The following is a 60,948-nucleotide window of genomic DNA, read 5'->3' on the forward strand; positions in this document are numbered from 1 at the left end:
GTGTTCAGAAGCAGACAACCCTGGGTGCTGGCCTTGAGGCACGAGTCCTGCGGGGGGGTGGGGGGGAGCTTTTAAATTAGCAGGAGGACAGTGCACAAAGAATCTTTTGGGGCAGAGACCTTTGGTATGACTATTGTCGGGGTGGTCTAACTATATGTCCTGTTTTCATCTCTGAGGGCAGGAGAAGCACCAGAAAGATGAAGACTCAAAGACACCGACCAACATGATTCAATAAAACAATTCGAGGAAGTCGGATTCTCGACTCGTTCCACCCCCCCCTGCCCCCCTATGAAACCCACAGCCAGCATCGCTTCTGCCAGAGTTTCTAGACTCCCGGCAGATGGATCTGTCTGTCTTGCTTTGCCAGTTTGGCTTCAGATTGCCAGGAGCGGCAGATGCTTCTTGCGACGGCATCACCCTCTTTCCTGGCAGGGCCTCTTCATTTCCCTGCTTCCAAAGCAGCATGGAATCCCTGTGCCCAGATAGGCCCAAAGCAGTTTCACCCCCTCACCCCACCCACAAGCTTCAGTTCACACTCCCCGCCTGACTACCTCAATCATAGGATCCCAGCAGGGCAACCAGCTGCTGTAGCCAAGAGCGCCACGTTAATTGCGACCGGCAAGATCAGCTTTGCAAGATAGGAGTTGCTCTCCCAAGATCAGCTTTGCAAGATAGGAGTTGCTCTCCCATTTGCTGAGGAGGCTTCCATCTTTTCATCCTCAGAAAGAGAATCCATAGCAGGACCCGTAGTGCTAGATCAAAACCCATGAGTGCTGTAAAGAACACAGCACACCTGCAAGTTAAGATAAGCTTTGAAAGAGCCAAATGCCTCTATGGGCTTTTCTTTTAAAGGTAAGCATTGCAAGAGATAGTTGCTACAGGAAAGCAGGATGCATTGAGAAATTTGCAGGTCAACCAAGGTGTAAGCAAGACAGGAGCCTTGTAGGATCTGAGTTGTCAGATCATGATCTTTCTTGCCACTGCACATGAAGATAAGCTGTGCATGAGCTCAGCTGCTAAATCACAACAGGACTTCTTGAAAAGAGATAGGGATAAGCAAGAGATGAAACCCTGAATTCCAGATGTAACTCGAATGCCTCTGCCTCTTGACTTATTTTGCTCGTTCCTTTATTTCAGGGCTGCTCAACTTAGGCTCTCCTGCAGATGTTGGCCTACAACTCCCATAATCCATGGCTGTTGGCCACTGTGGCTGGGGATTATGGGGGTTGTAGTCCAAAAACAGCTTGGGGGGGGACAGAGTTGAGCAGGCCCACTTTATTTTATTATGTAGCCCGTCTCATCCCAAATATCCCCCTAGACATATTTCTAGATAACCAGAATAAGCTATGCTTGAGTTCAGCTGCCAGTAGAAACCAGAGGCCCTCATACTGGCAGCTGCAATAGCACAGAAAGGAAACCTCAAACATCCCAGGATTAACATCCCATCTCCGTCGCTTTCAAGAGAAGCAAGACCATTTCCAGCCGCCTCTTCAAGCCCTGGCTTGCCGCCTTTGCAAGAGATCAGCTGCCAGGCGATTCAGGTTCTGCCTTCCCATGGGAGCAGGAGAGCCAGGGACAGGTCAGGAGTGACCTCTTGGCCACCCCATGACGCCTCTGTCGCCTCGTCATCCTTTATTTTTGCTTTCGACCTATGCGCTCTGGAACTCATGTGGAGATCCAAACACCGCCCTGACCTAGTTTGTTTGCTCTGGAGCAGGGCCCGGGGGCGGCGAGGAGTGACATGGGCGGGGACTCCAAAGCGCTTCAAACCTCCGCGGTTGGCCTTGGCTTTGGAGCAGGGGAGGGTGGATATGAGACAGAGAGAGGCAGAAACATGCACACACACACACTCATTCACACCCTCCAGCCTCTCCGTGGAACTACCAGGAAGAAGATTCCCGGATCCCAGATGAGCACCAAGTGAATAAGCCCATCGGATGGCCTTGAGTCAGAAGTGCTGGTGGGTGCCACTCCACCCCCCCGCCACAGGTGGGGCCTGGCAGTGATGCTCTGTGACTGTCACACAGAACACCGCAGCAGACTCACGCCGCTGGCATGCCCAAGTCAGGGCCTGTCTCTCCAGTGCCCCAGTTGGATGGCGACCAAGAATGCAAAGTTGCCCGTGTCTGCCCAGCCCTGAGGAGGTGGGAAATCACACTCCCGCACAAAGGCGTGCCTGGAGCATGGGTTTTTCTCAGCCCCCCCCCCCCCCCGCCGCGCCACCTTCCTAATGCTGATCATCCTGTTTAGCATTAGGAAGGGAGGAGGAAGAAGAAGAAGAAGAAGAAGAAGAAGAAGAAGAAGAAGAAGAAGAAGAAGAAGAAGAAGAAGAAGAAGAAGAAGAAGAAGAAGTGTGGGGGGGGAAAGCTCACTGAAGCCTCTTTCCTGCCAGGCCGGAGTCAAGGGGCTGCTCTTGATTAGGGCTGACGACTGAAGGGATTCCTGGAGCTCTCCCCTACCCCACAAGTTTTTCCTCCCCATTCCCCCCGCCCCAACCAGATCAAGCCACTCAAATCTTCAGGCTTGCTTTCAAGGGACACTTGGAGGTGGGTGCCGGTTCAGACTCCAGGCCGATCCTGGAAGGGCTGGTGACCCAGGCGTTGACCTTTAAAGCCCCCCACAATTGGGGCCAGCCAGGGTACCCGAAGAAGGACCCCTCCTCCCATACGGCCCAGGGGGAAACAGTGCCGTTTCCTGCACAGAGATGAGGGTTTTCCACAAAGGGAATTTCATGGGAATGCCAGTCCGCTCCAAGCTGAGACCGAAAAGGAAAGGGTTGCTGGTGGGGCCAGGGGAACTGGGACTAAACCGAGGAATTGGGGGGGGGGGTGAGAAAGGATAGATTTAAAAAGGGCCAGTTTGCACACTGGCAGTCAGCAGCTAGCATCCCGTGGGACAAACTGGCCACCTTCCGCCCACCCGTTTCCTGTGCTGCTCTCCCACCACAACTTCCATTTTTGGCTTTGGGCCAGAGCCGCAAATTCAGGGAAGGGGGCTGGAGGGTCCCCCCCCCCGCTGCCAAATCCTGTGGAGTGCAGGCACCTCCCCTGAAGCACCGGCATCCTCCAGGAGGCTGGAAACATACAGCCATCACCTTCTCATTATCTCCATTTCGTGGGATTAAAAATAAATAAATACCCACAGCCCTGGAGGAAGGAAGCGATTCCTCAAAGCACCCGTCAGCAGCGCTGGGGCCAGGAAGAGAACTGGGCGCTCAGGATTCCTTTAACCGCTAGGCGACATTGCTGGAGTGCCCAGTGACCCGGGAGGGGGGGCGGGGCAGGTGTTGTTGAGTCTGATTGTACAAACAGGGGGGTGGGGGAAGTGACTCAGGCGGGATCTCTTTTAATTCCCAAAGTGGGAGAGGACAGGACAGTAAACAACACGTGCTCCTATCATTGTGTCTCGTATGGGGGTGGGGGTGGTCAATTAGCATGAATTAGCATGTTAGGGGGACCTACAGTGTCTAAGGTCGGAGGGCTACAGGCCACCTCCAGCCTCCCAGGCAGGATGCCTCTGAGTCCCAGTTGCAGGGGAGTAATACAAGGAGGGAGGGCCTGCCCCTTTCAACTCCTGCCTGTGGCTTCCAGCGGCATCTGGTGGGCCACTGTGCGAAACAGGATGCTGGACTAGATGGGCCTCCTCGGGCCTGAACCAGCAGGGCTGTTCTGATGTTCTGAACCATGGTTGGGACTCCCTGCCTGAAACAAAAATGTAATTCAAAGGGATGCACCACTCAACAGCGCCAATGTGGGGGCCAAGACCCATCCAGGGAGGATTCTTCTCCCTCCCCCATAACACTAGAACCAGGAGTCATCCCCTGAAATTGATTGCCAGGAAATTTAGGACCAACAAACGGAAGTACTTTTTCACACAACACATCATCAACTTGTGGAACTCTCTGCCGCAGGATGTGGTGACAGCCAACAACCTGGATGGCTTGAAGAGGGGTTTGGATATAACTTCATGGAGGAGAGGTACATCAATGGCTCCTAGTCTGAGGTCTATAAGCCACCTCCAGCCTCAAAGACAGGATGCCTCTGAGTATCAGTTGCAGGGGAGTCACAGCAGGAGGGACGGCATGCCCTTAACTCCTGCCTGTGGCTTCCAGCGGCATCTGGTGGGCCACTGTGCGAAACAAGAAGCTGGACTAGATGGGCCTCCTTGGGCTTGATCCAGCAGAGTTGCTCTGATGTTCTTCAGGTCAGTGGAGGAATATGGAAAGGCACCCGCAGAATGAAACCCCCTCAGACTGTGTTCTTCACTGTTCAGGCCCAGGAGCCATCGGCTGCTCAGCGGGCAGTGTGAAACCGTGGGGCTAGTGTGTGTTTGCTGAGAGGATGCCTATTTGCGGTGGTGGTGGTGGGGGCCCCAATAACCTCGCTGCATCTCTGCCCCCAACCGCCTGGAGTGTGACTTCCAGACTCACTGTTTATTGGGCTTGTGCCAACCTGCTGGGGCCAAAGCCGAATATTCTGCACAGCCCCCCTGGCACCCAGCAGTGCTGAGCTTGGCCCAGTGCCGGCCGGGGCGGGGTGTGCGTGCGCTCCCTTAAAGGAAACAGAGCCCTCTCGCGGGGAAGCGTCGCCCTTCTTCCCAGCACTTCAGGGGCCCTCCCAGCCCAGAGAAAAGCACAGGACTCTGCCGAGGTCAGCACGGGGTGGGGGTGTGTGGGGAATAGCTCTTGCGTCTTTTTGTTTTTTTGCTAAAGTAGCCCCCTGCTTGGAAAATAGTGAGGATCTCAGCCCTAAGATGGGATGTGGGATACTGCAGGCGGAGAAGGAGGGAGGTGCAGAGCCAGAGGTATAGAAGGGGGCAGCTGTCCCCATGGGGGAAAGACACCCAGGTGGGATCAGCCAGGTGAGCAGCTCCTCACCTCCAGGAGGGCCCAGCGAAAAGGTTCTTGGCGGCCGGGCGGGGTGGGGGGGTTGCCACAAGACAATTCAGGGGCCAGGCGGGCGATCCATTTGCATATTCCATTTGCTTCTCATCCCCTCCTTGTATGGCTCAGGACTTTGGCTCCTGACATCTGACTCACCCAGGGCAGCTGTGGCGATGCTGGCAGGGTGCCACATATCCGCTGCCGGTGCGGAAGGCTCACTGGTTTCCACAACCGGCGGCAAACACCCCTTCCTCTTTCTTTCCAGGCAGAAACGAGACCTGCCAAGCCCTTTTGCAGAAGTGGGCTGGCCAGCCTGTCCATTCGTTCACCATGGAGAACTATAGAATGTTAGAACTGGGCCGGCGGGGGGCAGGGGGCTGAGGGGTCTTCTAGACCAGCCCCGCCTCGCTCAGTGCCGCCTCCTTGACAGAGGTCCATCCAGCCACTGCTGAGAAACCTCCAGCAAAGGAGAGCCCAGCACTGCATGAGGCAGACAGTTCCACAGTCCAACAGCTCTTGCTCCTAACAGCTCCTAACCATCCAACAATGCTTGCTCCTTTCTGAATCCACTCCCTCGTCATTTCAACCCATCATTTCTAGTCCTCAGGAGCAACAGAGAATAAGTCAGCTCCCTCTTCTATGGGGCAGTCCTTCAGGATGGCTATCATACCTTCCCTTTATCTCCTCTTCTCCAGGGAAGTCTGACGGAAGATCGAGCATGAGCTGGGGGGCGGGCAGGTTTCCCAAGTATCAAAGACGTAAGTTTTTGGTGGTATAGAGATATTTTAAATAAAATAATTAATAAATAAATATGAAGGACCTGGCAAAGCTGCCCCCTTTGCACCGACTTCCTTGAACTCTTTGCAAAACCGCAGCTGTTTTTAAATACAATTGGCTTTGCAAAACATGAGCTGCATCTGGGGCGGCCTTTTCATGAGGCGAGGCGAGGCGAGGCGGTCACCTCAAGCGGCAAACGGCTGAGGCAACGACAGGGCGGCAAGATGTCCAACCCAAAAAGGGGTGCATAGGGGGAGGCAGAGTTTGATGCCTGCCTCAGCCGCTTGGAGGTCTTGGGCCACTCTGCAGAGGGGGCTGTGCTCTGTGGGCTGACAGTGAGAGAGGCTTGGTTGCCATGCAGGCGGGGCCTTCTGGGTCATTGCCCCCAGGCTTTGGAATGCTCTCAGCTGGCATCCACTCCTCAGTTTCTATCACAGTCAGGGACAGAGGGAGGCCAGTGGCAGCCTGGGTTCTGCTGCTGTGGCAACCCCCTAGGCCCGCCCCCTGCATCTGATGTCAGATGCAGGGTGCATTTAGCCCCGCCCCCACACCTGATGTCAGGTGCATGGGTGTAGTTTCTCCCCCCCCCTCCCGTTTGGGAGTTAAACTGGCCAGCTCTGCATTTGCATTTGTGCATGCTGCGTTTGCGAAGGCAACACTGGCCAATTTAGCTCAAAAATGGCCACATGGCCCCGTTTGGGAGCTAAATCATGCCCCCCCCCCGTCTGACACCAGACCTGGGGTGTGTGTCTGGGGCACCAGGCGTGGTCCCTGAGGGGCCTTCTTTGAACCCATCCGCTCATTGGTGGCCCCACCCGTGATCACAGTCTTTAGGAAACCAGCACAAACGTGGTTCTCCACTCAGGCTTTTATATGAGAACTGTTTTTGTCGCTGTTGCTGTGTTTTACTGGTTTTATTTCCTATAGGACGTTAAACTTTTAAATAGAGATGTAGTAATTTTAAATATAAATGTAATGTCTGCACAAGTGTCCCTTGTCATCCGCGGGGGTTCCGTTCTGGCCGACACCTGCGGATAACGAAACCCAAAGTCAATGGGAACTGGGAGGTTAGGTTCCAGGGCCCAGGAAAGTGCTTGGGAAATCACCAGGGAGACAGGGTTAAAGCAGGAATAAGGATGGGGCAGAGCTCTCTACCGCGGCCACTTCCGCTCTCCAGCAAATCCAGGAACGCGTAATCTTTCCTCGGGCCACTGTGGAAACCCAGCACACAGCAGCAGCAGCAGCAGCAGCAGCACAAGCCCCTCGGCCTGATGGGTTGGCAGGTTGGCCAAAGAGGCAGCACAAAATCCAGTCCAAGTAAAGACACTCAGAGGAGCGGGTGAGAATCAAGGCGTGAGAGGAGAATCCATTTCCAGTGGATAATTAAAATCAATTTTTAATTTTTAATTCAAACGGAATTCTTAATTGCCACTGACATTCAATGATACATCACCGTCATTCTCAAAATTAAAATTATTTTTAATTTGACATTTTAATGAGAAAAAAAACAAAATTCCATCGAAATTAAAATGAAATTGGCATCTGACGAAGGCAGCCCAATGCTCTAAGAGGCACCACAGACGTGGCTGAAAAAAGGCTCCAAGAGCTCCTGAAGGATGCCAAAGGCTTCCCAAAGTGGCTTTTAGAAGCGCACAACACGCTCAACATGCAGGCCCAAGCACTGCCCTGACCTCCTCCAAACTCCTCTCGCGAGCCAGGAGCACATCGTGTGGCAGGAGCGGAGGGAGGCCAGCCGTGGCCCGGGTTCTGCTGCTGCCGTGGCCCCCCTAGCCCCACCCCCTGCGCCTGACATCAGATGCAGGGAGCCTTTAGCCACGCCCCCCACGCCTGACATCAGACGCAGGGGTGTGGTTAAGCTCCCCAATGCGGCCATGCGCCCCGTTTGGGAGTTAGATTGGCCAGCGAGGCGTCCGCAGCGCGGCCAGGAGAGGCTCTCCCTGCCTTTCGAAGCAAATGCAGCGCTGGCCAGTTTCGCTCAAAACTGGGGCTGCGCGGCCCCGTTTGGGAGCTAAATCATGCCCGCGTCAAACCCGCGTTTGACGTTGACGCGGGGAGCATGTCTAGGGCGCGAGGCGTGGCGGCCTGGGTTCTTTGGACCCGTCTGCTCAGTGGTGGCTTGCAGCAGGAGTGCGGTCATGGAAAGGCAGAGCTGTGCTCTGACAACGGCGGATATGTGAAGCCGTGGAGAATGAAACCGCGCATGCCCAAACCGCGGAGAAGCCCTTAACGGTTTAGGCCCGGAGTACCTGAGGGACCGCCTGCTCCCAAGGGTTTCTGCCTGCTTGACAAGGTCATCTGAGGGAGCTCTGCTCTGGGTGCCGACAATGAGGAAGGCTCGGCTGTCGTGCACTCGGGACAGGGCCTTCTCTGTGGCTGCCCCCAGGCTCTGGAATGCTCTCCCGGTGGCCATTCGCTCCTCGGACTCCCATCACAGTTTTTAGAAAGCTTCTTAAATCTTGGCTTTTTACCCAGGCTTTTACATGACTGTTTTTATGCGTGTATTTTATAGTTTTAAAATTAGAGTGGTTTTATATTTTTAACTTAATGTTTTTAAACTTTTGTAAACCGCCTTGGGGTTGTTTTTAATGAAAGGCGGTATATAAATTCAACAATAAAACAAACAAACAAACAACCAGGGCCACACCTACATATACACAGAGGGGCTTAGCTAGGGGCGAGGGGGCGAGCCCTCTCTCTGGCGGCCCCTTGGAGTGAGGGGAGATCAGGAAGAAGAAGAAGGCCGGGAGGGGTGGAGCTGGGCCCCACCAGCCCCACCCGCCCGCTCAATGATAGCACCACCCTGCCTTGCATAGCGAGATGGACAGGCAGATACCGTAGAGCGCCTTGGGATGATTTCCATGAAAGGCGGTGCAGGCAGGGAGTGAGAGGCCAGCCACCCAGAAGGCGAGGCGGCGCCTGGGAAGAGGCGCTGAGAGGACCAGCAGCCCTTGGCCAGGGAGCGGAGCGGAGACGCGCTTCTTCGGGGCCAGCTCGCCTCGGCAGCTTCGGGGCTGCGCCCGCGGCTGGTGGCCACTGGAGCAGGGGATGCATCCGGAAGCGGCCTGCGCTGTTCTGGCCGGAGCAGGGGCGTAACAAGGCTGGAGTGGGCCCAGAGACAGAATTTGAAAACGGGCCCCTCGCGGATACACACACACTTCACAATATATAGTCATGGGACTGGCCTCTGGGGGGCCCCTTGAGGCGTGGGGGCCCCCAGGCAGCTGCCTCCCTTGCCTAATAGTAGTTACGCCTCTGGGCCGGACACGTAGCAAAGCCGGTCTCACGTGTGTGCTGGAGAGGAGGAGGAGGAGGAGGAGGAGGAGGTGAGTCAGGGCGGCAGCAGCAGCAGGCGGCGGCGGTGGTGGCACAGCTGCAGGGGGAAACAAAGCGACGGGTAGGGAGGAGAGGAGGGGGCAGAGGGGAGGAACACACCAGCACCACCACGGGAGCCATGAGCCTGTGGAACGCCTGCCCTCAGGGCCTAGGAGGGAGGCAATGGCTGGCTCTTGGGATGCCGTCTGGCCACTAGCCGGCCTGGCACTCAGGCCCGATGCCAGGTGAGGGGCAGGAAGTTGCGTCAGCCCCGGTCAAGGGGAAAGAAGAAGAAGAAGAAGAAGAAGAAGAAGAAGAAGAAGAAGAAGAAGAAGAAGAAAGGACTGGGCGATGGATAGCCTGCGCTTTGGAGAGGGCTGGATTGCCGCTCCAGGGCAAGGCTTAGGCAGAGCCATCACAAGAAAGGTCTCTCTGAACATGGGCAGAGTGCTTCTGCTTGGCCCGAGGAAGTCGCCTCTGTCACTTGAAGGCATTGCCAACACTGGTTGCTCCTGATAAGCCTTTGACTATGCCAACCCTGTGATTTTTAATTTTTTAAAAAATAACAAACTGGTCTCGTAGAAGAAGAAAAATAAAGTCTATCTGGTCCAGCATCCTGCTTCCCCTAGTGGCCAATCAACAGCTTCAGAGAAGCTCACATGGAGGGCAATTGCACCCTGCCCTCTTTTGCTTGGTCCCAAGCAGTAGTCAGCAATCAAAGGTAGCCTGCTCCTGTACAGGGAGGTTCCATTTAGTGATCCTGAGCGCAAGCTGTTGGTAGTCGGCCTATCCTCCATACGGACGCACAGGAATACCAGGGTCCTGCCCCAGACCAACATTCTGCTCCCCACAACCGGGCAAGGAGGAAACAGCCCTTCCCTCTTGCTCATGATTAGTGGCTGGCAGTTGCTCAAGGCAGGAACCAAAACAAATGCATATTTTTCCTTCCCCTGCTTCAGTTTCCTTCCTCTTCCTCTGCTTGGGTCTGCTTTCTAGATTGCAAGCCCAAAAATGGGCAGACACTGCTCCTCTCCTACAGAAATGTGCACACATTCCCCCCCCCTTCTTCTTCCTGCCCGCTCCCCTTTATGTCTGTCTCCAGGCTGTAAGTCCCTCGGGGCAGGGGCCTGTCCAGCTGCACTGAAACAAGTTCACGTACTTTGCCTGTTAACCCCTGCTTTCCTCGGCTGTTGTCGTCCTTGTGCTGATTTCTAGATTGTAAGCCCCTTGGGGCAGCAGCCTGAAACAAACACATACTCTGCTGCTGTTTATCTTGCCTGCCTCTCCCCCTTCCCCCTCCTCTGTTAGGCTTGTTCACACAGTCGTTTGAATCGAGGTTACTGACCCTGAAGTGATTGTGTGAACCCACCACGGCAAGGTGGTTTATGGCCCGAGATTCCTACCTTGGCTTGAGCTCACACATGCTAATGCTGGTAACCCACATTAAACCTTGATTCAGACGGCCATGTGAACTGCCCTACTGTCTCCCTTGGGTTGGTCTAAATTGTGGGCTTCTTGGGGCAGGGACCTATCCTCCTTAGGACGTAGGACAATCTCCCCCTCAGAGCAGGGAACCTATCCTAACTGATGGGCAGAAATAATCATCAGCCATAGTCACCACCACTCTAAATTAATAAATAATAATAATAATTATTATTAATAATAATTCAATTTCTATACCGCCCTTCCAAAAATGGTTCAGGGCAGTTTACACAGAGAAATAACAAACAAATGCTACCCCTGCTAACTTGGCAAAGAGGCACCTTTTAATGAGGTGATTCTCTTTATTTAGCAGGAGGAGAGTAACTGGCCCTCTCCACCCCCAGCACAGCATCTCTCCAGTGGCTGTTGCTTATGTTTCTTTTTAGATTGTGAGCCCTTTGGGGACAGGGATCCATCGTATTTGTTTGTTATTTCTCTGTGTAAACCACCCTGAGCCATTTTTGGAAGGGCGGTATAGAAATCAAATTAATGATAATAATTAATAAAATAAGATGGAACCCTGTCCCCAAAGGGCTCACAATCTAAAAAGAAACCTAAGACAGACACCAGCAACAGTCCCTGGAGGTCCTGTGCTGGGGGTGGAGAGGGCCAGCTACTCTCCCCCTGATAAATAACGAGAATCACCACGTGAAAAGGTGCCTCTTTGCCCAGTTAGCAGAGGGGGGTTACGGTGGACTGTGATCAGGCCTTAGAGACATGATTTGCACAGGACAGAAGCCTTGACTTCCAGAGGGGCTTGAGAGTGCTGGGACCAGCCAGCCAGGGAGCACGGCTTAGATTTCAGGAGGCCACGTTTGGCAGCCCCACCAGGTTATGAAGAACTTTGGGATCATCCTTCCCCATTCCACACACACAGACACACACACTCTCTTAATGATTAACTTCCCTCCTGCCTGAGCTTGGAATTTTCTGCCCACACACTGTGCCAACAGACAGCCACTTGCTCAGAAGGATGAGATGCATTCAGGGTGGAGGAAGTCCATCCGCGGCTCTTAGCCCTGGGAACTAAATGGAGCCCACATGTACAGGAGGAGTCTACCTTGGTGGGCCAGCCAGGGAACAAAACACAAAGGTGATCATTAGAGAGCCAAACCATTAACCATTTGTGTTCTGTTCCGGTTGTGCTTCACCCAGCATCTTTGCCCCCTCTGGTTAAGACACCGGACAACTTAAGTCATAATTATCTAGACCCATTTCAGACTGGCTTCCGGACTGGCTATGGGGTGGAGACTGCCTTGGTCGGCCTGATGGATGATGTCCAATTGGGAATGGACAGAGGAAGTGTGACTCCGTTGGTCCTTTTGGACTTTTTGGCGGCTTTCGATACTATCAGCCATAGGGGGTTGGGAGTGAGAGGCACTGCTCTGCAGTGGTTCCGCTCCTACCTCTCGGGTAGGTTCCAGATGGTGTCCCTTGGAGACTGAAATCTCAGCTTTTATATGGTGTCCCTGAGGGCCCCCTATTGTCTCTGATGTTGTTTAACATCTACATGAAACCGCTGGGAGAGATCATCAGGGGATTTGGTGCAGGGTGCTATCAGTATGCTGATGACATCCACATCTATTTCTCCATGTCAGCATCATCGGGAGAGGGCATAACCTCCCTAAATGCCTGTCTGGAGGCGGTAATGGGCTGCATGAGGGATAACAAATTGAGACTGAATCCAGATAAGACGGAGGTGCTCATTGTGTGGGGTCGGAACTCGAGAGGTGATCTTGAACTGCCTGTTCTGGATGGGGTCACACTTCCCCAGAAAGAACAGGTATGCAGTCTAGGGGTGCTTCTGGATCCAAGTCTCTCCCTGGTGTCCCAGGTTGAGGCAGCCGGAGGTGCCTTCTATCAGCTTCGGCTGATATGCCAGCTGCGTCCGTTTCTTGAGATAGACAACCTCAAAACAGTGGTACATCTGCTGGTAACCTCCAGACTGGATTACTGTAATGCGCTCTATGTGGGGCTGCCCTTGTACGTAGTCCGGAAACTACAGTTGGTACAGAATGCGGCAGCCAGGTTGGTCTCCGGGTCATCTAGGATAGACCATATTACTCCTGTATTGAAGGAGCTACACTGGCTGCCGATAAGTTTCCGGGGAAAATACAAGGTGCTGGTCATAACCTATAAAGCCCTAAACAGCTTGGGCCCTGGGTATTTAAGAGAACATCTTCTTCGTCATGAACCCCACTGCCCATTGAGATCATCAGGAGAGGTCCGTCTGCATTTACCAGCAGCTTGTCTGGTGGCTACTCAGGGACGGGCCTTCTCAGTTGCTGCCCCGAGGCTTTGGAACGCGCTCCCTAGTGAAATAAGAGCCTCTCAATCTCTGATAACTTTTTAAAAGGCGATCAAGACACATCTGTTCACCCAGGCTTTTAACTGATATTGTTTTAATGTTGTTTTTAGAATATCGTTTTTAAATTATTTTTAAAATTGCAGTGTTTTAAATTTCTTGTTTTTGTTTTTAACTAACGTTCTACCTTTGTTTTTATTTGATTGTAAACCGCCCAGAGACGTAAGTTTGGGCAGTATAAAAATATGGTAAATATAAATAAATAAATAAATAAAAGACACCAGGCAACTTAGCAATAAGTTAGTCATGACTTAATCAATGGGATTTCAGTTAGTCGTGACCAACTTGCTTTACAGATTTCAAGGTGCTTAGTCACTCAATCAAGATCTGATTAGTCCACTGACCACATACAGTGGTGCTTAGTCATAACAGTAGTCTGAATGTTGCCCACTATTTTTTAAAGAAAAGTTTCCTAATAGATTCAGACCAGCTTTGAACCAGTTTAGATCCAGAAAGGCTACCAAACATGCTTATTCTGGTAAACATGCTTATTCTGGTTTATGAAACACATAAGAACATAAGAACAGACCTGCTGGATCAGGCCCAAGGAGGCCCATCTAATCCAGCATCCTGTTTCGCACAGTGGCCCACCAGATGCCGTTGGAAGCCACAGGCAGGAGTTGAGGGCATGCCCACCCTCCCGCTGTTACTCCCCTTCAACTGGTACTCAGAGGCATCCTGCCTGTGAGGCTGGAGGTGGCCTATAGCACTGATAAACAATTTTGTGACAAAATATTTATTATTTTTTAAAACGTTTGCATTGCTCCCCTGCAAACCAAACACACCTAACTAGGAAACAACCAGCCCCCCCCCACCCCCAGAAAACAAAAGAACAACAACAACATTATCTTTAATGTTTCCTTCGTTATCCTAGACCTTTGGAAAGGGCCCGATAATTAAAGGACCAAATCCAGTCAATGGTAGACTGTGTGTAAATAGCATAACAATACGATTGCAAACCGAAGGCCTGCTTATTGATGCTCTTCTTTCGAGGTTGCTACTCATGTTTAGGGGATCACTTTTGGTTCAAGTGGCAGTTCAAGCCAATTTGAGGTTTGGTTTCAGTTTTGGGCTGCCGAGAAAATCTTTCTCAACTGTGCTCCGAGTTCAAGTTCAGGTTTGGTCCGACTCCTTGCCTGAGCTGGAAAGACAGCTCCGGTGTACTTGAAAGGGGGTTTCCGCAACGGACGAGAGCTGCTTGCTTGCGGAAGTGGGTGCCCAGCATCTGTGTCACGCTGGAGGTATCCGAGGTATTCCTTGTCCTTGCGGCCACTTCTCGGTCTTGGCGGGATCGGTTACCGCTGTCCCAGGGGCACCAGAGAGTTGGGTTTCACCCGGGTCGTGGCCATTGCCTCGCTGAATAATTCAGCCGGCGAGAGGTCCGATGTAGGGCTGCTGGCCATATTGCTCTCCAGCCGAAGCCCTTGATTGGGGGCTCACTGGAGTGATCAACCATGGAGTAGGATCTACCCCATGGTCCTAGTCCCTATTAGGGACATAGGAGGCTGCCATATACTGAGTCAGACCCTTGGTCCATCTCGCTCAGTATTGTCTACCCAGACTGGCAGTGGCTTCTCCCAGGTTGCAGGCAGGAGTCTCTCTCCCAGCCCGATCTTGGAGATGCTGCCAGGAAGGGAACTTGGAAACTTCTTCTGCTCTAACCAGAGTGGTGGCTCCATCCCCTGAGGGGAAGATCTGACAGTGCCCACACTTCTAGTCTCCCATTCATATGCAACCAGGGCGGACCCTGCTTAGCTAAGGGGACAAGCCATGCTGGCTACCACAAGACCAGCTCTCTTCCCACCTATTGCTCCTGCCTTCCAAAACACACATTTTCTGTAAAGCTGATGGCACAGACTCCTAGTCCCTTTGCTCGTAACTCAGAGGTAACTAAAGGTAGATGAAATAACTGCATATTCTTCCCTAGTTCACTGCTGCCTCTGTTTCCCTTCTTGCATTTGGAGCCGTATGAATAATAGTGGCATTGCTGTTCGATGGGGATGATGGAACCGCAGCTCAGTGGCAGAACATCAGCTTGGCATGCAGAAGGCCCCAGGTTCAATCCCAGCTGGCAGCATCTCCAGGTAGGGCTGAGAAAGGCATAGACGATACTGAGCTAGATGGACCAAGGGTCTGACTCGGTATAAAGCAGCTTCATGTGTTACTAGTTTGTCAGTTACCAAATGTCCATTTCTTGTTATGAAAGGGCTTTTATTTGCACATGTTGATAAACTGAACTTGCTGTTGTGTAACGAATGGGAATGTTTTCTCAGTGCTCTGTGCTAATTTGATACCTATTCTTTGAGAAAAGCAGCATTTGTGTCATTCTTTTTTTTAGGTTGTTGACATTTGGTAGTGGTCTTCCTATTTCTTAGATGCCCTAAGCAGCCTCGAGCATTCGGTTTAGAGTGGAAAGGCAGAGTGGTGTGTTTTAAGAGTTAAATCTCAAGCAAGGGTCGATGCCTCTCATGCACAGGAGGAGAAGTGGGTGCACATGAAGCCAAAGCCTGCTCATGCGCCACCTGATATTTCCCATGCCCAGCATGCCCACATGCACTCAGGCAGAAGGCGGCTTCATATATTTAGAGGAGAATCCCTAAGTGGCAGGAGGTCCCAGGTTCAATCCCTGGCAGCATCTCCAGTTAGGGCTGGGAAAGACCCCACCTGAAACCTTGAGGAGCTGCTGCCAGTCAGTGTAGACAATGCTGAGCTACCCGGACCAAGGATCTGACTCTGCAGACAGCAGCTCTGTTTGCCAACCGGGAGCATCCATAGCTCAGGGCAGAGTACCTGCTTTTGCATGCTGAAGAACCCGGACTCAATCCGGGGTCCCTGGCAGCTTCTGCAAATAGCACTGGGAAAGAGTCCTGTCTGAGGCCTCAGAGAGCTGCTGCCAGTCAGTGCAGACAATACTGAACTAGATGGATGAAGGGTCAGACTCAGCAAAAGGCAGCCGTAGCTCATTGGAGGTGATGGCTGCTGCCCAGTGGTGAGAGCCTGTGTTGCTGTCGTCTGAGTCTGTGTGGGATCGGGACCAGGGGAGGTGAGTCAGTAGTTCCTGAGGCCCAACTGCCCAGACTAGCCATCCTTCTGGGCATATAAAATGGCTGCTTCCCAGGGGTGGCAGGCCCGCCCCTGAAGGGGTGACACCGAAGGGGGCCACCCCTCTGGGGAGCCACTTCAGGGGACCACGAGGGCGAGGGGGCAATATTTGCTGGCTTCTGTTGTGTTTAGGTCCTGGGTGTTCCAGGTGTGCCTTGGTTTGTCTCGGGATGGGGAGACAGAGGGCATGTCCACTGACTATGGGGTGGCTATTCCGGCATTGGTGGGGAATAGAAGAAGTCAAGTTGCCAGGTCAGCGCGTCGTTACAGGGGAAGGGAAGTCAGAAATCTATCAGCTGTTCCCCTTCCGGCTGGCCTGCCGGCTCTTTGACCTTGGGGAGCAGAGCCAACCTCCCACAGAGCCTCACCTTGCTCCTCTGTAATGCCAGGTCTGTCCAGAATAAGTCGGAAACCATCCATGATTTGATTCTGGATGCAGGGGCCGACCTGGTAGGTATCACAGAGACTTGGTTGGGGGAGGCTGGTGGCCCAGTCTGGTCCCAGCTTCTCCCTCCAGGGTACTCTGTGGAGGAGCAGGGGAGGGGACGTGGGCGGCGGGGTGGAGCAGCTGTGGTCTAGAAGAACGACACCTCCCTTGCCAGGATCCCTGTCGAAGTGTCTGACCATATCGAATGTGTGTACCTAAGTCTGGGGGCCAGGGATAGACTGGGACTTCTGCTGGTGTACCGATCGCCCCGCTGCCCAACGGAGTCCCTAACTGAGCTGATGACTTGGTCTTGGGCTTGGCGTTGGAGTCCCCCAGGCTTGTGGTGCTGGAGGACTTCAATGTTCACTTTGGGACCAATTTGTCCGGGGCAGCTCAGGAGTTCATAGCGGCCATGACGACTATGGGCCTATCCCAAGTGATCTCGGGACTGACACCCATTGCAGGTCACACGCTTGATTTGGTCTTTCACTCTGATCAGGCTGGTGTTCTGTGGGTGGGGACTCCTGTGATTTCCCCATTGTCACGGACAGACCACTATCAGGTTCAGGTTGGACTCACAGTCACACCCCACTTTCACAGGGGCAAGGGACCCATTAGAATGGTCCGTCTGAGAAGGTTATCGGATCCCATAGGGTTCCAAGAAGCCTTGGAGGGGGTTAGTGTTGGCTCTGCAGGTGATCCTGTTGATGTCCAGGTGGAGAACTGGAACAGCAAACTCACCAGGGCAGTAGACAGGATTGCTCCTAAGCGTCCTCTCTGACCCGCTTAAAAATTGGCCCACTATGGGGGATGCAGTGGCGAGGTAGAAAACTGGAGCGCAAGTGGAGGAAGACTCAACTGGACTCAAATCCAACAGATGACAACAAAGAGCACATTTGAAGATCTATGCTCTGCGATTCTTTTCAGCCCATATTGCATCCACAAGTCCACATCCAGTGGAGTTGTTCAGGGGTGTGAAGTAAGTGCCCCTCCTCCCTTGAATCAGAATTTGGAACCATCTGTTACCTGCTGGGGTGTGTTTAATGAGTTTTTTGTGGATACAATATCTCGTATTTGGGCCGACTTGGATTTAGACCCCACAATTACTGTAGTGTCTGAATCGGAGCTGTCCAGCGACTCCTCTTGTGTGGTTAGGTTGGATCAGTTCCAGTTTGTGACTCCTGAGGATGTGGACAAGCTGATCTGAAGGGTGCGGCCCACCACCTGTCCTCTTGACCCTTGCCCGACATGGCTTATACTATCTGGCAGGGGGCTTGTTGTAGGTCTAGCAGAGATCATAAATGCTTCTCTGGGGGAGGGCAGGATGCAGTTAGACCGCTTTTGAAGACGCCTGTGTTGGATTCCTCAGAGTTAAGCCACTATAGGCCTGTCTCCAACCTTCCATGGTTGGGCAAGGTAATTGAGAAGGTGGTGGCCTTCCAACTCCAGGCAGTCTTGGATGAAACTGATTATCTAGACCCATTTCAAACTGGCTTTCAGGTGGGCTATGGGGTGGAACTGCCTTGGTCAGCCTGATGGATGATTTCCCGTTGGGAATTGACAGCAGCTTCTCCGAGGTTGCAGGCAGGAATCTCTCTCAGTGCTATCTTGGAGTTGCTGTCAGGGAGGGACTGAGATGCTCTTGGGACTGAGATGCTCTTCCCAGAGTGGCGGCTCCATTCCCTGAGGGGAACATCTCCCGGTGCTCACACTTCTAGTCTCCCATTCAAATGCAACCAGGGCGGACCCAGCTTAGCTAAGGGGACGAGTCATGCTTGCGACCACCAGGCCAGCTCTCCTCTCTGTCGGGAACTGGAGTCACCCTCAGCAGACAGGGGCCGTGATCTTAAGCCTACCCCTAGGGAGGAAGGTTCCAGATATTGGCAGGCCTGCATCCAGGCGGACTCTTTTTTGTGTGCCCAGTTGCACCTGTGCGGAATGCACCCTGGGGTTTCCACCGGCCTCTCCGGCACCCTGCCCTGGGCCTGCATGCTCAACCTGCACGGCCTCCTCGGCTTCTCCCAAGGGGGGCTACTAGTTCTAGCAAGTTGCTCCATTGTTGGGCGAGGAGGAGATCCACCCACCCTAGCTCAGCTCTGGGGCGAGGCTGCTTGTAGTGGGGGTAGAGGGGTAGGAGGAGGGACGCTGCTGCGCTGAGCTCCTCCGGGCACCCCCCCCCCGCTCACCCACGAGTTGCCTCTTCCCCTCCCCTCCCCTCCCTCCCCCCTAGTCCGCCCTGCCTCTCGCTTTCCACCATCTCTGTCATTGATTCACATTCCTAAGTGTGGTCAGAGGGGAACGCCCCGGTGGTTGCCCTAGAAACACAGCTCTGCTGCTGGGCTTATCCCCCTGAGCCTAACCCAGTGGCCTCCCGGCTGAAGGACGTTCAAGGGCGGCCGCGGCGGCAGGGGGGCTTTGGAATCTTTCAGGCCTCTGGAGCAGATTCCTGCCCTGAGCAGGGGGGTGAATGGGTGGGTGGCCTAGAAGATCTCCACGGTCCCTCCCGAGTCAAACCTCTGGTGTTCTTGGGATGTCAGTCAGCAAAAAGGCACTTTTGAAAGTGGGGGTTCTCTTCTATTCAGCAGGGGGAGAGCAACCGGCCCTCTCCATCCCCAGCACAGCATCCCTCCAGTGGCTGTTGCTGCGGGTGTCTAGCTTCTGTTTCTTTGCCTTTCTCCCTTGGGGACAAGGAGCCATCTTATTTTGCCATGGGCTTGTTCTCTGTGCAGGCCGCTTTGAGAACTATTGTTCAAAAGCGGTAGATACAGATTTGTCGCGCTGCCTCCCGCAGCGAGGCGGCAGGTGTGGGGCTGGCCGGCCTTCAGGGCTCCTTCCACCTCCGTGAGTCCATGGTTCCATGACCCATTCCAGGGAGACGGACAGAGCTGGATGCCCTGCTAGGCCTTTGCCCGTGTGGTGCAGGGGCAGAGAGTTGGGCTAGGACCGGACAGACCCAAGTTCGAATCCCCATTCAGCCATGGTGACTCTGGGCCAGTCACCTATCTCTCAGCCTCACCTACCTCACAGGGTTGTTGTGAGGAGAAACGTAACCATGCATACCGCTCTGGTCTCCTTGGAGGAAGAGCAGGATATAAATGTAAAAATAAATAAAATCTAAGTAAGTGCATTCGGCTGTCCAGGATCCAAGACCCTCTGCATGCAAAGCAGGTGTGAGGAGCGAGGGCATCGCCAGGTCATGCTGTCCCTTGGAATCCATCCGCAACGCCACGGCAGCCCGGATGCCAGGCGGGCCACTTTCCCTCTCCTGCCGGATTCTCACTCCCAGGCGTTTAACCACAGCAGCCACAAAAGAAGCTGCCGTCCTCTGCACACCGAAACTCTTGCCAGATGTGTGGGCGAAGCGCCTGGCCTCTGGCCTCAGTTTTCCCTCTCTGCAGAATGGATCCGGCTCCCTGAGTCACTGTTTTGCATTGGGCCGAGCCGCAGCCAGCCTATTGTATCCGCCGCCGCCGCTTGTCCCAGACACAATTTCGTACCCTCCAAAACGGGCCGTGGACAAAAACGTTGGGGCTGCGAGGGCCTCGTCAACCTTCGCCCGAGTCAGACCCTTGGTCCCCGGGGCATAGCTAGGGGTGGGGAGAGGGGGCCTGTGTTCACCCCTCTCTCCGGCAGCCCTTTGGGGTGAGGGAGATCATGAAGAAGATAGGGAGAGGTGGAGCCGGGGGTGGGAGGCTGGGTGCTTTGAACCCATCAGCTCAATTATAGCGACACCCCTGCTTAGTCCATCTAGCTCAGTCTCATCTTCACAGACCGGCAGCGTCTTCTCCGAGGTTGCAGGCTGGAGTTTCTCTCTCAGCCCTACCTGGAGATGCTGCCAGGGAGGGAAACTGAGGCCTTCTGCATGCAAGCAGGCAAATGCTCTTCCCAGAGAGGCCCCATTATCCCCCAAGGGGAATCCCTTAGCAGTGCTTATACATAGCGAGGCTAGCGGTGGGAGCCCACCCTGGCGGCAAGCCCGCTAAGTTGCTCCCCCTCTAAACAAGGTTACTGGAGTGTGCACGCGTGCACTCCGCTAACCCCGTTTGTTTGATCGCGTGTCCCTGTGGCCTGGCTCCATGCCACAGCGACTCACAAGCAGCCCCCCTACCAGGAGGTTACAACAAACCTGGCATCAGGGGGGGGCTCCCCACAATGCCCCACAAACTCATGTGGGGCATGCTGGGGCTTCCAGGGGCCAGGAGGCTCCCGATCCCCACCACCCCAACTGGCTTCGTGACAGAGCCAGTAATCGTGTGGGCGGCAGATCCGGCCGTCGAGCCCGCTCTCTCTGCAGCAGCGCCCTCGGAGGCTCCCCACACTTGCCTTCTAGTCTCCCCTTCAAATACAAACCAGGGTGACCCCTGCTTAGCAAAGGGGACCAGCCCTGCTTGCTGCCACCAGCCCGGCAATCCTCCTATAGACCTCCTCGCGCCACCCTGCGCGGTTGGGGAAGGAGGAGGAGGCGGCGGGGTAGCCGCCTGCTGCCAGGGGGCCAGGTGGGAGGACCCCCCCCTGCCCACTGCTCTGGAAACCTAAGCTCTCCCCTTGCTGCTCTCCTGGCTGCAGGGCCTTGACCCCACGGCGGCCCGGAGGCCTGGCCAGCGCTTGGCCCTGTTTCGGCTCTGCCCACGGGTCCAGCCCCCACACCCCATCTGCTGCTGGCAGATGCTGGTCTGAGGGGACGGACTCCATGGAGGGGGCCGGAGGCACAGGATGAGCCCGAGAAGGCCTTGTCACCTGAAGCAGACTGCAGGCAAGGAAAGCCGCTAGAAGGGGCTTCTCTGGAGCCATTCTGTCCGGGGAGGGGGGCTTCTTATGTTGTTCTCACTGACCGGAGTGATGCGAGGCAGGTCATGCACTCCCACGGCTCCCACTGCTAGGACAGCAGCCCCTATTATGGTTTTAAAAAAAATAAAAAAAAAGTAAAAAAGCGTTTGGGGATGGGGCCATAGCTCTGTGATTGAGCCCCTGCTTTGCCTGCAGCAGGTGCTAGGCTCAACCCCTGGTGGCCGCTCCAGGCAGAGCTGAGAAAGACTCCTGCATGAGACCCTGGAGAGCTGCTGCCAGTCAGAGCAGATGAAAAACGAGCCAGACGGAGCAAAGGTCTGACTCAGCAGAAAGCAGCTTCCTAGGAAACTAGTTTGTCAGTTTCTACATGTCCGTCTCCTGCTGCCGAAATGACTTTTCCTGGAACACTGGCGAACTGGAGTTCTTCTGTAATCAACAGGAACCTTTTCTCCACGTGACGCTGTCAACGGGATATTCTTTGAAAAAGCAGCCCACAGGTCAACTCAACTGTGTGCATGCCTGTGGGGGCTGCGACGTTGTGGAGGCTTGCTTAGTGGCAGCTTTTTTACTGTTTCTTCCCTGCTCTGCGTTGCCTGGAGCATTTGGCCGCCGCTCGGGGGCAAAGCCTCTGCTTGGCATGCCGGAGGTCCCAGGCTCAACCCCCACGAGCAGCATCCTCAGGTAGGGCTGGGGGAGACCCCGTCTGAAACGCTGGAAAGCTGCTACCAATTTGAGTAGATAAGACTGAGCGAGACGGCCCGGCTTCAACCAGCATCCCTCTATGGAGTTGCCAGCTCTGACTGGCAGCATCTCTAGGTTGGCTTGGGAAAGGCCGTGCTGGAGAGCTGCAGCCAGCCAGAGTAGGCAACACTGGGTTAGAAGTTCACAGATAGACTCTGTAGCAGGCAGGCTTGATGCATCCTTTGGACACACACCTGAAGCCCAGCACTTTTGGGGGGGGGGAAGAAGGGGTGAATCTCACAGGGCGGACCCATACCGTGGCTCTCCGAAACCTCCAAGTGCTGCCCACCCAGGCCTTTGGAAACAGCGCCAGCTTTCCTGTGCACCCACGCAAGAGTGAGCCAGAAGGAGGCCCTCTCATCTGCCAGCCACATGCGGGGGGGGGGGAGAATCATCGTTCAGGCCGGCAGGCCGTTATTAAGTGGGGCAGGAGGCAAGGGCTGGGTTTCCAAGATGATGGGTCTTCTCCCAGCGTCAGCCCGGCTGTGGTGAAGGACGTATCTCCGTCCCGGCCAGTTTATGCTGGGTGGCAGCTGCTGCAGGCTCAGCTTCGGCCCGCAGAGGACACACCCTGTCATTATCCGGAAGAGCCGAGGAAGGGAGAGGGGAGAGCAGTTGGAGGGGCGGGTGGGGGAGAGGTGGGGAGGGAAGGGGGCAGCTGCAACCCACCCCACCTGGCAGGATAAGCCTCTTTCCAACCCAGAAGGCAGAGAGGCGACTGTGGTCTCCTGGAACAAAGATTAGGCCAAGTTCTGCTAAGCGCCTGGAATGAAAACTCCAGGGAGGGTTCCCTGATAGGCTAGCCGCAGTGTGGGATTTTTTTTCTTCACACCTCAAAGGCCTTCTCCTGCAGCAGGTTAGCTAATAATGAAAGAGAAAAGCACCTCTGAGGGGGTGCAAAGTGCATTTACTTCACTCCATGGAGAGCCACAATGTCCCACCTCGGGAGGACTCCCTAATAGGTTAGCCCCAGGAGGAGATTTCATTTCCCCAAATCTCAAGGGCTTTCTCCCACCACAGATTAGCACGCAATGAAAGCACCTCTGAGGATGTGCAGAGCGCATTTCCTTCCCTCCTCAGAGAGCCACAAACAGTCTCGAGCCCTGGAGATTTTTATATTCCATTCAAAGAAGCTCATGCTGCACCAAAAGCACGGGGGAGTAGTTAAAGATTGCCAGACTGTGAGCAGCAGGACCCGGGTTAAAATCCCCACGTGGCCATGAATTTCATTAGGTGACCTTGGACGAGCTGCTCTTTCCCAGCCCAGCCTACCCGACAGGGTCGTTGTAGGAGAGAACTGTGTCTGCTGTGCCGAGTTCCTTGAAGGAAGAGTGGGATACAGATGCCATTTTAAAAACACACACACACCAAAAAACACAGGACTTCCTGGTGGGCTGTGCTGAATGTTATTAAGCGGAAGTGGGACAGGGCTGTTTTGCATTTGGCGTCCAAATGCCGGGGGAATGTGCTCTCACAAGAACACATGTGTGGAAGAGTGAGGAAGGCAGATGTGTCTACCCTGTGCACAAGGTTCGGCAAGCAACCCGGGGGGGGGAAACGTGTGCATTTGTGCACAGAGGAAGTCATCCCTGCCTGCGCCCAAAGTGTGTGCCGAAAAGAAAACAGTTAGAGACAAAGCGGAGAACCTTCACCCCCTAAGCAGCAGAGGGCCGTGTGAAAGCCAGACACTCTGCACATGCTCAAAGGCATGCTTCTTCACAATATAGTGGGCCCAGTGTTAGCGCGGTGGCCTCCTCGACTGTCATTTCGCTCGTTCTGGGGCCGAGGTGGGCAGCAGGGGCCACACTGGCAAGCACATGCACAGATCTGGCTGATTTGTGGGGCAGGAAACGAGAGGGAATGGGATAAGCAGGGGCGGGGGGAGAGCCGTGGACAGAAGGGCTCGGGGTATACAAAGACCCCTCTCAAGGGGTCGCCGAGATGGGGGTGGCGGGGGAGAGGTCAGGCCTGGGGGTGCCCTTTAGGCCTCTCACGTCTTCTATTTATATCAGTGGGGCTGGCGGGGGTCACTTGCCATCAACTAGGCCCTTTGACAAGGGCGCAGGAGGAACAAGGCAGGCCCACAGCCGCTCTCCCACCCCCTGCCCCGCTCGGCTGAATTCCTCTGCCCTGGGCGCTCCGGCTCGCCCGCCCGCCGCCCCCACTTTTTCCACTGCTGTGTCAGCTTTCACGGAGCACCAGAGGGCAGAAAGCAGAGGGCCCAGCAGTCAACTGAAGAGCCGCCGTGGCAGCCTGCCCGGGGAGGGAGGGAGGCAGGAACCCGCCTGAACCCGTCGGCCGGGCGTGCAGGGGAGGGAGGGGACGCCACAAGCGTGGGCCGGCAGAGGCAGCAAGGAGCCCCGGGAAGGCTAGGGGCGGGGGGGGGGGAGAAATGGCGTCTGAGAGGTGGAGGCGGGAGCAAGCGGGGGACGGGGAGCCCCTCAGTCCTGCGGGGGGGGGCAATTCACTCTGGGCACCCCCATTGGGCCGAAAAGACTCCCAGGCGCCCAGCGTTGCCCCTCTGGCTGCATTTCGGGGTGTTGCAGCATCAGCCCTGCACTCCCTGTCCCTGGAACACACATCCCAGAGAGCTGGCATTGTGGCCACAAGCCTGACCTGTCCCCTTAGCTAAGCAGGGTCTGCCCTGGTTGCATATGAAAGGGAGACCTGGTATGTGAGCACTGCAAGAGATTCCCCTCAGGGGATGATGGAAGAGCGGAAGAAGGTTCCAGGTCCCCTCCCTGGCAGCATCTCCAAGGAGACAGGGCTGAGAGAGGTTCCTGCCTGCAACCTGGGAGAAGCCGCTGCTGCCAGTCTGTGAAGACAATCCTGACCTAGATAGACCCAGGGTCTGACTCAGGATATGGCAGTATAGGGCACGCACACACAAACACATGGCGCCTTTCTCCATCCAGCCCACACCCACCTCCCTCCTCCTCTGCTCCAGCCTCGAGATCTAAGCCCAGGGACGGTCCACACCCTGCAGGCAGAGCTGGGTTTGCCTCCTTTGGGCAGACAGGACCAGCTCCCCAAGCCTGTGTGGTAAAGGCCTTGTCCACACGTTGCCGTTTTAAGTGCGCCCTGAAGTGGCGATCCACACCGGTGCAGGCGCTTCTCAGGTGGAAGCACTCAGGTGGGGGGGGGGCATTTTCTGCCCACACAAAGGCTCCCTCCTTTTCTGTCCTGGTGGTGTAAACAACCCCGTCATCCATTCTCCTAAGAACAGCCCTGCTGGATCAGGCCCAAGGAGGCCCATCCAGTCCAGCATCCTGTTCCACAGAAGTGGCCCACCAGATGCTTCTGGGAAGCCCGCAGGCAAGAGATGAAGTCACGTCTCCTCTCTGCCATTGCTCCCCTGCAACTGCTGTCCACAGGCACATGGCCAATAGCCATCCAGACTAGTCACCATTAATAGCCCTGTCCTCCATGAACTGGTCTAAGTCCTGCTTAAAGCAACCTAACCTGGTGGCCGCCACCACATCCCGTGGCAGAGAGTTCCACAGATTAATTACGCACCATGTGGGGGAACAACAACAACAACAACAACAACAACAAACCACCTCCACTCGGTCAGTCCCATCTTTCTTGGCCATCCGTGTCATGGGATGGCCCCTGGCTCTGGGGTTGCAAGAGAGGCGCACTCTCCTTTGGGAGCATCGCTGTGTGTCTTACGCACAGACAGTCGCGCACCCTTTCATCTTTTGCACGCACGCACGCACGCACGCCTCCCTCCCTCCCTCCCACCACACTGCACGTCCTTGCGTTCAGCAGCCTCTGCCGCCGTGAACACGCACTGGTGTCCCCTTGTGGCACATGTATGCGCAGCCCTCCCCCTCCCCCCCGCTCTGGCTTGCACATCGCCCGCCCCACAAAACCCGGCAGCAGAGAGGGAGGGAGAGAGAGCGAGCACCTGGGGCCTCCCGGGCCCCTTCCGCCCCTCCCTCCTGCGCACTCCGCCATGGCAGCTGGCCAGTTGCCACGGCAACCGCCAGCAGCTTGGGATGTATTTTCTTAACCAGGCCTCTGTGGGAACCTGGCGGGCGGCCAGAGCTCTCCGCCTCGCCTCGCCTCGCCTCGCTAGGCCGCCCTCCTCCGTGGCAGGCTGTCAAGGCGCAGAAGGCCTCCCTCTCCCTGCCAACACCCCCCTCCCACCCCCAAGGAGGCGCACACCTTGGCCGCCGCCGCTGCCGCCCCCCCACGCCCGAGGGGCCCCCCCCGAGGGCCCCAGGCGAGTGGCAGTGTCGGCGTCTCCCTGCCTTATCTTGGCCCGATCCGGCCCCTTCTCTCTAATAAGGGATAAGCGTTGGGTGTGAAGAGTCTGTTCCCACTCCCGCGCAGTCGTACCAACTGGGCACGGCCCCGCCAACCGCTACCAACGCCACGCCGACAGGGCGCCACACGCCACACCCTGCACGGCCTCGGCAGCACCTTCAGAGCCGGGCCTGGCCCTCTCCCGCATTATTGGCCAGGGCTTGCCTAGGAACAGAGGTGGCTGCCACAGACCGAGTCAGGCCATGGGCCCGTCTCGCTCAGGCTTGTCTTCACAGACTGGCAGCGGCTTTTCCTCCAAGGTGGCCGGCAGGGGTCTCTCTCTCAGCCCCATCTGAAGATGCTGCCAGGGAGGGAACTGGGAACCTCTTTCTGCTCTCCCCAGAGCGGCTCCAGCCCCTAAAGGGAGTCTCTCCGTGTAGTCTCCCATCCATATGCAAACCAGGGGGGACCCTGCTTAGCTAAGGGGACAAGTCATGCTTGTGACCACAAGACCAGCTCCCACGGCCGGGCTCGGTGTGGCCTTCCCTTCTGGCCTGCGAGGAACCGTGCCCGTCACAGTGGGACTCTGGGGCCCAGAGGCCACTTTTTGGCACCTGCATCAATCCATCTATAACATGCCTCTGGGCACACACAGAGTGCCTTTCCCTCACCACTGAGCGACCACGGCCATCAGATTTCCTTTCCATGGGAGGGTTCTGCAAACAGGAAGCTGCTGCCACAGCTAAGCCAAGGTCGCCTACTCTGACCGGCAGCAGCTCTCCAAGGGTTCAGATGTCCCTTGCAACTTTATTACTTGAAGTTGTTTTAAGTGGAGATGCTGCTAGGGGCTGAATCTGGGGCCTGGCTGCAGGTGCAAATCCAAGGGCAGAGAAGCTGTGCTTGTGCCATTTCTGCCCATTCGCACTCTTAAAACAGGAAACCCCAGAAGATTTAAGCAGAGACATTCAGGACCTGGTGGAATGCGTGGAGGGAAGACCTCCAGGCAGAAGGGAAGCCAGGATTCAGAAATCCCTGATGGAATGCCGGACTGGAAGATCTTTTATTTACCTATGTGGAGAGGGGATCTGCAAGATCTGGGAAGATGCTAGCAGGAGCCAGGCAGAGCCACCTTTGCCCCAAAGTGAAGGCCTCTGGGTAGCAGACACCAGTGGGTAGAGCAAGTCAGCCACCCTGCAGGAAGTGAGTAACTCAGGAGAGAGCCAGAATGGAGCCTAGTGGGGAGGGATAGGGACGGGTCAGAGCCTGGGACTTTGTGTGCACGGCCAGACTGAGTCCAAAGTAACAGAATTTACCCCTATTTCCCCTCATCTACTCATGCTTGCCCTTTCAACTGTAATCTCCTTGGGGGCAGAGACCTGGGGAGAGCTGGTCTTGTGGTGGCAAGCATGACTTGCCCCCTTTGCTAAGCAGGGTCTGCCCTGGTTTGCATTTGAATGGGAGACTTGATGTGTGAGCACTGCAAGATATTCTCTGAGGTTCCCAGTTCCCTCCCTGGCAGCATCTCCAAGGTAGGGCTGAGAGAGATTCCTGCCTGCCACCTGGGAGAAGCCGCTGCCAGTCTGGGTAGACAATACTGAGCTAGATGGACCAAGGGTCTGACTCAGTATATGGCAGCTTCCTATGTTCCTATGACCTGCCCATGTTGCCCTAGCAGTTCCATAAAGTGGCAGTACATGATGCCACCGGACAGATACATAAAAATAATTAAGTTATTAACAGCTTAAGAAAATGTGGTTTTACCAGTGAAAGAGTTAGCAAGACTACAACTGAGATTATAAACGATTCAACGACTGTATCTACCTGAATCCAAGACTTTCCCCCAAGATCTTTTATGTTAGAAAATTAGGAGGTTGTCTTAAATTCAGGATCCTCTTCCTTTTGTGTCAACACAGGTATAACCTAGGAACACAACAACAGCCCTGCTGGATCAGGCCTAAGGCCCATCTAGTCCAGCATCCTGCTTCACACAGTGGCCCACCAAGTGCCTCGTGGAAGCCCACAGGCAAGAGACAAGGGCATGCTCTCTCTCTCCTGCTGTGGCTCCCCTGCAACTGGGATTTAGTGGCATCCTGCCTCTGAGCCAGGAGGTGGCCTATAGCCACCAGACTAGTAGCCACTGATAGGACTTGTCCTCCATGACTTTGTCTCAGCTCCTCTGAAAGCCACCCAAACTAGTTTGGGTAAATATTGTGCTATTTAGCTCACCCTTCACCCCACATGCACAGAGGCCTCGCGGGAGCAGAGCGGCTTCCAAAAGCCAGCGATGCATCTTAGAAGAGAGGAATCTCTCCACCTCAGACATATGGAGATTTTTGTCTGCCTCTCTGTGGCTGGCGTTATTAATATCATTAACATTGTAGGTTCCAGGCCCCACACACCCCAGATTCAGTTTGAAGCCCCAGCACCATCTACTGGCTGTTCTTTTAAAACAAAAACAAGCCAAAAAAACACACACACCCTCACAGGCACGCATATCTGGCACATGCAAAGTAACCAGCCACAGACAAAGGAACAGAGGCCAAGAGGAAGGAAAAAACGCCAATGGGTGACCTCTCAGTCATAAGATCTGGTGCACGTGAACACCCCTCCCCTAAACTAATCTTTCCCATCTACTCCTTGGACCGCCAGAGCCACCGATTATTCAAATATCTATATTATAATTTTAAATGGCAGCACCAGCTCAACACAGGGGCGCCCAGCTCTAGGGCTGGCGGAACAAGGTTATCTCCGCAATGTGTACCCAACCGTAGTGACAGGGCCGTGCGTGCGAGAGTGACGGATATTTTTCCAGCTCTGGAAAAAGAAGAAGTCTATCGGAAGAATTAACGACACCGGCGGTTACTCATTAAAGCCACCCGCAGTTGGGAAAAACAGGTTGCTGGGTGTTCTTTCCTAGGAGGAAATGTCCTTCAAAGGTTTGCAAGGTTAGCGGAGCGCTCGGACGAGTCTGAGAAGTCCAGGTTCCTTTGGGGTCTAAAAGCCACTCTGTTGTGCTACAGGACACAGTCTCTCTCTCTCTCTCTCTCTCACACACACACACACACACACACACACACACACACACACCCTGGCCCAGTTGATCCACCAGCTGCCTGCTTTTATGGTCCAATACTTGTTCTTTCCCCAGTATGCAGGACGTAGAGTTCAGCTGCAGGGCCAAAACCTGCTTTTTAAAAAAAATATTATTTTTAGCACAGACTGCCTTTCTTGAAGCCCAACAGAAGAGAGCTAGTCTTGTGGTTGCAAGCATGACTTGTTCCCTTTGCTAAGCAGGGTCTGCCCTGGTTGCATATGAATGGGAGACTAGAAGTGTGAGCACTGAAAGAGATTCCCCTAAGGGGATTCCCCTCTTCTGGGAAGAGCAGAAGGTTCCCAGTTCCCTCCCTGACAGCATCTCCAAGATTGGGCTGAGAGGGATTCCCACCTGCAACCTTGGAGAAGCCGTTGCCAGTCTGTGAAGACAATACTGAGCTAGATAGACCAAGGGTCTGACCCAGTATATGGCAGCTTCCTATGTTCCTAGCACCACGGTCACATTAAACCTAGCCTTTGGAGTTCAGCACCCTGAACTTCCAGGCAGGCTGAGGTAAGAGTGATAAGAACAGATATTACTGCCTAGGCAGCAGACTGTGTGAAAAAGGATCACGGTTTCATCATGGGCCACAAGTGGAACATGAGCCAGCAGTGTGGCGCAGCAGCTAACAAAGCTAATGCAGTCTTGCGCTGCATTAAGAGAGGCAGAGTGCCCAGGTGGCAAGTAGCAATCGTTCCACTCTCTTCTGCACTGGAAGACTAAGTTATGGGCAATCCTTTTAAGGAGGACACGGATAAATTGGATTGGGTTCAGAAAAGTGCAACAAAGATGGGGAGGGGTCTGGAAAGCAAGTTCCAGGAGAAATGGCTGAAGGAGCTGGGTGTGTTCAGCCTGGGGAAGAGAAGGCCAAGGGGGAAATACAACAGCTGTCTTCAAATATCTGAAGGGCTGCCGCGTAAGAGAAGGAGCAGACTTCTCCTCTGTGGCTTCTGAGAGCAGGACTAGGACCTGTGGGTTGACATGAGAAAGAAATGGATCCAGGCTAGACGTTAGGAAGAATTTCCTCACTGTGGTTGCTGTTGGGACAGTGGAACAGCCTGCCTCATGCAGCGGTGGGATCTCCTTCCCTGAAGGTTTTCAAACAGAGGCTGGATGCTATCAAGGATGCTACAGAACCTTCCTGCCCTGAGCAAGGGATCAGGCTAGAAGACCTCTAGGGTTCCTTTCAACTCTAAATATTATACAAGATCTCTGCAGCGTAAGGCTTGAGGGCCTTCTTGCCCCTCCAGCATTCTGCTTACTACAGTGGCTAAGCATTGTGGGAAGCCCACAAGGCAAAGATATAAGCACCAGATTTCCTGAAAGTTTCCTGCATCTGGTTCAAAGATAGATTGCCCCTGAATGTGGAGGTTCCATTTAGTGAATCGGGGCTAACAGATGGGAGAGCTCTGCTGGAGCCGACCCATGGCTTATCCAGTTCACTCCATGTCTCTGAGCCTGTGCCAAATGCCCTTGCATAGAAGGAAACCTCCCCCCTGCCAAGATCCTAAGCGCACAGCGCCTCTGAGCAGCCTTCTCTCTAATATTTTTCTTCTGTGTGCAGAATGAATTTCGTTTTGGGCAGCAGTATCAAGGCAGTGCGCATGCACGTATATCCAGAGTGGGACCATCCTGATCCAACAATCTGAGTGGGATCTAAAATTAACTGAGCAGTCATTAAAAAAAAAAAACTTGTGTGTGCACGCATATCTGCATGCCTTGGAGGAAACACTGCCCCTGAGCACATACAGAATGCTTTCCCTTGTGAGGCATCATTCTCCGTTTGGGGGAAAACCCAGCAAGTTGCATCCCTTTGCCATGCCTGCACACGAGTTATTTAATAAAAGAGGAAAAGGGAAAGAAGAAGGAAGCCAACCGCAGAAGCGGTTTAGTGCACACATGCTTGGAGCAAAACCACGGCTGCACACAAGCTCCCCCCGGCCTGGCTTCTGAGCCTCCTGTTCTGGCACCAGCCCAGCAGGATGAAACCCTGGCCCCAAGTGTGAAATTCCAGCCAACCGGCAAGCCTGGCCCACAGGGCTGCGGGAAGACGAAGGCGAGCCAATCAGGGAGCCTGGCTTCTCGCTCCACCTGGAGACGGGCCCCTTCGCCCCAAAAATGGCTTGCGTGCCGCATGCCTCCGTGTTCAGGCCCCTCTCTGGCTCTCTGGGTGAAGGCTGAGTGAGGAGCCCTGGCCTTATAAGGAGAAGGAGGAGAAGGCCAGGGGCCGCCATGGTGGTGAAGGGGTTCGAGGGACCGAAAGAACACCCTGCGCAGCCAGGAGGCCGGCTGGCCTCCCCTCCCTCGCTCCCTCCCCGGCAGCAGCCGCCTGCATTCCACACTTCATACCTCATTACCCAGAGAAAAGCCATCTTAGCTCAGCTGGGGGAAACCTCCTTCCTGGAAACCGGAGCTAGCGAGCCCTGCTCTGCGGCCAGGGGCTTAATTTGGACTCCGAATCCCTGTGTGTGCGCGCACACAAATACATGCACACATGCACACGCGCACACACACACCCATGGCCACAAGACAGCTGACGCAAGCCAAAGCATCATGATGTGCCTTCCGTGTCGGGTTCAGGCTGTGTCCACGCATGCAGCACACGGAAGGGGAGGGCTCCCCGGCAGGTAGAACGACAGAGCGTTCCCTTTCCAGGCTGCGATTCTGGATGTTCCTCTGCAGGCAGAAAGCCAGCACTGCTGGGACGTCTCACACTGATGAGCTAGCTTTTTCCCTGCAGGGAGTTTTCCGCTCAGCAGAGCATGTTGCATTAGAGCAGGGGTTCTCAATCTGTGGTCCCTCCTCTAGATTGATTGACTGACATTTCCTATCCCACTCTTCCTCCCAGGAGCCCAGAGCGGTGTGCTACATACTTGAGTTTCTCCTCACAACAACCCTGTGAAGTAGGTTAGGCTGAGAGAGAGAAGTGACTGGCCCAGAGTCACATCCAGCAAGTCTCATGGCTGAATGGGGATTTGAACTCAGGTCTCCCCGGTCCTAGTCCAGCACTCTAACCACTACACCACGCTGGCTCTACAACTCCCGGACTACACCTCCCATCATCCCCAGACACAACGGCCAGAAGTTATAGTTCAGCAAGGTTCCACAGGTCGGGAACCCCTACATTAGACCAGCGCTCCCCACTGTAAGGCCTGGCGGTGGGGGTGGGGGTGGTAATGTTGGCCCACATCAACCCTAATTTGGGCTCTCCAGTTGTTGACTGGGCCTGTGTGAAGCTTTGGCTGAAGCTGAATCCTCTGCGGTCCCTCCAACACCCACTCTGCTCAGCACGGGGGAAGCTCCTTTAAGGGCAATGGGGCCCTCTTGAGCCCCTGAGGCATGCACAGAGTGTGGGAAGAGTAGCCCTTCCCAACACTTTCCTCCTAGAGCTCTAAAGAAAGGGCTCCGACTCTTGCAAAGGGCCTTTCAGCACCAAGAAAAGCACAGGACTCTCACACGGAAGGAGTTCTGCCCATGTGCTCCCTGCTTGAGGAACAGTGACAATCGCCGCACTGGGTATATTAGCTAAAAATCCCACTCGAAAGAGGCATCACCCTAGAACCCGAACCTGCTTTCGTTTCCTCAGCGGACGTTTGAGAGGGCTTAGCACCTTGTGGTGCAGAATAAAAGAACATCAGAACAGCCCTGCTGGATCAGGCCCAAGGAGGCCCATCTAGTCCAGCTTCTTGTTTTGCACAGTGGCCCACCAGATGCTGCTGGAAGCCACAGGCAGGAGTTGAAAGGGGCAGGCCCTCTCTCCTGCTGTGACTCCCCTGCAAGTGGGATTGAGAGGCATTGTGCCTCTGAGGCTCGTGGTGGCCTATAGCCCTCCGACTAGTAGCCATTGATAGACCTCCCCTCCATGAAGTGATCCAAGCCTCTCTTCAAGCCATCCAGGTTCTTGGCTGTCACCACATCTCGTGGCAGAGAATTCCACAAGTGGATGATGTGTTGTGTGAAAATGTACTTCCATTTGCTGGTCCTAGATTTCCTGGCAATCAATTTCTTGGGGACGGGGCAGCTTTGGATGCCCAATTCCTGACTGGGAGGACACTGTGGCTGGGCCAGCGATGCACCCTCTCTCTCTCTCTCTCTCTCTCAGCCTAGCCTACCTCACAGGGTTGCTGTGATGATCAAAGCAATGGTCAGAAGGCACCACCCCAACTGCAGGCGCTAAGGAGGCCTAGGTCTGGGGATGCCGCCCTGCGTTCCATGAGGGAAGGGGAAAGAAATGAAACAAGCAAGAAGGTATGCCAGCCTGGCGAGTTATAGGGAGGAAAAGGAGGGGGTGGGGGGGTGGAATAGCTGTTTTGACTAGCTTCTGGCCTTTAAAAAAACTTTTTAAGGGGAGGGAGGGAGAGTGTGCAATAGCATGTGTCAAGAAAGGCACGTGGCAGCAAGGAGAAGAAAAAAGCCAGAGAAGCAGGGAGCGGAAGAGAGAAAGAAGAAAGGCGTTCCGTCGCCGGTTATTCCCGCAACGTTCTAATTAGTACCAGCTCCAGGCTCCGCTTTCTCTGCACGCGCAAAATATCTGACCTTTAAAAGAGGAGAGGGAGAGACGGCGACGAGGGGCCGGCAGAGCTGGAAACAGCCATTTAGAAGCTGTCACAAGCAAAAAAGCAGGGAGGGTGGGCTCCGTTTAAATAAACCAGAGGGTCTAATTTTGATATCTCGTCAGAACTTCCAAGGGGGGTGGGGGGAGAGGATGACACAGGAGAGGCGGCAGTCGAGTCAACATCCTGGGCGGTGTGGCCAGGAATAGCCACATGACACCTGAGCTTGCGCAAGGATCCTGCGTGGAGATGGCGTCACAGCACAACTGGCAGTGGGATCCAGGGTGAGGAGGGGTGGGGGAAGAAGGGAAAGAGGCCAAATTTGGAAGGCAGGAGCAGATGAGTGGAAAAAGCAAGGCTCCTAACTACCTTCCCTGGCTTGGAAAAAGGTACTGAGTTCCTGACTCAAGCCTCAGTTGGCCCAACTGTAACTTGGGCTTGGCCGTCATGCCTGTCCAGGCGGGTGCTTGGGAAGAGAGACGTGGCTTGATATCCTGTTAAAAGAGCAGGGAGTACCGCATGGGTTCTCTGGATGATCAGGAAGAGGGCACAGGCAAGAAGTTTGCAATAAGTTTCCACACAATTCATTTATCAGTGTGGTACCAGTGCTCTCTCTCGACAATAGCGCGTCAGAGTGCAGGTGAGGGAAGGGTATGGAGTGATTATTATTTTATTTTTTTTGTCCTTGTCCCAGGCAAATATTTTTTGCAGGGAGAAAAGTAGCAAGCCAAAAAGAAGGTGGTGTTCTAGAGGCAAGCCTCAAACCTCTAAACAAATGCTTCCTAGCAGCTGGAGCATGTATGTGTGCACGTAGGACAGAACTTTCACACACAGCCTGCTTCAGCAGGGACTTCTCACCCATTCAAGCCAAAAATCTAAGTGCTGAAAAGTCAAGTGACATGTGTCTAGAAGGAGGCAGATACAGACCCAGATCTGTGACCCAAACCTCTATCCACTGGGCTGCACTGGAAAAAAGCAGGCTGCTAATCCTCAAGACACACTTGAAAACAGGAGAGCAATGTTTGGAGAAGTCTCAGTAACCAAGAAGATCAGAGCACGGTACCCAGAGTGCACCACTCCTTCTCCTTTACTGTATAAGCAAAAATGATGCAAGACGAGGTAAATGCAGTTTGTGTTAAATTGCAAAATGCATTCCAAACACACAGATTGCATTACCATGGTGCAGAATACCTTGTTGTTTTTTTTAAAGACATTTCTGGTAGTTGTGATGTTGTAGCTTTGAACAGAACTATTGTACTGTAGTTATGTTGGTTTTAACAAAAGACGAGAGTTAAACATGTTCAGAATACATACCATGCCATCTCTGTTCCTCAGATTCAGTGTGCGGGTACGTTTGCAGACACAAGTGAACTGGTGACACAAAATGAAGTGAGGGGTGCTGCCGCCAAAGACAACCAGGAGCAGGGCCTTCTCAGAGTGGCACCAGATCTCTGGAACTCCTTGCTGAGAGAGGCTCATCACCTCCAGAGAGGTAGATCAGCAGAAGGACTGCTCCGGTGGGATGGGATCTCTTCCATCAGCCAGTTTCCAGGGTCTACCTGCAAATCGTTTTGGTCTCCTCCCTCTGGAGTGAAGAGACTGGGAACTTGAGACACCAGGGGCCACGTGAGACCCTTTAATTAGGACCCCCTGCCTATTTAAATTGTACCTTGGGGTGGATTTTGGTTGCCGGCTACTTTGGGAATGTAATCTTTTACTGGAAAAAAGGGTTTAAGTATAATCCAAAAGAGATCTTGCTCAATCAAAGCTGTCTTTTCAAAGGATGCTTGGCGTGACCAGAAGCTGAAGTCCCACCCTGTAACAGACAGGCATTTTTAAACGCCGATCTTTTATTTGAGTGCCTGGGCTTTTTAGACAAATTTTGCCACGTTTTTCTACAGGTTTCACTGCAACAAGCCACTCAGAGTATGGCTAGAAAGCGATATATGTTTTTAACACCACACACAAAAAAGGGAATGAACTCAAAAGGCGCTCCCACAATTTGAGACTCCCCAGATCCCAGCAATTTCATTCTGAGCAGGGCAGCTCTGTTTGCACTTGTCATCGGCTCTTCCACCTGTGGGGTTCCCCATACCCCAACTTCCAGGGGGAGATGGGCATTTCCTGCAGAAGGCACCTGCTTGCACTCACACTAAAAACCAGAGGCCACTGGCAGATCTGGGTCCCACTCCCACCTATGCCCCCCTCTCAAACTGGTGCCTCAAAGGGAGGGAACATGCATTTGTTCCCCCAAAGCAAAAACCACACACACACCTGTCAGAACGGGTCCTTTTGCCTACTTTTTTTTTTATTTGTTAAGGGTTGGATTTAACCCCACATCCTCTGTAAAGATCAGAGGAGGAGGAGGAGGAGGAGGAGAGGTCCAGAGCAGAGGCAGCCGTTTCCACGCAGTGGCAGCAAGATTTCCTGCAACATGGAGACAAGAGCAACATGTGAAGTAAACAGCAGGGAGCTAAGCCAAACCTGAACCTAAGAACTGGCCCAGGAGGATTTCTTCAGAGATCCAGAAACAAACCCAGATTTAAACCTCTCTTGGTTGCCTTGAACCAGAATTGGGGCCCCGAACACAAGAAGTGGCAACCTCTTCAAAGGAAGAGGTTCCGTTTTAGGTACTCTGCTTTCAGCTGAAGGATGATGAAACTTTCATTTTCCGTTTTTCAAAGTCTTTACATATTTTGCCTGTAAAGTTAGAGCAACTAAAAGTTACTAAGCTTATTCCTTTTATTGAGTTCTCTTGTAAGCAAAAGAGTTTGATATTACGCTGCATGAAATGGACCTAAAGCAGTGTCAAAGTGCTTTTTTGAGGTAGTCGGTATCTGAAGTGGGCACTTGCAAAAACCCCGATGAATCTAGTTCATCAGAACCCACAGTGTTAATGGTTCCACTCCCTGATGACGAGGGCGAGTGGGGGAAGGACAAGACACCTCCTAATCAGCTTTGGGCTGGCCAAAGGTTGACACAGTCTGTCCACCCACTTTCAGATGAAGTTGGGGGTGCACGTTTGAGAGAGAGAAGACTTTAAGACTGCCCTGAACCAGCAAGGTCAGATTTGAGTCTGGGAGTGCTTTAAAGCAAGACTTGCCCCCAGTTTCACATAGGTGCAGATCTTTTGCTCGTTTTTAACAGCAGCAATCATAGATTAGGCCGTCTGTGCAACAGGAAAGCAACAACTATTGTCAGGCCAGCTCACGGCCACTGCAGGATTTATATCTGTCCAGAGACAGCTGGGTGCTCAGTTTATCCCTGCCAGATCCAGTGGCAGTTTAGTGCCACTTTTCTTGGGATGCTCGAGAGAAAGCAAGAGAGTGCAGGCAGATGGGGGCAAGGGGCTAGCTCTTAAGTCCTCCTGGCCACCAGGAGCAGCCTTTTCGAGAGGCAGCCTCCTCCACAGCCCCTCGCTTAACCTCGCCAGGGCCTGCGGGATAGCGGAGTTTTCCTTCGAAGCACAGAGGCCAAAGAAAGAGCGGCAGCAGCTTCATCTGCGCTGAATAGTGTAAGACGGGAAGCAACTGACTGCTTGAGTGAAGGGTGGGAATTTACTGCAAAATGCACCCTGGGTAAGGAAGAGGCCATCCAAAGACTTCCGACTGGCCTTAAAGTGCTCTTCAGTTTCATGACTCAGCTGCTCCATCTAGTGGCCAAAGTCTGGCCCGAGTCGCGACACATTCTCCCAAATCCAGGAGGCTGAAGCCTGCCTGAAAGCCAACATCCCCCAGCCTCGTTTGTCCAGGACCCTAGTGCCCTGAGCTTGCTTAGTACAAAGGGAAATGTACTTTGCACATGCTCAGAAGCAGCCTTCACCTATTGCAGACCTCCACGGCAGGCCACCTCTGATGCCCTGCCTAACCCCACTGGATTACACAAAATCAGGACAGCCAAGCCAGGAAATCTCTTTGGAACTGGCACTCCCTCATTAGCCAGCCCCAGAAACCATCCACAACTCCTCCTTCCCCCTTCTCTCTGTAAGGAAGGAACCTATGCCAGCAAACTCCCATGTCTCTCTATTACAAAAATGAAATTATAAACTGCCAGGAAAGCCTAGTTTGGCTGAGAAGTGGGTATAAACTTAATAAAATGAGAAGAATGAACACACCAGCTTAACTATGCTGAAGAAGCATAAAGGTGGGGGGGCAGTATCTTAAAACAGAGCAAAAAAAGGGAAAAACCCCCCCCCCAGCTATTCTCGTCATTCATCAGCTCTTGCAGCCATTAAGATCCCGCAGCCATTTTCATCAGCTATCAGCTCTGCAGTCATTTCAAGTGTTTTTCAAGTGGTATTCAATATTGCATATCCAGCAAATTGTATGTAGAATCATCTTTGGACATTTATATCCATCTCTCAAGAGACTTACAAAACAACTTTTAGACCTATTACTGCACCTGGTCAGTTTATTACAAACGTTGTAATGCATTGCAACACGGTTTCAGAGACTGAAATACGTTATATTAAGATATGCTATATACTAGTTATATTACACCATTTGTACAGCAGTTATCTGGTTTTTTGCTTTGAGTACTAACTCCCTCTGCAAGGCCTACATGGGACCATCTCTTTCCACTCCCCTCCCTCCAACTCCCTTGTCTGGTCAAAAATCTTTCCCCTCCTTCACCATGATACCTCACCAGAACTACTCTCTCTGACCTTGACCCCGCCACCCCGAGTACATTTGCTAATATGCAATTTGTGTTAAACATCTCTCGGCACTTCCACCTCGCCGGACAGCACGAAGTTGACTGGGGAGAGAGCTGGATGACTGGCGAGGGTTTCCGACTCCTGGTCACTGATCAATACCAGCAACCTAAAGAGGTTTTCTCCCCCCCCCCCACTTTCTAGACAAGACTGGTCTGTAGTAACTCAGCGATTTGTGTTTGTATGTGCAGGGCAACCCAGTGTACTGCTCTTGGGATGAGGGAGGCAACCGCCCCCCATCCCCAACTGGTTGGCTTTGGCATTCTAGTTTAAAAGAAAAGAAGTAGATCCTTCAAGCCTAAAGTTTGCCCACCTGAGCTACACCATCAAATTTTAAACTGAGACTTGACCCCAGGCAACCCACTAGTTGGCGCTAACTCTGGTTTAGAACGCCAAGCAAACCAAGGAAGCATCATGGCTCCCAATCATATTTCCTTTCAACATCATGTACTCTGCCTTTTGCAGCACAGGGCCGAGGTGGCTTCCGAAGTACAAAACCACTTTGCAAGAAGTGACGATAGGAGAGTGTGGCCCAGACCAGGAAGGAGACTTAAAAATCTTACTGGACTTAGTGACTGTCACTGTGGGAGTGGGGGAGATGCTAAGTAGATGGCTTCTCCAAGATAGGGCTGAGAGAGATTCCTGACTGCAACTTGGGAGAAGCCACTGCCAGTCTGTGAAGACAATACTGAGCTAGATAGACCAATGGTCTGACTCAGTATATGGCAGCTTCCTGTTCCTATGTTGTTCTCTTTGTTCCCTCTACAAGTAACACGCTTAAGACAGAAACAGGGCAGTCTGGTACAACACGATCTTTTTAAGAACATAAGAACAGTGTTGCTGGATCAGGCCCAAGGAGGCGCATCCAGTCCAGCATCCTGTTTCACACAGTGGCCCACCAGATGCCTCTAGGGAGCCCACAGGCAAGAGGCATGTGCATGCCCTCCCTCCTGCTGTGGCTCCCCCTGCAACTGGTATTGAGACGCATCGTGACTCTGAGGCTGGAGGTGGCCCACAGCCACCAGGCTAGTAGCCACTGATAGACCTGTCCACCATGGACAGTTCTATTTAAATAATGCTACCTCTGCATATCCCAGTTTAGCCGTCATAGTTAAATTTCTAGGTACCATGGTCCCCTGACACCCAGGATGTGTCAAACGCTGCCCTAAAAACCTCTCCAGCTAAGGGCACTGATTAAAAGGGTTGTCAGAACAAATACAGTCATCCCTCACCAATTGCAGTTCTTCCAAAAGTGGATTTCAGTATCCGCGACTGGGAAATGGTGACCGTCCTCTCCAACCGTGACTTGAGAATCCATGTTTTGGCGAGGTTTTTTTTAAATTTACTGGATGGGCCGGGGGGGGGGGATTTTCCAGGCGTCAGGGGGCGATTCTATTTATTTTTTCCGTTTTTCTGCAACCATGATTCTCCTAACCGTGTTTGCCATTGGTTTCAATGGCTCGTCTACCGCGAATTCACCAACCACGAGGTTTTCTGGGAACTGACGACTGTATGTTTTTAAAAGATGCTGGAATGTTAATCAAGAGGGGGTTGGCCAAATTTCCTGAGGAAGTGAGTCCTAAAGGGCAGGGCCACCACATACAAGGCCCTTCCAATGCAGGTGCCGAATGGATCTGCAACGGCATACGCAGAAGACTGTCCCTACAAGTTCTTATAATGGGGACGGGGGGTCTGAAGCAGACAGCAGATGACCTTCCGAAAGGCCACCCAGTGAATTTGGGGTGGAACTGGTGACTTCCTCCCCGTCACATACCTACAATCCTTGAACACTATGCCATTGCAGATCTCAAAGAGCTCTGAAACTATGCCAGTCGGTATAGGCAGTGGACTAAGTTAGATGGACCAATGGCCGGGCTCATTCACAGGCAACCTTCTATGTTTTTTTGACTGACAACAGATAGGAAAACGCCCAACAGCGGACACTCACCCTCGTCACTCCAGAGCCTTCACTATTGCCTCGTTGGCTTCTACGTTGATCTGGGCTTCGGCCTTTGATGCTTCGTCTGAGGCAGAGGCCAGCTCCGACAGAGCTTTTTCCAAATTTGACTTGGCTGCCTACGCGCAGGAAAGGGGCTGGAATTAGGACGGGAAGGGGGAGGCGTGGAATCTGCTGAGGACGTGGCTGGGCATCTGCCAAGCCTCTGCTCTGTACCTGTGGAGTCCCACCTGAAACAGGTAGCTGATGCTAGGGTAGGGGTTCCCAGCCTTAGGTCCCCAGATGGTGCTGGACTACAACTCCCACCACCCCCTTATTCTGGCTTCGGGGTGGAGAAGGCAGCTACGAACCGCAAGGTCAAGCCTATCCAACTCTGCCACTTCCTCAGCCAGTAGCTGGACGGAGGAGTCTGCGTTCACTGTGATGGAGCCGCTGCTAACTGCAAACAAAAACAGAGAGAGAGAGTCAGCAGATCTCATGCCAGCCAGATTCCCTCCCTCCCTCTTTGCCCATCCATTTCTAAAATGTGGCCTGCAGTTCCATTCATGTTTTCTTCTCTCTCAGAGTCTATTGCTCTTTTCTCTCTCTTGGATTCCGTTTTTTAAATGGTGGTGGTGGGCGGAAACTTTGCATCAATGTATTGTGAGAAAAGTGCTACAAAAATGTTTGAAACAAAAAAACCTAAATGGCCTCACAGCAGCTCTGTGCTTCTTTTCATGCCAGGGCCTGCCACAAGAGCCCTTTCCCAGCAACCATCCATATCAGGGGAGGAGAGCTGGTCTTGTGGGAGCAAGCAGGAATCTGCTAAGCAGGCCCCACCCTTTCAGCCTTTAAGATCTTATTGAAGACGTTGCTTTTCCACCAGGCATTTGCCCTTTAAATCTCTCTCTTTTTTAAAATTTTAAATCTCAGATGCTGTTCTTGTCTGTCCACTGCCCTGAGTCTGTGGATTGGGCAGCATAGTAAGTAGGTAGGCAAGTAAGTAAATAAGTAAATAAGTAAATAAATAAATAAATAAAATGATGGGAGACTGCATGCAAATACTGTCAGATATTCCCCTCAGGGGATGGGGCCGCTCTGGGAACAGCACCTACCTGCTTGCATGCAGAAGGTCCCAAGTGACCTCCCTGGTGAAATCTTTAAGAGAGGGCTGAGAGAGAGACTCCTGTCGGCAACCATGGGAGATGTCGCTGCCAGTCTGCGTAGACATAGGAACATAGGAAGCTGCCATATACTGAGTCAGACCCTTGGTCCATCTAGCTCAGTACTGTCTACACTGACTGGCAGCGGCTTCTCCAAGGTTGCAGGCAGGAGTCTCTCTCAGCCCTGTCTTGAAGGTGCTGCCAGGGAGGGTAATTGGAACCTTCTGCTCTTCCCAGAGCGGCCCCATTATCCCGAGGGGAAGATCTTTCCAGTGCTCACACATCAAGTCTCCCATCCAAATACACACCAGGGCAGACCCTGCTTAGCTAAGGGGACAAGTCAGGCTTGCTGCCCCAAGACCAGCTCTCCTCTCCCAGGCGACACAGGCTGCTCATCTTGACTCTCTTCTACTCAAGCAGCTCCTGTCATGTGAATGGGCCCAAGCTGCCTGAAGCCTCTGCCTGTGACTCAAACTCCTGCAACAGACTTCCACTGTGTTACAATTAAGGGTGTGCCCGAAATGTTACGGAGACCATTATAGAAGCCTCTGAAACGTTTCGGCCACCTGGGCCGTTTCAGATTTCGGAGGCGGCGGGGGTGCTCCCTTAAGGGCAGGGGACGGTGCACTTACCTATTCCGCTGCATTTCCCTCGCCAAAGCCCCTCGGGGTAACAGCGTACCCCTCTGCCGCCCTCGGCCGGAAGTACTGGGCATGCATGGCCTGGTTGCCTCCCCTCTGCCCCTGCCACAATACCCGAGACCAGCCTTCACCACCTCTCCTTTCCCCAACCAAACTTACCAAAGAACTTCGCTGCAGAGCCGTCCTCGGCAAACACCGTCACAACTCCAGGCTTCAGGACTTGCAGCGTGGGGACATGGGCGGCCAAGATACCGAAGGAGCCACTCAGGGTGGGCACATCCACTTGCTTCACAGTAGCTGCATTGTAGAAAACCTGAAAAGCGGCCAGGGAGAAAGGGAGAGAAAGGTTTGTTGGGAAGCCAGCTGAGCACCCTGAGCAGCAGGAAGGGAGTCAGTCACTGCCAAGGAAATTCATGGTTAACGCTGAGGTTATGCATTTATTTTTACATGTCAAACGTTTCATCATCCAGAAGTCAAGACATTCAGTTGTAAACAAATCTGCACTACCTCTCATCTTCAGCCACTTTTTGTAAAACATATTCTCATTTGTTTTGACTGAGTGTATTCCTTGAGGATGCAGAGTCCCACGATACGTTCCAGTTTCTTTCCAGATATATACAGAAACAAACATACAAAGTGAAGATGCATATGATATATGCGCACACTCACTCTTCTGTCTTCAGCATGTTTCGTAAAATACACACTTTTAAAAAATTGAGTGTAACCCTTGGAAGATCCAGAATTTCATATACCTTGCTCTGTAACTACACACACACACACGCACACCCACCCCACAAAATATGTATACATTAAATACACACACATATATTTCCAGCTGCTTTTTAAAAAAAGATACATTCATCTGACTGAGTGTATCCCTTGAGGCACCAGAGCTTCACAATGCCTTGCTAGGTGATTACGGAGGGACTCTCTTATCTCTTTTTTGTCTATTTCTTTTTACTTTTAAAGCCAGCTCAAGTACAACAGGCAGACAGCAAATCCCAGTGCCTGCTTTATTTCAAGCTAAGGGACAGAGAGAGATTTTCCTACCTTTGCAGAAGAGCAATACCTGCAACATTCAAGAACAGAAGGAAGAGATATTCCCTTCTTGTAAGTTTTTCCAAGGTACAGACAAGCCCGGAATAAGCAATTCTACCCCAGGCATACAGAGAGCCTGTTTTGTAAGAGGCTTTGCAGCAGCAGGCATGCCCAATATAGCCGACAGCTGCAGCTTTTCCAACTGGAGAGACCTTGCCGTCCAGCATGGAGTGGATTTTGGGGGTTTGGACTGACTTAACTCCTGGACTTGCCCATTTTCCTTGGCTTGAGCTTGTTGTGAGAAGTGTTGCTTGCAGACCAACCTCGAGGAAGGCGGGGTCCTTTCGTTTTCTCATTCCCAGCAGAAACAAGCCTTGAAGGGATTTACTGGTGTATGAGTGAGTGATATACATATATACTACATACATAGTGTGTGATACATGTATATAATATATATACGTGTGTGTGAGCATGTGTGAGTCTGTGCACAGGTCTCACAGGTCTGTAAATCTGTTAAGAACTGAGAAAAATAAAAGGACCTCACCTTCTTCTAAGTCAGACTGCATCAACACTTCCCACAACAAGCTCAAGCCAAGAAAAATAGGAGAGGAGAGCTGGTCTTGTGGCAGTAAGCACGACTTGTCCCCTTAGCTAAGCAGGGTCCACTCTGGTGTGTATTTGAATGGGAGACTAGAAGTGTGAGCAATGCAAGAGATTCCCCTCAGGGGATGGAGCCGCTCTGGGAAGAGCAGAAGAAGGTCCCAAGTTCCCTCCCTAGCAGCATCTCCAAGATAAGGCTGAGAGAGAGACTCCTGCCTGCACCCTTGGAGAAGCCGCTGCCAGTCTGTGAAGACAATACTGAGCTAGATGGACCAAAGGTGGACTCAGTATATGGTAGCTTTCTCTGTCCCTATGTAAGTCCAGGAGTTAAGTCAGTCCGAGTCCAGTCCATTCTTGATGGTAAAACCATAGTGAGTGAGTGTGTGTGTGTCGTTCTCACACACAAAACCACATTCAAACACACGCAAAAAGACAGAAAATGCGTATGTGACGTACATCCATCCATCCATCCAGCATGTACTCTCTCACGCACGCATCAATGCATGTGGCCAGAGGTTCCAGGGGTCAAAAGCCCCATTTTGCCCGCCCACGCAAATATTACTCTCCCCCCCCACGCAGTTTATATCTCCCCTAGTACACAAAATATCCCCTTTCCCCCCTCAGGAGCCCCCTGAAGGGCACCCCTCGCCCCCGCCCACCGGCTGCCATGGCGGCAATACCTCAGAGGGCGAGGCAAAGGTGAAGGCCATCTGGGCGGGCCCCGCCGCCTCAGCATAGCGCCGGGCCGGGCTCCGGATGCCCGACGCGACCAGGCGGGCGAGGAGGAGGCGGCTGGCCGGCAGCATGGCGAAGCCGAGGAGAGGAAGACCGAGGAGGCGAGAACAGGGGAAGGACAGCGGCCAGCCCTGGACTACCCTTCCCAGCAGGCCCCGCGGGGGAAATAGCGCCGCGCGCTAGGCATGACGGGATGGGAAACCTGGCGGCCCATGATGCTCCGCGCGCGCCGGCCGAGGGCTTTCCATCGAGGCCAAGACTTCGTTTCCCATAAGGCCAAGCGGCAGCGAGGCGGGCGCGCAGCCCGCCCTTTCCGGAAGTGCCGGGCTCGCCCGGCCCACCGGAAGCTGGTCCACCGCTGCACCGCTTCCCCCGCGGCCACTTCCGGCGTGGGCTCCGTTGCCCTCGTCAGCGTCGACGGGACTGATGGCGGCGGTGGTAGTTGCGCGGTCGCTGGTGCTCTGGGCGGCCGCAGCAGCGGGGCTGCTGTTGTTGGCGGGAGCCCAGAATCAGACGGGGACCCCCAAGCCCACCGCCACGGCGGAGAAGGGTGGCGTGTCCGGGCAGGGCCACCACGAAGAAGGGGCGGCGGACGGAGGCAGCGTCCGCGGCGGGGCCTCCTCGACATCCGGGTCCTTCTCGACATCCGGGTCCTCCGCCGCGGGGGGGTTCGGGCTGGGGCTGCCGGCGCTGCGCCGCGCCTTCTACGTCACCGTCGCCCTGGGAAGCCTCGTCCTCGTCTACTACCTGTGCGGCCGCGTCATGCGGTGAGAGCGGCGCTCTGCACATGCTCGGGGGCGCTCTCGCCTCCCTGAGCCCCTTGCTTCTCTTCCTACGAGTATTATTTCATGGGATATTGTCCTCGGCGGTTTTAAAGAGCCCCCGCTTTGAAAGAAGGAGCGGGGAGAGTATAAGTCGCGCAGCCTAAGCTCCTCGCTGGCTGGCACACGTGGTCCTTTGCGGCTCAAGGGGAGGACGCTCGGGACAGTCCCCTGCCCCGCTGGGCTTGCAGTTCCAGCTTGAGACAGAGGCACCTTGTAGCTCTTGGTGGCTCTCTAACCCCCGGCAGTGGAGAAAACCCCCGTTTCGTTTCTGCTCAGCACAGAGTATCCATCCAGGTGGCTGTGTCTCCCTTGTGTCCCTTTTTGGGGTCAGGGGCGGTAGCGGCTTGTCCTGACGAGTCGGGTTTGTCTCCCTCTCTCTTTTCCTGCCCCGTCCAAGAGCCGTGCTGCCTGCAGGCTGGCCGTTCGTCAGGTGGAGCTGTGCCAGTAATACCTGACGAATGTCCAGCCCGCAGCCGGCATGGGCCTCAGGTGGGGGAGAGAGGAGCAATCTGAGTTGCCTCTTTGGTACCTGCCTGACTCATTGGGGCACCTCCAGGGCTTCCTTGGTATGGGAATCCCATCTTCCCGCTTGTTTGCAGCTGGTGGTTTTGGATTTGCCCCTGCTAGCTGGGCGAAGAGGTCGCTTTCCAAGTGGCGGCGCTCTTCTCTTTAGCAGTGGGAGAGCTACGGTTGTGATTCAGCACAGTGACCCTTCCAGTGTTTGTTGCTGGTGTCTTTCCTTCTGCTGCTTTTTAGATTCTGAGCCTCTTTGGCTCATAATAATTCCTTTTGCTGTGTAAACTGCTTCGTGAACTTTGTTTTGTTGATAAGTAGTATGTACAGATCTTTAAAAAAGAAGAAGATAGAGATAGATACAAAGGAGATGTGAAAGAGGAAGGAAATGGAAGCTGGGGGGTGGGGAATATGTATCATTTCAGTTGCACAGATGTAGACTTAGTTGCCTGGAGTTATAATGGGGGACTTAAGATTTAACATACAGAAGCAGGAGGAAAATAAGTGTAAATTTCCATTGCACGTTGCTACAGGGTAGGTACAGGGGGGTCACCAGATTTCACTACAGTTTCCTAAGTTATAGGTTAATGTTTATCAATGTCTGTTCATATGGTTGCTTAAAAAGTAGAACCCCAAGAGCAATTTCCACTTGTACACTCATAATAAATGTTGAACAGTTAAGGTGGGAGATCATGATAGGTGTGCGGCGTATAACACTGGGCGATCTTGACACAGGACTTGACCAATCCCAGGTGCCAGGGAGCCATGGCACCTAGAAATTTAGCTGTGGTGCTTAGATTAGAATCTTCAGAGGTAGAGTTACTTAATGCAATCTTTGTCCCAGGCACCCCTGTTTCTGTTCTAAGGATCATGGAGGAGTTAAAGAGAAGCCCATTTATCCTCCCCCTGCACATTGTCTAAGTTAGGCAATTTTGCCAAATGTCAGTTGGCTCTGTAATTCTGGCACCTAGATTCACAGGTAATTTGTCAAGGCCTGTCTTAGTGTACTTTAACTGATGGTAAATTCACTTATCTAGGACCAGAAAACCTCCACGGAAAAAGTATGGGCTTCTTTCAAACTCTGAAGATAACATGGAAATGGCTTCTATGGAAAGCGATGAAGACACTGTATTTGAGACGAGGAACCTAAGACGGTGAGTGCCGTTTTTACACTCATGCAGTGAGGCCTTTGGCAAGCTGGCCTCCAGAGTTCTGTCATAGTACAAGCGAAAGTTTGCAGGAGAGGACCGGGGTTTGTGGGGCGAGAAGTCTGAAAGGTACAGGGGAGTAGTTTGAAAGTTCCCAGGGAAGAGACCACACGGTGCGCAGGAAGCAGCATGACAGAGAATGCATGGTTGGCTAGACCTTTGGAAGGCAGGAGTAAGTTTACAAGGTGGGCAGGATCCGGCTGGCCCAGGGGGGCCCACTGCAGCCCACCCCACCCCTCAGTGAGCTACCTCCAAGGGCCTACCTCCCAGTGCAGTTGTGAGGGCAAAGGGAGTGAAGCCCAAGTACGCTGACTGTGTGTCCTGGAAGGAGCAGCAGGGAGCAGCTACTGTGTGCAGAGTGGCTGGCTGGCTAGCTAAACGCAGGCTTCTGACTAGTAAATGTCCCGGCCACCTGTGGTGAATAGGAATTCCTCCTCGGCAGGGGACCTTTGCAAAAGTCGGCCATGCTTCCTTCACTGGAATCTCCAGACCCCTAAGTTATGCTTGCATTGGGGTTGTGTGCTGATTTACAAGGCTGAGCGAAAGAGAGCTCAGTCATGCTGGCGCAGCTCATGCAATCGTGGCTGAGGAGTCCTCTTGGCTTTGTTCTCCAGGTGATAACGGGACCACCGGAAGGCCAGCCCGGAGCAGACCTGCTGTCGGAAGCCGCCGTTCTCCATTCCTGACTTTTAAAGACTTTGTTTCTCTGAACGCTGCTTAGCTGTGCCAAGCCTCCCTCCTGAGGCTGTTGGAGAGGAGATCCGGGGGCCTTCTGGTCTCGCGGCTGACGGGATGGATGTGGCCGGATGGGAAAGCAAATGGGGGAGGGGGCATATTGACATTCCTGACAACCAAGGAGCAAAAGGTCGGGGCACGAAGACACCCCTTTCCGGGTCTGCCCCCAGTGTTGTTGATCAGCCAGAGCTCTCTGCTATCCCTTCGGCTGTCTCAAAGAAAGCAGGGCGATCGACCTTCCAGAGACTTGTGGGTTCGAGTGTGGTGTGACCAAACAGTGCAAAGTGACTGCTGTGTCGCGTCCAGCTCAGACGCCCGCCGCTCTGCTGGTTGGGGTGGGGGCACTCTAAAGTTGACCTCAGCTTGTCCTTTGGGACCTTGCACGCAGCTCCCAATGGCATCTGTAGCAGTTGCCTTCTGCTCTCCCTTAAAACCGGCTGCCTATCAAGCAATATTCCAGGCTGAAGGGCTGGGAAAAACAGGTACTTGATTCCTCAGGGGCTTGCATATTTGGGAAAGGGTGCATGCTATGTTGCTTTCAGCTTGGTTGGCCACGCCAGCGTGGAGTTGGCAGAAGGCACAGCCTTCTCCCGTTCGCTGGGCAGTGCTTTTCCGTAGAAGTGGAAGCCGGGCCCTGCCCCGATGGATCCCTGGCGAAGGGTCTGCTTGAAATGAGGGCAGTGCTAAGCTCCCCTTGCAGCTGTGGCAGCCGGGGTGATTTCGACAAGCTTCATCTCGTTCTGCAGATGACATTGCATCATGGAATGCACCCTTTCCTCCTCTTTCAGTAGATGCCTTCCAACGTTGGCTTCTCTCCCCCCACCCTCCAAATGTGAGCTAGGTCAGTCTGAACATTAGCCCTGTCCCCTGTCACATTTGCAGTCCCTTCCCATTTTGTGGCATCCTGAGCTTCAAACAGCCTATTGGTGGGAGATAGATTCATATTCTAGTTATTCAGAAATGTCCCGTCCCCCCCCCCCAATATGGAATAACAGGTGGGTGGACTTCTTATTTTGTGGATTGAAAGAAAAATGTCCACAGGACCTTTGACCCGTGATGGGTCCTTCTTTTGACACCGTTCCCTCTTCCTTGGGACCCAAAGGGCAAGACCGCATCAGATGACAGGAATTGTCATAATGGCGAAAGCTTGCCCTTGTGATACTTACTGGGACCAGCTGCTTCTGGGGAAAGGTGACCAATCTGCTGTCCAAATGATTCCTGAAGTTGTTTCCTCGCTCCCCTTTTCTTTTAAGTGATTCTGGCAGTCCAGAGGACTAATTTGTTTATAAAGCAATGGCCCGTGCGGCCTTATTTGTGTTGGCAGAATGAGATGTCCTGCAAACTTCCATCTTGTGGCTAATAAACATTCCACCCTCCCGAAGTGGTTTCTGCTTCAGGGGTGCTTGCGGCTGGTATGGAAAAACGGGTTGCGGTGGGCGGAGAGTGGAGGTGAAGCATTGTGCATCCATTTGTCCCCACAGTGCTTCATGGCCCTTGGGTGGGCCAGGCTGTGAACCTCTTTGCGAACTTGTGTTGGAAAGCAGTACGTGACTGTTTGCTGTACAGTCGTAGTGTAAAGCCGGACTGCCTAACTCCGATCCCCACAGTTGCTGTTGGACTACAACTCCCATCATTCTCAGCCACAGGGGGCACTAGTACAGGATGATGGGAGTTGTAGTCGGGCCACAGTTGTGTCGCTCTGGCCGGCAGCCACCTCTTGAAGTTAAGTGTTGTTGTATGTTGGGACGTGGGACTCGGCCAAAGTATGTGGCACGTCACAGTGGGGGTGATCTGCTGGATCTTTCACCTGGGACTCCCCAACTGCAGTCAGGTGGGGAAGTGCATGGAATCAGCGGGGGCTGGTTCGACAGTGGGGTGGGGGATAACTTTAAGGGCAGGGGAGGATCCACTTACCCACCACCACCGTGTTTCCCCTGCCAGTGCTTGCTGAAAAACCGGGGTGGCAGCGTACCTCCTTGCTGCCCTGTCTTCTCCTTGGACTGGAAGTGACAGGAAGTAGTGTGTGCGCCCGACGTGCACATGAGCGAATGCGCCATGCACACGCACACTACTTCCTGTCACTTCCAGTCCAAGAAGCGGCTGGGCTGACAGGGAGGTACACTGCTGCCTCGCTGGACCGGTTTTTCAGCGCGCGCTGGCGGGGGAAACATGGCAGAGGTGGTGGCATAACTGCACCCTCCCCCTCTGCCCTTAAAGTTATCTCTGCCCCTGCCTTTGAACCTGCCAGTGTTCGAACCTGTTCAGAGTCCCATAAAATGGCCTCTGGACAGGTTTGTGCACATCCCTACAGTCAGGTGCCAGAGTGGTGGTGGTGGTGGGCATTGACCTGCCACACCCAATGAGTCAGGCAACCAAACAGAACTGAGCAGCCCAAAGACAAGATCCAAGGCAGCTGATGAAAGCTCCCATTTTGAAGGTGAGGAACGCTAAGGCAGAGAGAGCAGCAGCAGCAAGCATAAGGCCTTGGAGGGGAATTTTTACAAAAATGAAAAATAAAAACCGGCGTTTTTAAAGAACAGCAAGTTATGGCAGCCGAGCGAAACTGCTGGTAGTCCTTCCAGATCTACTGCAGTGATCTACCGGTCCCTCCTCCCCTCCTGATCTCTAGGAGCTGATGGGCTGCTGCCGGCTGCCACGTTTCACTGCAGCTGGGGGAGGCAGCTTCTGGCATTCACTCCCATTTATGGCGGCCGGGTGGTGGTGGAAGTTATGGTCCATCACCTGCACCACCAAAGAACGGCTGCAGATTTTTGAGAGAGGCCACCAGATGGCGGTGTTGCTCCAGGCCTGGGCAAGATCTGCCATTTGGGTGCTGTGGAGGATGTATACCAGTCCCTTATTGGCCACTGTGGCTTAATTGGTCTGCCAATGGCTACTTCCCCTCCCCCAGGAGGGAGACTGCCAGTTGCCCAAGGGGCCCACTGTCGACAGCAAGGGTGAGGGCTAGCAGGAGAGGAGTGAACCAACGGTCTATTTATTTATTTATTTATTTATTAAAACTTTTATACCGCCCTTCCAAAAGGCACAGGGCGGTTTACATTAAAACACCATTGAAATCAGTTAATAATTAAAACAAAAATTATAAAGCATAAAACAATGATTAACCATTAAAAACATCATAAAACAACAGTTAAATAATCAGAACAATTTAAAAACAAGTTTTAAAAAGCTGAGAAAGCCTGGTTGAAGAGATGTGTTTTCAGGGTTTTTTTGAAAAATGCCAGAGATGGGGAGGATCGTATCTCAGCAGGGAGCGCATTCCACAATCTCGGGGCAGCAGCCCAGAAGGCCCGTCTCTGTGTAGCCACCAAACGAGTTGGTGGCAACTGGAGACGGACCTCCTCAAGTGACCTCAACGGCCAGTGGGGCTCATAGCAAAGAAGACGCTCTCTTAAATACCCAGGGCCTAAGCCGTTTAGGGCTTTATAAGTTATAACAACTAGCACTTTGTATTTTGTCCAGAAACCTATTGGCAGCCAGTGTAGCTCCATCAGCAAAGGAGTAATGTGGTCTCTCCGAGATGACCCAGAGACCAACCTGGCTGCCGCGTTCTGAACCAACTGAAGTTTCCGGACTACGTACAAAGGCAGCCCCACATAGAGCGCATTACAGAAGTCCAGTCTGGAGGTTACCAACAAATGTACCACTGTTTTGAGGTCACTGATCTCGAAAAATGGATGCAGCTGGCGTATCAGCCGGAGCTGATAGAAAGCACCCCTGGCCACCGCCTCAACCTGAGAAACCAGGGAGAGGTGTGGATCCAGAAGTACTCCCAGACTGCGGACCTGTTTCTTTTGGGGAAGTGTGACCCCATCTAGAACAGGCAGATCAAAATCATCTCTAGAGTTCCGACCCCGCACAATAAGTACCTCTGTCTTATCTGGATTCAGCTTCAGTTTATTCTCCCATCTAGCCCATTACTGCTTCCAGGCAGGCATTTAGGGAGGATATGCCAACTCCTGAAGAAGTTGACATGGAGAAGTAGATCTGGGTGTCATCAGCATACCGGTAACACCTAGCTCCAAATCCCCTGATGATCTCTCCCAGCGGTTTCATGTAGATGTTAAAAAGCATTGGAGAGAGTACAGAGCCTCGAGGGACACCATACTTAAGCTCAGATTTTGAAAAGCAACAATCTCCAATCGACACCATCTGGAATCTGTCTGAAAGGAAGGAGCGGAACCACTGTAAAACAGTGCCTCCCACCCCCAACACCCTCAGACGTTCCAGAAGGATACTACTATGGTTGATAGTATCGAAAGCCGCCGAGAGATCCAAAAGGACCAACAGAAGAGTCACACTTCCTCTGTCCATTGCCAATTGGAGATCATCCATCAGGCCGACCAAGGCAGTCTCCACCCCATAGCCCACCCGAAACCCATTTTGAAATGGGTCTAGATAATCAGTTTCCTCCAAGACTGCCTGGAGCTGAGAGGCCACCACCCTCTCAATTACCTTGCCCAGCCATGGGAGGTTGGAAACTGGCCTATAATTGCTCAACTCTGAGGGATCTAACGCAGGCTTCTTTAGAAGAGGTCTAATAATTGCCTCCTTAAGACAAGGAGACATCCCGCCCTCCCTCAGAGAAGCATTTATGGTTTCTACCAGGCCGCCTGCAACAGCCTCCCTGCTAGATAGAACAAGCCGTGTTGAACAAGGATCAAGAGGACGAGAGGACAAGTGGTCTTGACCCCTTACGCCCTGGATGCTGCACATCACAGTGCCTTGAGAGCATCAAGAGATGCTCTAGTCCACCAGCACCCCGGGGTAGGTGGGGCGGAGGCAGACGTCCGGTCTGCTGAAGTTGTGGAGTCTGGGTGTGTTTATAAGGGGGGCTCTTTCCCCCCAGAGGTGTGAGTGGTGCTGGCCAGATCCAACCTGAACATCAGAACAGCCCTGCTGGATCAGGCCCAAGGAGGAGGCCCATCTAGTCCAGCATCCCGTTTCGCACAGTGGCCCACCAGATGCCACTGGAAGCCACAGGCAGGAGTTGAGGGCATGCCCTCTCTCCTGCTGTTGCTCACCCGCAACTGGTACCCAGAGGCACTCCGCCCCCAAGGCTGAAGGTGGCCAACAGCCCTCGGACTAGTAGCCCTTGACAGACCTCTCCTCCATGAAGATAAGAACCTGAGACCCCTGTGCTGCCAGTGCTGCCCATCTCTGTGGGTGGGTCTCCGTGTGCTGCAGCGTGGGTGGCTGCGGTCAGCTGCGGTGTGACCCTTTCTAGAGCGGGAAGGAGAGCTCTCACCCAGCTTTGCAGGGTCTCTTTTGCTTTCTGTTAGAACCACAAGGTCTGCCAGGTGCAAGATGGCCGTGAGGGGCAGAGCTTTGCAAACCTTTTGTTGAAAAGTGGTATATAAACCGTAGTCGTAATATAATGGCTCAGAGGCAGAGCAGTTAACCTCCTCCAACCTCACACTATAGAACAGGCTTTAGGTCCCCCAGCTGTTTTTGGAATACAACTCCCATAATCCCCAGCCACAGCAGCCAATAGCCAGCGATTGTAGGCCAGCATCTGCAGGAGGGCCAAAGTTGAGCAGCAGGGTACAAGTACAAGCCTACATCTCAGTTAACCATCCACCAGGACTATTTGTTTAAATCGGGGGTTCCCGAACTTGTAGATGTTGGACTACAACTCCCATCGTCCTAAGCCGCAATGCAGTGTGGTTGGGGATGATGGGGGTTGTAGTCAAACAACATCTGGGGACCCAAGTTTGAGAACTGATTTAAAACATTTTTTTCACAATTGAATTCATGTTGGCCTACAACGACGTTTATTTCTTTAAAAACACAGTAGAAGACAACCTCTAAAACCATAGACACAAGAGATGAGGCCTGCACTAAAGCAGGGCTGAAATCAGCAGTCTTCTTCAGCTTTCTTTGAAAAACAAGCCCAAGATCCAGTGGCACACCCCCCCCCCGCCCCAGGCTGGCCGTCCTGCCTGCACGGAGAGCAACGGGCAGCCTGCTTTTCAGGTGAGAAGCACTGAGGTTGATGAGCAGAAACCCAGGCGTGGCAGAGAATCTTTGGGTCCGGCTTTCCCCCTGCTGTTTTTAAGGAACAGCCTGTTGTGTTGGAATGCTGGAGCCAGCAGGCCCCTTTTGCAGCTGGGACAGAGCGGGTCTTATGGCAGCAAGTATGAGCTACCCCCTTTGCTAAGCAGGGTCTGCCCTGGTTTGCATTTGGGCGGGAGACGACGTGTGTGAGCACTGTAAAGTATTCCCCTTAGGGGGTGGGGCTGCTCTGGGAAGAGCCCCTGGATGCTTGCAGGCAGAAGCAGGGCCAGTGCTAGGGTTTTTTGCGCCCTAGGCGAGATCACCTTCTGCCCCCCCCCCAGCCAATCATATTTCAAACACAGATGTATTATAGGAAGAATGAAAAGCACAGGATTTGAAATCCCGCCCCCCCGCCAGCGCTCATCGGGGCAGCAGCGTTGCCCCCTTTACCGGATGTAACTGGAAGTACTCGACACGCCTGTGTGCGTTGCACACGCACCCAATGCGCACAGATATTTTGAGTACCTCCAGTTCCATCTGGTAAAGGGGGCAACAGGGCGGCACGATGCCAGCCCCACGGACTTTTAGGAAATCGAGCGCGGGGAGGGGAGAGAAGTGCACCCTCCCCTGCCCTGAAAGTTACCCCAGGCCAGTTCCATGCACCTCCCTAATGTGGGGCCCATGGAGCAGACTTGCAGGAGCTGGGCAGCCAGGGGAGCCAATGGGATGAGAGGCAGTAGGGATGGGGGGGACACCCTTCTGGGCAGTCTCTCCCCGCAGTGAGCCAGCTGGCTGGGTCCAGGGGGGCTGGGGGACGTGGTGGTGTCTTGCCATGGAGCTGGTGGCCCTTTGGCTACTGCCGGCCACCAGGCACTGCCAGGCTCTCCCGGGGCTGTGGCTGCTGGTTTCTGCAGCCCTCTTGCCTGATGTCTCTGTGCCACCCACAACCCTAACCCTACCCCACCCACCAGAGAGGGAGCAGCGGCAGCCCGCTGAGTGTGCGGGGCGGGGGGGGGGGCAGCCTCTTTGCAGGCGGCGGCAGCAGCGGCCTCAGCCTCCTCCTTGCAGGCCTCTCCTCCGCGGCCGACCAAGCAGGCGCTGCTTTCCGCCCTCCTGCTGCTTGTGCCGGCGGCGTCGCCGTGCGCCCTGCGAGCTCCTCAGCGGGCAACTGCCAGGCTGCTGCTGGGCGGGCGCCACCACCGAGGCCCTCGACTCAGCCGCGGCGGGCTTCTTGTGCTGAGAGTCACTCAGCAGAGCCGGCCCGCTGCTGACGGCGGCTCCGGGGCGCCCAGTGGCCAGTCGGGGCTCCAGGGTGAGGGTGGTCGCCCTCCTCCTCCTCCTCCTGCAGCCGCAACTGGCAGGCTGGGCCAAGCAGGGCGTGGGGGCGGGCTGGCCGGGGTTGCGGGGTGCCCAGCAGCAGCAGCAGCAGGCCGCTGCCCAGCAGGTGCCCCCGCTGGCTGGCCTTCGGTGGGAGCCTCCGCGTGGGGGGCTCCCTCTGGAGCGGGAGGCAAAGGCGGTCCTCGCAAGGCCTGGACTGCTCCGTCCAGCAGGCGCGGCACGGCCAGAGAGAGCGAGCTGAGTCCCACCCCGCCCCCGGAGGAGGCGGCGCCGCCTGCTTGCTGCTGCTGCTGCCTCGGGGGCTGGTCGGGGCCTGCTGCTGCTGCCTGCCTGGCCCCAGCCACGCGCGGCGGGGGGAGCCCTGGGAGGGGGGCGGCGGCATCCCCGGGTTGGGTCCCCCGCCTCGCCCCGCCGCCAGACAAAGGGCTGCTGCCTTGTCCTGCCTTCTTGGCCCCTCGCTCTCCCCCGCCAGGCAGGGGCCTGCAGGCTGACCGCTCAGGGTGGGTTGGCGGCAGGCTGGCCAGCACGGCGCCCCCTCCATTTTGGCGCCCTAGGCAACTGCCTAGTTCGCCTTAATGGACGCGCCGGCCCTGGGCAGAAGGTTCCCAGTTCCTTTCCTGGCAGCTGGGAGAGACTCCTGCCTCAAATCCTGGAGAGACGTTTCCAGTTTGTGTGTCGACAGCAATGAGCTAGACGGACCAATGGGTCTGACTCTGTAGAAGGCAGCTTTCTAGGGCCTTAAAAGTGGGCCAGGAAGCGTGGAGATAACAGCAGATTCTTTGTCGCTTTGGGGAGCTGGCAACCTTCGTTCCTCTTCTGCAGAGCACCCAGGGGCGTACCTATCGACCAGGGTGCTCTTCACTGGCTCCGGGGGTGGTCCTGGCAGGGGAGGCACCTTGATCATGAAGGAGGCTCATCCATTGCGCTGTGGGTAGGCTGACCCCTGCGGTTTCCCCAAATGCAGGAAACTGGGCTGCAGCTCCCTGATTGCTGATTGGGCTTGGGTGAAGCTGGGGCTGAAGCCGAATATGCTGCAGTCCAGCCGGAGAGTGGGGAGCTCCTTTAAGGCACACGGGGCCCTCCTGAGCCTCTCTGCACCATCTTGGGAGGCACACACAGAGTGCTGGGAAGGCTCGTAGGCCTTCCCAGTGCTTTCCCCCTGGAGGAGCTCTCAAGGGGTGTCTCCAGCTCTTCTCAAGGGCCACCCCAGCACTGAGGAAAGCGCCACAGTGTGGGAAATGGCTCTCAGATTCCAGGCTTTTGGCCCAAGGGGCCCCTGCTTGGGAAATAACGGAGATCCCTTCCCTGCCCCTCTAGGTCATGGCTTCCTACGTCTGCCCACCCTGACTGAGGAGAAGATAAAGTGGAGACGATACAGCCGCTGGCTTTCATAGGGTCACTTGGGGCTGGTGTGTCTCAGGGGTTAGTGGGTCACCTCTGCATGCCGCCGTGGGCTCTTTCTCCCTGCTCCCTCCAGCACGCTCTTTATGACACGCACACTATTTTTATATTCTTGAAAAGCAATGGGAAAAGCTCCCCTTCCCCAGAGCTCAGAGCCATTCTCCCAGCTTCAAAAGGCTTTTACTAATTACTCTAATGAGGTCAGGCGAGACCTGGTGTTTCTCCCGCTTAGAAAAGGGAGACAGACAGAGAGAGAGAGAGATTGAGCTGCTGGTAAAATAGCCTCCCCCACGCCGCCTTTCCCCTTTTTGGCAATATCTGTGTGTAGAAAGATGGAGCGTGTCTGGATTGCTTAACACCCCCGTGGCCCTTCCCCAACAAATCTTTTTTTTTTAAACAAAAAACAAAAACCACAGGTGAAAGGTCCCATTTATTTATTTATTTCCCTGTCTCTCATTTCCTTGCGCTTGTCAAAAGAACAAACGGGTGAAAACTGTCAGAATTAGTGTTGGGGTAATTGGAGAGGCTTCGCCAAAGTTAATGCACCATTAGTGCACAGGTCCCGTGCCGCTAAAAGCCGGGAAGAGACAGGTTGTCAAAGGCTTGCGTGAGATTAAAGTGCTCCTCTCTGATGTCTCCGTTCTCTGGAGGATGCTGTTGAATGGGGAGGAGGGGACCAGAAAGACCACTTTCCCTGTTGTGTGCACTGGCAGAAGCCACCCAAGTTCTGCACTGCTGCACCCCAAATTCTCCGGAAATCAGATTCTGACACTTGCAGGGAATTCTTGCATGTATTGAACAGCTTTGAACTGTGGGCTTCCAGAGGCATCTGTTGGGCCACTGTGTGAAACAGGATGCTGGACTCGATGGGCCTCCTTGGGCCTGATCCAGCAGGGCTGTTCTGATGTTCTTATGTAACAGATAAAACGAAAAGCACCCCCAAATTCAGCAAGAAAGAACCCCAAACTCACCAGGAATAAATCCCAATGGCTCAGCATGACCCTCCGTACTGGAGTGGATTTGATCCATTAGATGCATCTATTTACCAACTTTTAATTAAGAAAGGAGGTGCTGCCAATCAACTGAGTCTCAGCATTTCTTTTTAAAACAACCTTTTAAAGTAAATACAAAAACAACAAGCACAATTTCGGGAGAAGGGTTACCTCTCAAACACAAGAGGGAATTCCTCTTGTGAAATGATTACCCCCCCCCCCCACACACACATACCACTTCCACAAATGGTGTCCCTCATCTGAAAATGCCAAAATAGTTCTGCTTGCTTGGGGAACCATAGTTTTGAATCCATGTGCAAATCTGGCGGTTTGACTGGATGAGTTTCCGTCAATTAATCGATCAGTTAGGATGTCTTTAGCTGGGTGAACCTGGGTCAAAAAGCATGGATCTACCTTGGAGTTACTACAGAGCAGGGATGGGGCCATATCTTAGTGGTCCCAGAAGGTCCCAGTTCAGTCCCTGGCAGCATCTCCATGTAGGACTGGGGAACAGCCCCGCCTGAAAGCCTGGAGCACGGCTGCCGGTCAGGGAAGGCGATTGTTATGAGAACAGCCTGTTCGGGGGCTACAAGCAGCACCCCCTCTCTGATTTTGAATGGCTGGCTTGCAGTCTCCACCTTGGCTACCTCGACTGGCGGGATCACGAGCCCCCCACATGCCCATCTTTGGCCGACTGCCAAGGTAGTCGCTTAGCACAAGCCGCACGGGGCAGGGAACCCCAGGTCAAGCAAGCATGGCGTGCGGCTGCAAGGCGATTCCCCCATGCCCCTCTCTTCACAGCCCAGAGAAGGATGCAGGCTGAACAGACCCAAGTTGAGGAGGAGGAGGGCTATTTCTCAAGAGAGAAGAGTAGAACTCCTCGTGGGCACAAAGGGTTATTCTTCCTCCTCATCTCAGCAGGAGCTCGGAGAAGGCTTGTAAGGCTCCCACCTCGTGGTCTGGAGCAGAGCAGAGGAAGAGGCTCGCTAGTGGAAAAAGAACGCTGCTCTTCCCACCTAGAAGGTATTCTGACCTCCCCTGGATTTCCCCTGGAACCAACCGCTTTCCTGGCCCCCTGGCTTGCGAGTGGCACACTTGCCTCCCCTCTGCCCTGTCCTCCTGCTTGGCCCCTGGGAAGGAGCAGAGGACCCCAGCCTGCCCAACCTGCAAGGGCGACGGACACACCAACGGATTGGGAAGAAGGCACTACTAATTCCCTCTTTCTCTCCCTCCCTCCCTTCTCTTCTTCCTCGGTCTAAATCTGCACTTCAGGTTCTCTCTCTGGCCAGCTGATTTAATTGCACTTTGGACCTTTAGGCTAAGAGTACCCAGAATGTTGGGGGGCAATATGCTAAATTATTGTAAACCGCTTAGAGAGCTTCCAGCTATAGAGCGGTATATAAATGTAAGTGCTATTGCTATTGCTATTGCTAAGACGCCTCTTTGTGAGTCTCTAATTTATATTGCTAGTTGAGTGTGATGCCTTTTATCACCTGCCTCACTATTTTCCTTTTCCTGTACCCCAATAATCCTTGAATAAATCGAATTGTACCATATTCCTACCGATCTCAAGTCTTTATTTCCAGACCAAAGCTTTACACAAATTGACACTGTAATGGACTGTGTTCACTCCAGTCTCGCTAATTTCCCACATTAGCCCAAAAGTAGTCTCAGGATGTCCCACCGGCGTTCCATTAACACAATCCTGAACTAGATGGACCAATGATCTGATTGGGTATAAGGCAGCTTCCCATGTTTCCATGTATTTCCTTGGGAGTCTCTTTTTAGATGATATGAGCCTTTTGGAGACAGGGGTCAAAAAGAGACAGACCTCTTTTCACTTCATAGGAGGCTGCCATCTACTGAGTCAGACCCTCAGTGGAGCTCGCTCAGGATTGTCTACCCAGACTGGCAGCAGCTTCTCCAAGGGTTGCAGGCAGGACTCTCTCCCGGCCCTGTCTTGGAGCTGCTGCCAGGGAGGGCGCTTGGGACCTTCTGTATTCTGCAGATGCTCCTCCCAGAGCAGACGTGCCCCATCCTCCGAGGGGAATAGCTTCCAGTGGCCACATATAGTCTCCCCTCGAAATGCAAACCAGGGCAAACCCTGCCTAGCGAAGGGGGCCAGTCGTGCTGGCTGCCCCCCGCAGACCAGCTCTCCTCCCTTGCCATTTCATGAGGCCCATCGGGCATCCCAGCCAGCCTCTCTCGCGCCTCTTCCTTCTTCCCCGTTTGATCTGCCGCGACCCAAAGTGCCGCCGGCGGCAGCGGCAGCAGCAGTACCCCCCGCCCCCCCCGCGCCCCGCCCTCGGTCGCCATAGGAACCAGAGCCCCCCCCCCCCCGCGCCCCGCTCCCGGGAGGCCCGGATCCGCCGCCGGCTGCCCTGTAATGAGTCTATGAAGCTGGCGCTGGGGAACGCAGCCGCCGCCACTGCAACCCCCTCGGGGCCGAGGCGCGCTGCCCAGCCCGCGGCGCCTGCTGACCTCAAAGGGGGCGCTGTGCTCTCTCCTCCTCCTCCCCCCCCCCCGCAGGCCAAAAACGGAGCTGAAAGGCGAAGGGGGTGGGAGGAGGAGAGTCAGAGCAAGGGCGTCCGGGCGGGCGGGCAGAGAGCGGCTCGGGGGCTGCAAGGACGGAGCCCTCGCCCGAAGGAGGGTTGCAGCAGTTGGCGGGGGGGGGAGCACAACTCCATGCGCTGTGTGTGGTGCCCCCCCCCTTGTGCCTGGAACCCCCTCTCAGTGCCCCACAGATTTCCCTGCTCCCTTTAAGTGACTCTGCCCATTTTTCTTGCTGCCCCCTACGCCTGGACTTCTCTCCTAGAGGCTGGTGCCCCCCCCCCGCTCTTTCTAAACGACTGTCTATTCTCCTTTTCTGCCGGGGAACCCCTGTTCAAAGCCCCCCCCCTCCATGGGTCTCCAGGTCCCTTCAATGACTCTGCCCTTTCTCCCTTGCTGCCCCCTTGTGCCGGGGACCCCCTCCCAGAGCTCCTGCTCCCTTCAATGACCCTGGCCTAACGGCCTTGCCCTTTATGCCTGGAACCCAGAGCCCCCTAAGATCCCTTAAATGACTGCCCTGGAGCCTCATGCATCTCCCGCTCTTTTTAAATCTAAGTTTCCCTTGCTGCCCCCTTGTGCCGGGAACCCCCTCCCAGAATACCCCTGTGAGGCCACCTTCTCCCTTCCTTCAAATCCTTCCTCAGCCCCTCCTTTCCTTGAAGCATTTGACACCCCCTTACTTCCCCCGATCCCCTTGCAACCAAGCCATCATACTGCTGACTGAAATGACGGTGTATGCATCCCCTCTTT

General features: G+C 53.8%; 2 protein-coding genes across 2 annotated transcripts; one reads left to right on the plus strand and one right to left on the minus strand.

Annotated features, from left to right (window-relative positions):
- Positions 1–36,082: 36,082 nt before the first annotated feature.
- On the minus strand, positions 36,083–44,836 carry ATP5F1D (ATP synthase F1 subunit delta). The gene is made up of 5 exons (XM_053300850.1): positions 44,565–44,836; positions 42,406–42,559; positions 40,814–40,902; positions 40,455–40,582; positions 36,083–36,222 (listed from the first exon to the last, which is right to left on the minus strand). Exons 1-4 carry the CDS (start codon positions 44,688–44,690, stop codon positions 40,460–40,462), a joined length of 492 nt encoding a protein of 163 aa, XP_053156825.1. The 5' UTR covers positions 44,691–44,836; the 3' UTR covers positions 36,083–36,222; positions 40,455–40,459.
- A 74-nt stretch (positions 44,837–44,910) lies between these two features.
- On the plus strand, positions 44,911–49,280 carry FAM174C (family with sequence similarity 174 member C). The gene is made up of 3 exons (XM_053300852.1): positions 44,911–45,386; positions 46,994–47,110; positions 47,779–49,280. Exons 1-3 carry the CDS (start codon positions 45,046–45,048, stop codon positions 47,780–47,782), a joined length of 462 nt encoding a protein of 153 aa, XP_053156827.1. The 5' UTR covers positions 44,911–45,045; the 3' UTR covers positions 47,783–49,280.
- Positions 49,281–60,948: the final 11,668 nt, after the last annotated feature.

Source organism: Hemicordylus capensis, chromosome 2 (genome assembly GCF_027244095.1).
Source record: "Hemicordylus capensis ecotype Gifberg chromosome 2, rHemCap1.1.pri, whole genome shotgun sequence".
Lineage (NCBI taxonomy): Eukaryota > Metazoa > Chordata > Lepidosauria > Squamata > Cordylidae > Hemicordylus > Hemicordylus capensis.

Excerpts from the sequence above, each read along its gene's own strand:
- ATP5F1D (XM_053300850.1), bottom strand. The coding sequence starts at position 44,690 with ATGCTGCCGGCCAGCCGCCTCCTCCTCGCCCGCCTGGTCGCGTCGGGC. Across the intron at positions 40,903-42,405 it reads CTCTGCAGCGAAGTTCTTTG|TTAGCAGCGGCTCCATCACA; the intron begins GTAAGTTTGGTT and ends TTTTGTTTGCAG. Across the intron at positions 40,583-40,813 it reads TGGATAGGCTTGACCTTGCG|GCAGCCAAGTCAAATTTGGA; the intron begins GTTCGTAGCTGC and ends TCCTGCGCGTAG.
- FAM174C (XM_053300852.1), top strand. The coding sequence starts at position 45,046 with ATGGCGGCGGTGGTAGTTGCGCGGTCGCTGGTGCTCTGGGCGGCCGCA. Across the intron at positions 45,387-46,993 it reads CTGTGCGGCCGCGTCATGCG|GACCAGAAAACCTCCACGGA; the intron begins GTGAGAGCGGCG and ends TCACTTATCTAG.